Consider the following 60,948-nt stretch of genomic DNA (forward strand, 5'->3'; position numbering starts at 1 on the left):
GAGAAGTCCACATAAATGTTTCAGGTAGAGATGCAGGGATGATATCATGTGCTCGGGAAAGGTTAGTCAGAATTGCAACCCGTCGTGATGATAATATAAGTACTAACTAGTTTATAAGTCTAATTGTGTAGGTCATATTCGGGGGAAAGAGCGAGGCCAGAATTTGGTTTAGAGCTATTATTAAAGTTGCACATCGTAGTTGACCTAAACTTTAGTTGTTAAGTATCCGCTTTTCATCTATCACAACATCGCTTCATCTCAACAAATGACTTTCCTTTATTTTGTCCGCAAAGTAAAGCTTTTTCAAAAGTGCCTTCAATATCCTCGCTAATATGGGTTTAATGCTTATTCTGAAAAATATGTTTTGATTTATCTGACCATGATTTGTAATAAGTCGTTACCCATAATCTTAACATGCCTGCAGTACTAGAAAAAAATGCTATGTTAGATAACGCATCGTTAAGTCTTATCCTATATACTATGCTTTTTAAGTATATTTTTTTACAGAATTGATAAACATTATTTGAGGTTGTCATGTAACGTACTGCGTGGATAAAATGTGTCATCGCTAATATTTTACATTTGAGATAAATTAGATTAGATATTAAAGTTAAGAGACAATGTATGACCAAAGCAACGATATATTGATTTAAACAAACTGCTCAATATTTTATCTAAATACTAAACAATTATGTATTTTTTTTTCGGTATAAAATTGGAACTTGTGTTCTGAACAACTCATACGTAATACACCTGAATAGTGTATCTGGATCTTTTCCGTTTTAAAACTTCATTCGAGTTGTTCAACTTATGAAAAGAGATTTAAATACAGTTTTGTCATCACCATGTGGATTTTATTGATGGGGTTCATGTTGCTAGCTACAAGTAGGGGATTTTTATTGGATCCCGATCATACAGCAAATCCGGCTGGAAAGAATCAATGTCTTCCGATAGGTACATATCTGTCAGACAAGGAGGATCTACGACACCAGATTAATCTATTGGAAAGAGAAAATGAACAAAAAATAAATTTACTTACAAACCAGCTGCAATCTCGACTTTTAAACTTTGAAGGGAAAATTTCCGAAAACAATAGAAAAAATGAGTCATCCGAACTGTCGAGCTTAGAAACGAAATATGAGGAACTTGGAGTTAGTCATAAGTTATTGCAACAAGAAAATAAACTTCTTCGTGAAAAGTATGGCTACCTGGAAAGTGAGATGAAACGTTTACAAAATACCACATTTGAACTGTCTAGAAAGGTTTCCGTAGTTGAGCAACTGAAAAAAATAAACCAGACCCTTAGTTTGCGAGCTATTCAAACAAAAGTGCATCTTTTAGAGCAAAGCACAAGTATGTTGACTAACAACCAGAATGCTCGAAAAGAAGATTTTTTGGCTTTGTATAATGTCACACAAGTAACCGATAATCATTTAATTGAGATGCAACGACTGTTTAAAGACGAACTTCAAAGTTTTGAATCCGGTCAAAACGAAACTTTAGTTAAAATATATGATGTCTTACACAACGTAACCAGTTCATTGCAAAATATAAAATCAAGTCAAAATGTTAACAGTTTTCTAAGTGTAGTTTCAAAAATAAATATTCTAGAAAGGGAATTAGCAGACGACCGTAAGAAAGGTAATATTCTTTAGTTTCTACATAAATAACAGGAAACAGATAATCAATTTGAAATATTAATCGAAATGGGGAAAAACTATAAGGAAAACATATTTTCCCCCAAAGGATCGTTATAATATGTTAACCACTAACGCCATGTTAATTCAGATTCTTGACAAATGTCACAGTACGAAACTGGGCACAATCTTTAAATTTGAAAATAAGACGAAACTCTATTATCTTATAATAGTAGTTTATTTTATTTATAGTGGATTGGGAAACAAGTTTGGCAACTTATATTAATCCCTTTTCACTTTGCGGGTGCGAGTGCTGCCTTGTAACGGCATTAGCCTACTCTTTTTCGAAATCTACAAGGGTGTCTTTTACGTGCAAGAGATATCGCTCTCTCTTAACACGGGTCAGCAATTTATCGTCCCCTTCCGACGGACTATCATCGTGTCCTCAAGACCATACAATATAATAGTAGACCCCATAGTATATTTTGCCTCAAGTTGATACATGAACATATCATAGTGGTCAACGATTTTCGATGATGTGACTAAAGACATGTGACATGCAGAATGCCGTCCTTCTTTATAACCATTTGGGGTTTAGTTTACTTTATAAACACAATTTTAACGTTGAATATGACCTTAATATACATATATATCATTCAGTTTTTGAGTTGTCTATAATGAAGACAAGAGTGCACATGCTGAAATGTCTCGCCTTTTTTACTTATCATTAATATTATGTTGATAGCCCTAAATATAAAGGTTTATTACAACTATCACATAAACCTAACAAAAAAAACCTAAACATTGACCAATTTAAATATGAAAATGAGGTCAAGGTCAGATCAGCCATGCCAGACAGGCATGTACAGCTAACAATTTTTCAATACAGCAAATATAGTTGACCTATTGCTTAAAAGTTTAAGAAAAACAGACCAAAACGCACAAACTTAACACTTAGCAATGAGGTCAAGGTCAAATAAAACCTGGGCGACTGACATAAAGACCATAAAGTATTTCCAATCATCAAATATAAGTGACCTATTGCAATTAGTATTAGATAAACAAAAACAAAAAATCTCAAAAACTTAACTTTGACCACTGAACCATGAAAATTAGGTCAAAGTCAGATAACACCTGCAAGCCAGACATGTACACCTTACAATCATTCCATACATCAAATATAGTAAACATATTGCATACAGTATAAAAAACAAGAGTGCACACACTGAAATGTCTTGCCTTCTTTACTAATCCTTGATACTATCTTGATAGACCTAAATATAAAGATTTATTACAACTGTCACATAAACTCAACATTAACCAAGAAAAGGAAACATTGATCAATCAACCATGAAAATAAGGTCAAGGTCAGATCAACCATGCCAGGCAGACATGTACAGCTAACAATTCTTCAATAAAACAAATATAGTTGACTTATTGCTTATTAATAAAGAAAAACAGACCAAAACACACAAACACTTAAAACTTAGCAATGGACCATGAAAATAAGGTCAAAGTCAAATAAAACCAGCGTAACCGACATAAAGATCATAAAATATGTCCATACACCAAATATAGTTGACCTAATGCATAAAGTATTAGAAAAATAGACCAAAACTAAAAAACTTAACTTTGACCACTGAACCATCAAAAATGAGGTCAAGGTCAGATGACACCTGTCAGCTAGACATGTACACCTTACAATCATTCCATACACCAATTATAGTAGACCTATTGCATATAGTATAAGAAAAACAGACCAAAACACAAAAACTTAACTATAACCACTGAACCATGATAATGAGGTCAAGGTCAGATGACACCTGCCAGTTGGACATGTACACCTTACAGTCCTTCCATACACTGAATATACAAGACCTATTGCTTATAGTATCTGAGATATGGACTTGACCACGAAAACTTAACCTTGTTCACTGATCCATGAAATGAGGTCAAGTTCAAGTGAAAACTGTCTGACAGGCTTGAGGACCTTGCAAGGTATGCACATACCAAATATAGTTATCCAATTACTTATAATAAGAGAGAATTTAACATTACAAAAAAAGTAAACTTTTTTTTTCAAGTAGTCACTGAACCATGAAAATGAGGTCAAGGACATTGGTCATGTGACTGATGGAAAGTTCGTAACATGAGGCATCTATATACAAAGTATGAAGCATCCAGGTCTTCTACCTTCTAAAATATAAAGCTTTTAAGAAGTGAGCTAACACCGCCGCCGCCGCCGCCGCCGCCGGATCACTATTCCTATGTCGAGCTTTCTGCAACAAAAGTTGCAGGCTCGCCAAAACCCAGATCAAGTCAAATGACACCTGCCAGTTGGACATGTTCAACTTACAGTCCTTCCATACACGGAATATACAAGACCTATTGCTTATAATATCTGAGATATGGACTTGACCACCAAAACTTAACCTTGTTCACTCATTCAGGAAATGAGGTCGAGGTAACGTGAAAACTGTCTGACGGGCATGAAGACCTTGCAAGGTACGCACATACCAAATATAGTTATCCTATTACTTATAATAAGAGGGAATTTAACATTACCAAAAATCTTTACTTTTTTTCAAGTAGTCAATGAACCATGAAAATGAGGTCAAGGACATTTGACATGTGACTGACGGAAACATGAGGCATACATATACAAAGTATGAAGCATCTTGGTCTAACACCTTCTAAAATATAAAGCTTTTAAGAAGTTACCTAACGCCGCCGCACCCGCCAAAAGTCGCAGGCTCGACAAAAATGACAAAAATGGGTATTTTTCTCACAATTCCTATTTTGAAATGAAAGTTATTTAGCGACTTAATACTGATCGTATCAATATATCTAACATAAAATTTAAGAACAACTCTTCGTTATTGGCACTAAAGTTAACCAGCATTGACTGGATTATAAATTGTTCGTGTCAACACCAAAGTGCTTACTTGTGGAATGGAATGGTTGTTAAAACAATTTGAAGTATATGCAATATCGTTCTTACGATTGTTCGCAGCGTATGAAAGCAACATTAAATCATAAATATGACAGTTGTTATCCATTCGTTTGATGTTTTTGACCGTTTGATTTTGTCATTTGAAAACGAACTTTCCTTTATGAGTTTTCCCCGGAGTTTAGAATTATTGTCATTTTACTTTACGAAGTTCTCAAATTAAATTCTATATATATGCATTAGGAATGCAATTAATTAGACAGGGATTTGCGTAACACGTAAAGTAATCACATGTTTTTAAATCCATATTTTAAGTTTATTTCCCGATCGCATATTATTGAGTAAAGTTTGATAGTTTAGATAGTATTTGTTTTAAAATTTCACCAGTAAAGTGAGAACTTATAAAATAAGAATTTGTTTTTTACTTTCAGTTGCAGTCACAGCTTGTGTATCAGCATCTCAAACATTTTCCTCAGGAGCCGTCAAATTTCCTACCGTGTATTTAAATGTAGGAATTAAGGATATTGCAACGTTCAAATCGAGTGGGAAATTTATATGCGAATATCCTGGTTTGTATTACATAGCATCACATCTACGTACAACAACAGGAAATCATGAGTTCAAACTTAAAAAGAACAATGATATTATTGCGTATTCTGCAACTGATAACGAAAACTACTACTCGACTAATCCAATATCTGCTGCAGTGGAACTTCAATTGAACGATACATTGTATGTGCAGGCTTCTAGCATCAACATTGATAGTGTGTATTCCTGTATGTCAATAGTGAAAATTAAATAGCTAGTAAAAAAATTGCTAAAAGAAAGTAAATGTATGGCGTACGGAAAGATCAAAAGTAACTTGTTTCGCGTATGCTACATTTAATACAGCATATGCTATATAAATTGCAGCTTGAGCTATGATTCATGTACTCTATGTTGTAGTTACTGTCGATTAGGCTATAATATATAGCATATGCTGTAATTTATACAGCATATGATATAATTAATACAGCATATGCTATACTAAACGCAGCCTATGCTGTAATACATAGCATATGCAGCTTAAGCGTCCAGCCATATAAATGTTAATTAATATATGTCTATCTGAAGCAACAGACTTTCGTTAGATGAACCACAATTCCAAAAGAAGAAAAAAAATCGTTTTTTATGATTGATCAGGAGCTTTGAATATAACTTATATTATTAAACTAACAAATGTATTAAATATTAAAATTATTATTATATTATGATTATAATATATATATATATATAATAAACCGCTTTGCACCAATATTTTGTATTTTTTTTCTATAGAACACATATCCATCAGCGCCTGCATACGGAGTATATATCTCCAAATTGTTACGATATTCCCCGGCTTGTATTTCCTATCATTATTTTCTTGATATAGGATTGGTACTCACAAGGAAGCTATTGAACTAATGGTGCCAAACGGTGAAGTTAAAGCATCCCTAAGTAAATTTTACGAACGCCAATACGATTTGGTTGACCGTTATGGAATAGCCGTTTCACAAATGATATTGGATATGTTCCTTATGTCGTAACTACAATACCCTTTCCCTTTTCACTAATGTGACCTACCAAATTAATACTATTACCGAATTTGTAATAACATCAGCAACACGACGGCTGCCACATGCAGGATCTGCTTACCCTTCCGGAGCACCTGAGATCACCCCAAGATTTTGATTGGGGTTCGTGTTGCTTAGTCTTTGATTTTCTATGTTGTGTCTTCTGTACCATTATTTGTCTGTTTGTCTTTTTATTTTTAGCCATGGCGTTGTCAGTTTATTTTCTATCTATGAGTTTGACTCTCCCTCTGGTATCTTTCTTCCCTCTTTTTTTAGATATAAGAACTTGAGAGTATCACTTGAACAACAACTTAATACATTGAAAATTACTGGAATGTGCTTTAAGTTAATTTGACAACTTTCCCGACTTTAGAAATGAACATGGGGATTCTTTAGTTGGCCGACAACAAACTGAATTGTATAAAATCATTTTCAATCGCCTCGTCAACGTCAACAAGAATTTTACACATATCTTTGATTTGAGTGTTGTTTCTTTTTGTCTTCCGCTAATTGTATAAGTTGTGGAAAATGCTAGTCGGTCCTTGTAAGTTGTAAGAAGAAAAACACATAAGTCTAACATAAAAGTTCCTTCTCACCACTCGGACTTCGTTAATCAATGAAATACCTTAAAAGCGTTTGAATCATTGAAGAACTCTTGTTGAAAGCTTCAGTCTTTAAAAACAATATATGATATATTAGCTGTGTTGTTCAGATCAGTGTAACTGATTTGTTCATGTTGTTTTTTTCAAATTCTCGGAAATAGTGAGCTATATATTTAAACTAATTATGAATGCTTAAATATACAAACCTGTACGTAGAACGCAATGTTGCTATGCATTATAAGTGTATTCCTTGATCTGTAAACAACAGCTCTCTTATTTTAGCAACGCAGTTTATTTATAATATATACACATATATTAAACATATGTTTATATATATGTTTTAATTAAACAATACAAGTTGGAATATACACAAATGAAAGATGTCTAGTTTTGAACTTAAATCTGTAATATCAAGACCAACCAAATGAAACAACTTTAATAGTTACCAAAGATACCAGGCGTAAAATGTAATACGCCATACGCGCGTTTTGTCTATTTTTATCAGTGACGCTCAAAGCAAAATAGTTAAAATGCCAAACAAGCATAAAGTTGGAGAGCAGTGAGGACCCAAAATTCGAAAAAGTTGTGCCAAATACGACCTAGGTCTATTACTAAGGTCTATTAAAAAACCCTTAGCGTTTCTAAAAGTGTTAACATAGGTTTCTGTCGTGGTTTGTCTATTACATGTCAGAAAATGGCAGTTTTGGTTAATTTTGGCTAGCTTTTTTAAAATAATTCTGTAAAAAGTCTTTGTTGGAGTTTTACGCTACAAAGTCGAACGTGTTCTTAAAGATATTACACAAATATTGAAAAGACAGAAGATTAATACTATACATTAAATCTCCTATAAATCAATATGTCAAAAAAAAGCAATCATTGTTCCAGCTTGCTGGGCACATACGTGCCTTACTTTAACGTATTTGAAATTAAATAGAAACAATTATAAATCAATACATAATATACTTTTTGAGATAAAAAAAAAAATAGCATGTTGTCTCTTGTTTCCCCTTAGTGTATTACGATAAAAAGGTACGGTATGGTTTCGAATTGCAATACTATCCAGCAATAGTCTAAACAACGTAAATTCCAGCAACTAAAGGTCAGCATACGGCTGATGAGCAATACCTATACCGTATAGTGCTATACTGTTTTGTGTAATGTTTTATTTTTCATAATGAGACATGTGAAACTATATACCTCAGTATTAGACACACATTATAACAAGAGTGCAACTTAATGTATCGCCTTCTTTACTTACAATTGATGTTATGGTGATAGTCCTAAGTATACAGCTTAACTACAAGCATCACGTAACTTAACATGATCCAAGGAGAATGGGGTCAAGGAAAGATAAACAAAAAGTAAAAAACATGTACACTTTACAATCATTCAATACACCAAATAAAGTTGACCTTTGGCTTATAGTTTTCAAGAAACATACGTAATCAAGAAAATTAAACATTGACCAATGAATCATGAAAAAACTTAACTATAACCACTGAACCATGAAAAAGAGGTCAATGTCAGACGACACCTGCCAATTGAACATGTACAATTTATAGTCCTTCCCATACATTGAAAATACTAGACCTATTGCTTATAGTATCTGATATATGGACTTGACAACCAAAGCTAAACCTTCTTCACTGGTCGACGAAATTAAGTCGAGGTCAAGTGAAAACTTTATGATATCCATGAGGACCTTGAAAGGAACGCACATACCATATAAAATTATCCTTTCACTCATTATAAGAGAGAAATTAACATTACAAAACTGATAACTTCTCAAATAGTCACTGAACCATGAAAATGAGGCCAAGGACAATGGACATGTGAAAGACGGAAACTTCGAATTATAAGGCATACAGCTATGGCAAGCCGTTGTGGAATTTATTACCTATTTATTAATATTAAACTTTGTAACATTATCGAAATCTCGAAAACATTTTATATCCAACTTTTAATCATTCAAGATAAATTAAATCCTATTTTTTTGAAGGGTTGGACTCGACAAATTTACCTTAAAATCAGTTCAGTTAACTGTAGTCTTTTCTTAAATACTATTAAATTCTAATTCGTAAACTCAAACGAACATAAAATATTTATCAAATAACCACAAACTCTTACATTGGAGACGCCACTTGCAGAGAAAAGTGCTCTCGAAACACAAAGAACGGGAAAATAGCATTGAATATTTATCTAATTTTTGAATTTCGATGAACAGATAACTGACTGTGCTGGAAAGTCTTCTCTAACGTAACCATCGTTTCCTCTAGCCTGTTTTAACCCGTTATGTTTCAAGAAAAATCTTATCAGAAGTACAGGTTTTAGCACTGGCTCTTGTATACGAGAAACGAAACCTATGAACATTTGACTACTTGTTGAATGTTATTCTAACTAGATATCAATCAAGGTGTATGACAGCATCTTTAATATAATTATTCAAAGAAATTTATTTTGTTAAATAATATACAAATATACATGTCTGAAATTCAGCCTTAAAGCTTCAATAACAATCAGTATTGTCTAAACATTCGCCCTAGTGACTTAAATAATAATATGCTAAATTACTTAAATAATAAACAGCCTAGTTGCTTCATCAAAAGCCACATGCTGAGTGTCTTCAACAACAACCAGGCAAGTGCCTCTAATTAAAACTTGCCCAGTGTTTTCAACGATAAACAACGCTAGTATCTTTAACAACCAGCCGAGAATTTGAACAACCAGCTCAGTGTCTACAATAACTACACAACCTGTCCAATGTATTCAACAACAGTCAGCAGTATTTGCAATAACAACATACAGAGTCTTCATCAACAAACCTGCCAAGTGTCTTCAACAACAACCTACCCAGTGTTTTCAACATCAACATGCCGAGTGTCTTGAATAACTACCAGCCAAGTGTTTGTACATTTAATAACAAAATGCCCAGTGGCTTTAACAACAACAAGCCAAGTCACTGCAAGTGTCATCAACATAAACCAGTAATTCAGTAAATTACTGAACGATGCCCAATAACTTCAAAAACAACCGGCCCATTGGCTTTACAAACAACCTGCCCAGTGGCATTAATAACATGCCTGGTGGCTTAATATAACTATCAGCCTATATCGTATAACGACATGACCAGTGGCATAAACAACATCATGCCGATATGTATTAATAATATGTCCAGTTGCGTCAATAATAACATGTCCAGTTGCGTTTATAACAACCTACACAGTGGCGTCAATAATAATTGCCCAGTAGTCAAAATAACTATTAACCCATGGCTTTAATAACGAAATGCCGAGTGACTTCAACCGCCTCCTTTCGCTCGGCATTAATAACAATTTTCCCCGTTGTGTCAGTTTCAACATGGCCAGTGGCGTGATACTAACATGGCCAGTGGAGTCAATAATAACATGCCCAGTGGCTAAATTTACAACCAGCCTTGTGGTTTAATACAACTTGTACAGTGTCTTCAATAACAACACGACCAGCTGCGTCAACAATAACCTGTCCATCGGCACCAATAACAACCAGTCCAGTGGCTTCAACCATAACCATCAAGCGTCTTCGTTAACAGCTTGCCAAGTGGTTTTACAAACAACCTGTCCAATGTTTTCAATACCAACCTGCCAAGTGGAGCTATAACAACCTGCCCAGTAACGTAAAAAATAACCTGTCCAGTTGCTTCAATACCAAATTGCCCCGTGGCGTCTAAAACAACAAACCAAGTGCGTCAATGACAACATGCCTAATGGATAAGCTTTTAGCCCATGGTTTGAATAACAACATGCCCAGTGGATTCAACAGTATCTTGCCCAGTGGCTTCAATGTCAACACGCCCAGTGGTGTCAATAATACCTCGCCCAGTGGCGTCAATTCTTCGTCGGCAAGTGTCGTCAATAATACCTCGCCCAGTGGCGTCAATAACAACACACCCAGTGGCGTCAATAACAAAATGTCCTGTGGCTTCAACAGCATCTTACCCAGTGACTTTAATGTCAATCGGACCAGTGGCGTCAATAACAACACGCCCAGTGGCGTCAATAACAATACGCCCCTTGGCGTCAATAACAACCTGCCCAGTGGCTTCAACATCATATTTCCCAGTGGCTTCGGCAGCATCTTTCCAAGTGGCGTCAATGTCAACCTGCTCAGTGGCTTTAATAACAATACGACCAGTGGCGTCAATAACAACACGCCCAGTGGCGTCAATGTCAACCTGCCAAGTGGCTTCAATAACAACACGCCCAGGGGCGTCAATAACAACCTGTCCGGTGGCGTCAATAACATTACGCCCAGTGGCTTCAATAAAAACACGCCCAGTGGCGTGAATGTCAATTTACCCAGTTGCGTCAATAACAACACCCTCAGTAGCGTCAATAACAACCTGCCCAGTGGCTTCAACAGCATCTTACCCAATGGCTTTCATGTCAATCGGCCCAGTGGCGTCAATAACAACACGCCCAGTGGCGCCAATAACAACACACCCAGTTGCGTCAATAACAACCTGTCCAGTGGCTTCACATCATCTTGCCCAGTGGCTTCATCAGCATCTTGCCCAGTGGCTTCAATGTCAACCTGCCCAGTGGCTTCAATAACAACACGCCCAGTGACGTCAATGTCAACCTGCTCAGGGGCTTCAATAACAACACGCCCAGTGGCGTCAATGTCAACCTGCCTAGTGGCTTCAAAAACAACACGCCCAGTGGTGTCAGAAACAACCTGTCCGATGGCGTCAATAACATTACGCCCAGTGGCTTCAATAACAACACGCCCAGTTGCGTCAATGTTAACCTGCCCAGTTGCGTCAATGTTAACCTGCCCAGTGACTTCAATAACAACACGCCGAGTGGCGTCAATAACAACCTGTCCAGTGGCGCCAATGTTAACCTGCCCAGTGGCTTCAATAACAACACTCCCATTGGCGTCAATGTCGACCTGTCCGGTGGCGTCAAAACATCATGCCCAGTGGCGTCAATGTGAACCTGCCCAGTGACTTCAATAACAACACACCCAGTGGCGTCGATAACCTGTCCAGTGGCGCCTAAAACATCACGCCCGGTAGCTTCAATAGCAACACGCCCAGTTTCGTCAATAACATCACGCCCAGTGGCTTCAATAACAACACGCCTGGTGGCTTCAATGCCAACCTGCCCAGAAGCTTAAATAACAACACTCCCAGTGGCGTCAATAACAACCCGTCCAGTGGCGTCAATAACATCACGCCTAGTGGCATCAAAACAATACGCCCAGTGGAGTCAATAACAACACGCCCAGTGGCGTCAGTAATTACCCGCTCAGCGGCGTCAATAACAACATGCCCAGTGGCGTCATTAACAACATGCCCAGTTGCGTCAATAACAACACTCTCAGTGACGTCAATAACACAATCTGTACAATGTCTTCAATAACAACACTTATAAAGGCCTCAATAAAACCCGCCCAGTAGTTTCAATAACAACAGTTCAGCGGTGTGAATAACTATAGCCAAGTTGCTTATATTACGACATGCCTAGTGGCTTCACTTACAACTAATCCAGCGGCTCCAATAACAACCTGTCCAGTGGATTAATTTATTAATAGTCTAGTGCCTTAATATAAGTATCAGTAGATTTAACTCAAATCAGACCAGCAATTAAGAAGATAGTTACTCAAAAAGTAATAAACTTAAAAGAAATATACTAGTATCATTCCCAGTGGTGGATTATGTAACAATAATCAAATTGAAACTCTTAGGAACTGTATTATAATATGTTAGTTAAAGCTCATGTTAACTATATACTTTTTTAAATAGTTAGTACTCATTAAAAATCTGATGTACACTGAACTGGATACCATGAAAATAAGAACTAAATTATTTATTCCCAAATGTGTTGTTTAACTACATGTAGGTAAAAAATGATCCTCTTTTACAAATCCTTTCTTGAAAAAAAATCCGCATTTTTATATAGTTCTTGATAAATATAACAGTATAGCTGGTTGAATCATAATAAACGGGATACAATAACCATTATCAATCCTGCCCAAAAAAAAAAAAAATTGAGGAACAAATCATGGTAACAAATGATAAACAAATCGTATGATTTCTTTGTGATTTGAAAGTGATAAAATTTCACATGCAAATGAGCTAACAAATGACAATAACAAATCGCTAACAAATTGCTTACAAATCATAAGCAAATCAGGGTAACAAATGATAAACAAATCGTATGATTTCTTTGTGATTTGAAAGTGATAAAATTTCATATGCAAATGAGCTAACAAATCACAATAACAAATCACGAACAAATAGCTTACAAATCATAAGCAAATCATAAACAAATTGCCAAGAAATTGTTTTGAAATCATTTACAAATCAGAAGCAAATTGTTTTCAAATCGTTAAGAAATTGTTATCAAATCTTTAACAAATCAGAAGTAAATCATATTCCAACCTCAAGCAAATCAATAATCAATTCACAGATTATATCATTAACATCCAGATCAAAAATAAGATGCCCCTGAAACCTCCAAACTTTGAAGAGCAAGTGTCTTCATTTTACCTTTCAAAGCTACTCCACTAATTGTAAAAAAAGGAGTACTATCTTTGGTTGCAATGAGGGACAAATTGTTCTTTGTGAAGTTTCTCTTACTTAATTTTACCCGAATTTGACTAAAACTATATTTGAAAAAAAAACATAGGCAACCACGTGTACTTAGAAGAATAATGTCGAATAGGTGATGGGTCTTAGTCTTGGTCAAAATCGGCTGCATTGTAATATATATATATATATAAAGCTTTGTCCATTTTGCCCGGGACCTTGTCAGTAAACAACAATTAAAACATTAAACTTGCCAGTGAATTTTATCTGCTGGCTCAGGAAGCTAGTCTTAAAATGTTTTGATTTGCTTACACATCTTTTACACACTTTTATTTTTAAAATGAATCCAGACAGCACTAATTAAACTATCATGATTATAAGGAGATACTGAAATGCACAGTTTCTGAATTTTAAAGGTTAATATTTGAATAGTATTAGTTAAATATGTGAAATTATTAATATAAAGATTCCTTACCACCGTCATCTGTCATAGACTGAATAAAACTCCTCATCTTGCAACCTTATTTGTTCAGTTAATATAGAACAGTATTTGAAATTTGAATTTGACCTCAACCGGAAGTCAGAGAGATAGATAAACAAAGAAAACTGGAATGCATTAACATTTTATTCATTGTAGCAAATCATCAATGAATCCAAGATAGCTAAGAAAGTTAACAAATCATTTTCAAATCGTTTCATATGAAATTCAAAGTTAACAAATCATAACGAAATCACACCGTTCTATCTAACAAAGTTAACAAATCTCTTTCAAATCATTTCATACGATATTCTAAGTAAACAAATCATAACGAAATCACACAAAAACAGAAACAAATTGCTTACAAATCATACAATAGAAAGAAATCACATAGAAATCAGATTTAAGTAATTTTGAAAATTCTGATTTGTCTATGATTTGTTTAATGAATCGCAAGCAAATGGTACTAACAAATCGCAGAATCGCGATTTGAAAGAGATTTGAATACGATTTGAAAGCAATTTGTTCATTTATTTTTCTGTTTGGGTGTCTAAAACGAATGAATTTGTATAGTTTATCTTTCATATTATATATGTTCTTCTCATTTCCCAAAACAGATCATGAAGAGGGAATCTTTTTCATAATCAAATGGCATGTACTGAATTGTATCTAAATATTAATTTTATATAATAAAATTTATATTCAATATGATGAAAAAACATACATTATGTAAACAATACTTATCACCTTGATGTTTAACATGCTCGTGTTACTTGTTATACTTGGTGTGTCAAGGTCCGTGTTGCAGCGGACCTAATCTTCTTCTCATCATCGGAAACCTCAGCAAGCTCGTATGACATGTATTCTTTGGCTGTATCCCTTCCTGTTGGTGACTTATCAGCAATCGTAATAACTTGTTCCGCTTAGAAATTGTTCAAGGTTATGTCTGCAACTTTGGTTAGCAGGTCTCTATCTGTTATGTCAGTACCATAAAGTCATAGAGGATCTTCACGTTCAGAACTTGCCATATTAAGAAAAGTACAAGTTGGAGAGAAACTTAATTAAATGCTACTGTACACTTTGACTGCAATGGCTCGAATGACTTTAAACCACCTGAGTTCACTCGTGCATGAACTCATGTCCCAATCGGACCGACCTTACTATGACAAGAAGTAATTGTAACAGGATGCTGTTACGAAGTCTCCCAAACAAAGCTCCTATAACTCCCCATTCATATGGTCCCATGTTCATTAGATTTGATTTTATTTCCCATACAAGAATATATATTGCTTACGAGTAGGGATCTCCACCATTTACAAGTTTTCAAACAGGAGGGGGTGGTGGTGACCCCCAGGGACTTAACCTACATTTCATTTGGTTTGTTTGATTGTCCCCTACAAGAAAATATATGGTTTAGGGGTGGGGATCTGGACCGTTTACAAGATAATAGTACATTCTCAAATTGAACGGGTTGGGGTGACCCCAAGGAACTTCCATCTAATTGCATGTGATTTGTTTTATTGTCCCATACAAGAATATATATGGTTTAAGGGTGGGGATCTGGACCGTTTTCAAGTTTTCAAACAAGAGGGGTTGGGGTGACCCCCTATGGACTTCCCTTTTATTTCATTTGATTTGTTTTATTGTCCCCTACAAGAATATTTATGGTTTAGGGGTGGGGATCTGGACCGTTTACAAGATAATAGCACATTCTCAGATTGAAGGGAGTGGGAATGACCCCCCAGGGCATCCCCCTATATTTTATGTGATTTATTTTATTGTCCAGTAATCATTTCTGAAGACTGTATGTATCTATCACTTATAGTTTTCAAGTTATATTCATTTAAAAAAAATTGAAAATAAAATCCCATAGGGTTCTATAGTAAAACCCTCCCTGCTTTCTACCCCAAAATACCCCTTGATAGACCGCAATGCACAAACGAAAGACTAGTGGCTCACCTAGACATATTAGTCTACCATTTTATGAAATCCTAAGTCAATCTGACAAGCAGTTTTGGAGAAATGCTGCGGACAAGTTCATTTTTCAAAGCGGCGGAAGAAGAAGAGGAGGAAGAAGAACTAGATTTGTAATTGCCAGCAATAACGGATGAAACCCTTTCCCAATTGCCAGGACAATGGCAGCCATTTTCGAAATTCCAAAGTCAAAGAGCACATCAGCACATGCCATTTACCATTTTTGTAAAGATTGGAGCATTTTGAAAATTTTGAAAATTTTCACATTTTACCCCTTTCCATGGCAACGGACCAGCCATCTTGACCATTCCAAAGTCAGAGGGACAACTTCACATGGTGGTCAACATTATACCATAGTTCCATCAATTTTGGTCAATTCTATTCCAAGAACTGCTCCAGACAAAAATAGTGGAAGAAAAATAATAATAAAAAAAAGAAAAAAAAGAAACGTACAATAACAATATGTCACCCCAATTTCGTTGAGGGTGCCATAATAATAAAAATAACTGAGCAAAAACAATAAGTCTCCAAACTTTGTTTGGGAGACTTAATTAACCAAACACGTGTTAACTATAAACAAACAACTTTACATGTTCGATTTTGTACAACTTTGATAAATACATTGATCTTTGCCTCGAACACATCTTGGAATTAGTGTTACTATATATTTGATTTTTTTGTTTAATCCAACTTTCATCACTATTGGCACTCTATAGGTGGAGGTAGTCAAAGTTCTATTCTAGAGGAACCGGTTCCAATCCCGTGAAAGTTCTAGATATAATGCAAAAACGCATGTCTTGCACTCACTGTTTGGTGACTGATAACAAATTGTAATTCTTCTAAGGTTTGCAATTGCATAATGCAAACTTAATCAATTTATGCCACTATTTATCTTTTGTCTCTGCAGTTGCAACCATTCTACTAACATGCCAATTATTACTGTCTATTTGTAATGGGTGCTTTTAATGGAAATTTAAGCCCCTAATTTGAAACCTTGCATATGTTCTATAATGCTATTTCCAGGTTATACCTTTACATAGTATGATATTTTATCTGGGGATGCAATTAACATATCAGATTAGGTAGTTTAATTTTCAAGAGTTTTCTAATTGTTTTTTTTAACTTCAAAACTGGTGTATTTCTTTGCTCTCGACTGTCAAAGGGGCACTAGCTACGAGATGCATAACAAAATTAACGTATGATTTGTTTATGTTTAATCAATAATTATAATGAAATAGTGAAAAAAATAGTTGCTTTCAGCCAAAATGGTTCAATTTTGTCAAATTAATCTAAATAATATTGATAATAACTTTTTCACTTGCAAGTCAACCTCATTAAATCTGTATTCATGTGAACTTCAATTTTACCCCTTAACTAGAGATGGACATATATTCATTTAAAAAAAATTGAAAATAAAATCCCATAGGGTTCTATAGTAAAACCCTCCCTGCTTTCTACCCCAAAATACCCCTTAATAGACCGCAATGCACAAACGAAAGACTAGTGGCTCACCTAGACATATTAGTCTACCATTTTATGAAATCCTAAGTCAATCTGACAAGCAGTTTTGGAGAAATGCTGCGGACAAGTTCATTTTTCAAAGCGGCGGAAGAAGAAGAGGAGGAAGAAGAACTAGATTTGTAATTGCCAGCAATAACGGATGAAACCCTTTCCCAATTGCCAGGACAATGGCAGCCATTTTCGAAATTCCAAAGTCAAAGAGCACATCAGCACATGCCATTTACCATTTTTGTAAAGATTGGAGCATTTTGAAAATTTTGAAAATTTTCACATTTTACCCCTTTCCATGGCAACGGACCAGCCATCTTGACCATTCCAAAGTCAGAGGGACAACTTCACATGGTGGTCAACATTATACCATAGTTCCATCAATTTTGGTCAATTCTATTCCAAGAACTGCTCCAGACAAAAATAGTGGAAGAAAAATAATAATAAAAAAAAGAAAAAAAAGAAACGTACAATAACAATATGTCACCCCAATTTCGTTGAGGGTGCCATAATAATAAAAATAACTGAGCAAAAACAATAAGTCTCCAAACTTTGTTTGGGAGACTTAATTAACCAAACACGTGTTAACTATAAACAAACAACTTTACATGTTCGATTTTGTACAACTTTGATAAATACATTGATCTTTGCCTCGAACACATCTTGGAATTAGTGTTACTATATATTTGATTTTTTTTTTTAATCCAACTTTCATCACTATTGGCACTCTATAGGTGGAGGTAGTCAAAGTTCTATTCTAGAGGAACCGGTTCCAATCCCGTGAAAGTTCTAGATATAATGCAAAAACGCATGTCTTGCACTCACTGTTTGGTGACTGATAACAAATTGTAATTCTTCTAAGGTTTGCAATTGCATAATGCAAACTTAATCAATTTATGCCACTATTTATCTTTTGTCTCTGCAGTTGCAACCATTCTACTAACATGCCAATTATTACAGTCTATTTGTAATGGGTGCTTTTAATGGAAAATTAAGCCCCTAATTTGAAACCTTGCATATGTTCTATAATGCTATTTCCAGGTTATACCTTTACATAGTATGATATTTTATCTGGGGATGCAATTAACATATCAGATTAGGTAGTTTAATTTTCAAGAGTTTTCTAATTATGTTTTTTTTAACTTCAAAACTGGTGTATTTCTTTGCTCTCGACTGTCAAAGGGGCACTAGCTACGAGATGCATAACAAAATTAACGTATGATTTGTTTATGTTTAATCAATAATTATAATGAAATAGTGAAAAAAATAGTTGCTTTCAGCCAAAATGGTTCAATTTTGTCAAATTAATCTAAATAATATTGATAATAACTTTTTCACTTGCAAGTCAACCTCATTAAATCTGTATTCATGTGAACTTCAATTTTACCCCTTAACTAGAGATGGACATATATTCATTTAAAAAAAATTGAAAATAAAATCCCATAGGGTTCTATAGTAAAACCCTCCCTGCTTTCTACCCCAAAATACCCCTTAATAGACCGCAATGCACAAACGAAAGACTAGTGGCTCACCTAGACATATTAGTCTACCATTTTATGAAATCCTAAGTCAATCTGACAAGCAGTTTTGGAGAAATGCTGCGGACAAGTTCATTTTTCAAAGCGGCGGAAGAAGAAGAGGAGGAAGAAGAACTAGATTTGTAATTGCCAGCAATAACGGATGAAACCCTTTCCCAATTGCCAGGACAATGGCAGCCATTTTCGAAATTCCAAAGTCAAAGAGCACATCAGCACATGCCATTTACCATTTTTGTAAAGATTGGAGCATTTTGAAAATTTTGAAAATTTTCACATTTTACCCCTTTCCATGGCAACGGACCAGCCATCTTGACCATTCCAAAGTCAGAGGGACAACTTCACATGGTGGTCAACATTATACCATAGTTCCATCAATTTTGGTCAATTCTATTCCAAGAACTGCTCCAGACAAAAATAGTGGAAGAAAAATAATAATAAAAAAAAGAAAAAAAAGAAACGTACAATAACAATATGTCACCCCAATTTCGTTGAGGGTGCCATAATAATAAAAATAACTGAGCAAAAACAATAAGTCTCTAAACTTTGTTTGGGAGACTTAATTAACCAAACACGTGTTAACTATAAACAAACAACTTTACATGTTCGATTTTGTACAACTTTGATAAATACATTGATCTTTGCCTCGAACACATCTTGGAATTAGTGTTACTATATATTTGATTTTTTTGTTTAATCCAACTTTCATCACTATTGGCACTCTATAGGTGGAGGTAGTCAAAGTTCTATTTTAGAGGAACCGGTTCCGATCCCGTGAAAGTTCTAGATATAATGCAAAAACGCATGTCTTGCACTCACTGTTTGGTGACTGATAACAAATTGTAATTCTTCTAAGGTTTGCAATTGCATAATGCAAACTTAATCAATTTATGCCACTATTTATCTTTTGTCTCTGCAGTTGCAACCATTCTACTAACATGCCAATTATTACTGTCTATTTGTAATGGGTGCTTTTAATGGAAAATTAAGCCCCTAATTTGAAACCTTGCATATGTTCTATAATGCTATTTCCAGGTTATACCTTTACATAGTATGATATTTTATCTGGGGATGCAATTGACATGTCAGATTAGGTAGTTAAATTTTCAAGAGTTTTCTAATTATGTTTTTTTTTTAACTTCAAAACTGGTGTATTTCTTTGCTCTCGACTGTCAAAGGGGCACTAGCTACGAGATGCATAACAAAATTAACGTATGATTTGTTTATGTTTAATCAATAATTATAATGAAATAGTGAAAAAAATAGTTGCTTTCAGCCAAAATGGTTCAATTTTGTCAAATTAATCTAAATAATATTGATAATAACTTTTTCACTTGCAAGTCAACCTCATTAAATCTGTATTCATGTGAACTTCAATTTTCCCTTAACTAGAGATGGACAACGCATGCTTTGTATGTGTACTGTTTATTTAAAGGAAAGGAATGTTAACATTGAAAGTGAAACAAAGGTAAATCGTTTGATGACTGATTCGTTCCACTAAAAATCTTTCTTTCACATGTAAAATCGACGAGAAACATATATATTTTAATTTATAAAATAGAATTAAACAGACCTATAAAAATTCAAATGCACATGTGGCTTAATCTATTTATATCTAATCATTAGTATATTAAGGTTTACATGCTTATATGGTCATCTGAGGTCAACTCGATATTTAATTAGATGGAGTCTAGACAAAAATACACACGAAACGAAACTACATATTATTGACCCTATGCTCTGTAAACTGTTTATTTCACACTTTTGAAAGTTTGGATAAATGTTTTACATTGTTATAAATAAAATATAAAAATTTGAGTCAAATCAGTGACCATGAATTTGACAGCTAGTGCCCCTTTAATGATATCTTGACTGTTCCGATTCATATTTAAGTCCTAGTTGTATGCATGATATAGACAGAAAGATGATCATTTTATTAGATGTCATTGGCTTTTAACTTGCTTTCCTCAACTGTGAGTACTCTCAGATATATACTTTGTATCTTTTGTGTTTGTTCTGTACCAGATTAGGGGAAGGGTTTGAAGCCAGCAAATATGTTTAACCCTCTACATTTTGTATGCAATTTAGTGGTTGTTGTTTGCTGCTGTATATCATACTTGTTTTTATTTTTTGTTTTGTACATAAACCAGGCTGTTCGTTTTTTCATGATTTGAATTTTTTTACATTCAAATTGATCATTTGGAACCTTTTGCAGCTGTCTATGCAATACAGGTTAGTATTTCTTATTGTTGGAGTTCTTGCAGTGACATATAGTTGTTAACTTGTTTACTTCTACATAAGTTAGTCTGTAGTGGAAGTTGTCGTATTGCCAATCATACTATATCTTCTTTATTTAAAGACTTCACTTGTCATTGTTCCTTTACAATAGGAAACATCTTTATTTTAAACTGTTCATTTACTTTAAATCCATTTTTCACAAGTAGAAGAATTTTAGAGTGTTAATTTCATCAATCTTTCAATTCAAGTAAAATAATATAAAACAAAGTAATGAAAAACCATATTAAATATATATAAGGAAGATAATGCAGATTCTAGGGAGATCAACTTAACACATTATACATTCAGTTTTCAATCTTCAGCATTGAATCAGTGTTGTCTGTAATGACATAACAATGGTGCTTTGAGGAATAACATTCAAAATTCTAATACTATTGGATAAGTTGAAAAAATGCTTTGTCAGTTTGAATAAATTACAGGAGAAAATTGTATTCTGTTTACTGATCCTCTGTATAAGGAATTTTTCAGACTATATTGTTTTTGAATGCCAGGTTAAATGTGGTTTTAACTATTCTAATGCATATTGAAGTGTCTTATTTCATAAAACTAAAAACAATAAGAATAAATTTTTCAATGAACTGCATACGCTCACAAAGCATAAAATAAAATGGAAATAACAATAATATTTAAAGTACATCACAATCAAAATATTACTATATAAATAGCATAAACATTTCTGTAGAACATAAAGCACGTTGGTGTATCATTTAACATATCAAACTTAATTTAAGAATTGATAAGATACAAAAAAACAACAACATTGTTTTCAACATGTAAAAAGTAACCTATACTATTTCATCTTTTCTAGCAGTCAGTCACCTCAAAACCTCTAGATCTGACAAATCGACCAAGAATTTCCCTATTTCCTTGCAGCACAAATTACAAAATTTATCAATAACCTTAATATATGATATCATTATCATATTATTTGATCGTCTAGTATCTAAACAAATACAGCCCTTATTTAAACTTCATATTATTTAAGGAATGCCTAATATTTTTTCTGTCTATGAAGAAATAAAATTTAAAAAAATGGTACACACTGAAAATCATTGAGTAAATCATTTTAAAAATTGTGGTAAAAACTCTATTTTGGCATCAAAATTAGAATGATCTGATCATAGATATGTATAATTAGTTTCAAGTTGATTGGACTTCAACTTCATCAAAAGCTACGTCAACCAAAAACTTTAACCTGAAGCAGGACAATTGAACGAACAATCCAATGGACACACAGACAAGAAAAAATAATGCCGTCTACTTACGTAGGTGGGAAGTAATATGCATTTATACTTCTTTTTCTGTAATTCAACCTTGGTTTGTAAAGTATTAAGCTTTTTTAGTTTGTTTTTCAGTTTCAGATAATGATTTTCTCTATTAATGAGTATTTCTAATAGTTGAGTAACTTAAACAACCCATTTCACATTCACATAGAGATTCTATGAATATAGTATTTTTAATTTTTGTAGAAAATTATAACCAACAAAAAATAATTTCATCTCTTTACATTGCATATCTTCCATAGTGTAAAAAAATATCTAGCTATACAATTTTTTATAAAATGATTTTTCAAACATTTTGATAAATTTATTGTCATTTCCATTGCTATGTAGATATTATATAAGTTTACTTGCTGTTAAATATTGTGAATGAGAAACAAAAAGTTGAACTGTATTTCTTACTATTGATTTTCCTGCCATGAATTTTCAGTAAGCCAAAGTTTAACGCGATAATGATGTGAAAAAATCTCACATGGTATAGCATGCTCATATCAAGGTTGATATCAATTTCAGTGGTTCTGAATCGTAGTTCCTGAAAAATATCACTGAACTTTCTTAGGACAGACGGAGATCAAGTAAAACAATGAAGCCACTTCCTTCAGAACAGGGTATAATATATGAGCCTTCCTCTTTTCCTGAATGAACTTTGTCCAAATGAACAGTGTATACAACAAATTGATATGTAATAATGTTCCATACATAGTGGAATGTTTACCATAACATCTGAAAAGCCAAGATGACCTCCACCATTGAATTTGAACACAATTTAGTATAATAGAACCCTTTTTGAAAGATCAAAATCATCTGGAGGGGCACATTCAATCCATGAACTTTGTGATAACTTTGTCAAACATCTGAACACAAATTTAATAATTATTGCCCACACTGATCTGTGTCCACACTTGTATATTTAAAAAGAAAATGTCAAAGCATAATTTTTTTTATATTCAAAATCTTCCTTGGATAAAAAAAACTAGAGGCTCTAAAGAGCCTGTGTGGCTCACCTTGGTCTATGTGAATATTCAACAAAGGACACAGATGGATTCATGACAAAATTGTGTTTTGGTGATGGTGTTGTGTTTGTAGATCTTACTTTACTGAACATTCTTGCTGCGTACAAATATCTCTAACTATAATGATTGGCCCAGTAGTTTCAGTGGAAAATGTTAGTAAAAATTTACAAATTTAATGAAAATTGTTAAAAATTGACTATAAAGGGTAATAACTCCTTAGAGGGTCAAATTGACCATTTTGGTCATGTTGACTTATTTCTAGGTCTTACTTTGATGTAAATTATTGCTGTTTACAGTTTATCTTTATTTATAATAATATTCAAGATAATAACAAAAAACGGCAAATTTCCTTAAAATTACCAATTCCGGGGCAGCAACCCAACAACCAGTAGTCCAATTCATCTGAAAATTTCAGGGCAGATAGATCTTGACCTGATTAACAATTTTACCCCTTGTCAGATTTGCTCTAAATGCTTTGGTTTTTGAGTTATAAGCCAAAAACTGCATTTTACCCCTATGTTCTTTTTTTAGCCATGGCGGCCATCTTGGTTGGTTGGCTGGGTCATCGGACACAATTTTTAAACTAGATACCCATATGATGATTGTGGCCAAGTTTGATTTTATTTGGCCCAGTAGTTTCAGAGGAGAAGACTTTTGTAAAAGTTAACGACGACAGACAACGAAGGACGACGGACGCCAAGTGATGAGAAAAGCTCACTTGGCCCTTTGGGCCAGGTGAGCTAAAAAAGCACAGGAATAACACCTGTAAAATCATATTTATGGCAGATACACAAATCTTGCATTTTATCAAGCTTTCACCATATTAACTGCATACTTCTTTTAATATTAATAAGGACATGTGATATGATAACCAATAAAACAGCTACCCACAAGATTCCAAAGGCTGGTGATGTAAACAACTATAAGGCATAGTAAGGCCTTCAACAATAAGCAAAACCCAATACCATATAGTAAAAAGCTATAGTAGGTAAAATTGTGTTTCCTTTGAAAAGCCACATCAAAATAATTTTAACTCCATGTAAAGTATAAAATTGTGAATGGAAATGGGGAATGTGTCAAGGAGACAACAACCCAACCATAGAAAAAACAACAGCAGAATTACATGCAAAGGCATATTTTATGCACTGATCTTACATACTATTATACTTGTGTATTTAAAGACATTACATGTGATTCAATCATAAACATTTCATACAAAATACATCTTATGTGTATCCCTTTTCAAAGGCATCCCTTACAACGGGATATTATTGTAAATTAGCATAAAAAATAACAATGGAAAACTGTAAACAGACAACAAGCACAAAGTATTGTTCTTTTGTTGGTGAACAATCCATCACCACAGATCAAAAAAGTAAATTGCACATCTTGTAAATCAAATTATTAACAAAAGGAGTCAGTTTGGTATGGGCTTTATTGTCGCTGAATATTGATACCATACTTTTAAATTAAAACAAGTTTCAAGTTGATGAAAAGACATGCAAGATAGTGAAAATTGTAATAGAACTTTTATTTGATGGATTTTTTTTTTATCAAATAGCACAACAGCAAACTGGCAAAAAGTAGACATTTTTTTCGAAATTTGATAAAAATTGTCCAGATTTCAACCAACTAAATATTCATGTCATATTTTTAACATACTACATTTGTATAACAAATCAAATATTTTATTGTCGTATAAACTTTACAGTTTGGGACCATCATAACAAACATGATGTTAAAAGACCTCTTTTGTCAAAGTTTTTGCACTCTGTTTCCTTAGGAATTTGCCTGTTTTCATTGAACATTGTGGAAAATCAAAATGTGTTACATGATGTAATTGTCTATAATAAATAACAATTTCGGATGTAATCTTAAAATAAAGGTGGTATATTATCATATGGCCTTATTAAGCATACTCCTTTGATTTTGATTTTTTTTTTGGGGGGGGGGGGGGGGGGTTACAAATATAAGTTTTTAAAATGTACCCTGTCTGCAAAACTGATAGGACTGAGAAAAAGAATAATTTAATATCACTTCATAACTTACTACAATTAGTTGCATTTTAAAATGGTGAGATTCTATAGAAAAAATTGTTTATTAGCTCTAACTACATGGCTACAGAAAAATGTCTGTTGACAAAGCGTTTTTTATTTGAATAAGGAAAAATAACACTCTTTGAGAGTTTTAGTTATATTATATTGCACAAATTATAAATTAAATACATTAAACCTTCCTATTATTGGAATTTGAATACATGCTTAAGCTTGTTACAACCAATATTTAAGTTACTCAAGACTATATTTCATTGTATATATGTGGCTCAGTCTAGCAAAATTTTCAAATTTGACACAACTTTAATGTGATAATTTCATAGTCAGTGTATAATTTTTGTAACATTTGCTTGCGGCAGATTTAAAATAGTTTTGAGATGTACCCACATACAGACTGAAAAGGGTAACTATTCATGATTCATATATCATGTATATTGATGCCCTTTGAAAAAAGTATTTATCGTAGCGTATCAACTAAAGAAATTCATACGTAGCAATTCAATCCTTCATAAACAACACATCATTAATATTCATATCAAAATTGCACTCATCATAAATCAAACAGCAGATACATGCATACTGAGGTATTACTTTAACCTCCATACAATCATTTAAATGTGCAAGAAAAACTAGGCATAGTACAAATCTAAAACACAACCTCAAGTTTAAAATGCCTCATCGTGTGCTGCACTTTAAAATGCAGAAGTAATACTGCAGATTCATTATTATTCATGGGAAACCACAATTTGAATTTTTTAATGAAATACAAATGTTCAATAAGTGTGTATGCCAGCTTTTGAAAACTACAAAATCATATATTCAGGAAGGACAATTTTTCCTCAATCCATAAAAATCAGTACTCAAGAAAGAAATGAATCCACAATACAAAAAAAAAAGTCTCTTTATACATTAAAAGATGGGATACGAATAAAATGTTCCATGTACATGTCAGGAAATTCTTATTTTCATTAACAAGTTAAGAATATATAACACGGTCATTCTACTCGATACGCTCACTCCATTCATCTGCATAACAATCAAATCCAATATCATATATTCACCCTGAAACAATTTTTTTTTAAATTTCATACAACACAATGGTTTGTACAATCAAGACCATGTTATACATGTTCAGGCATATTAATAATATATCAGACTGATAAACATCAAATGACCTGTAATGTTGATGTAGTAAGTCTGGGATCGCAAACCACACACACTTGATAGTACAATGAATCTTTCGAGAGTATTTTTATCTTTCAGTCTGTTCCAAAATATTTCATTTCAAAATATTTTGGAGTGACAGAATGTACTATTTTTCTTTTTTCAGTCCATTCCAAAATATTTCATTTCGAAATATTTTGGAGTGACAGGATGTACTATTTTTCTTTTTTCAGTCTGTTCCAAAATATTTCATTCCAAAGTGATTTGGAGTGACAGGATGTACTTCTGATGTCAGTACTTTCATATTTGGAAATCTTTTCACTAAGGCTTTGGCAGCTGAAAAACAAAGAAGTATGTTTAAAGTGAGGTGATCTTGGTATTCAGAGTATTCCATTTTTTTTCATTGCAATTTAATAATAATATTTACATTTATTCAGTTTAATCTGTTTGAATTTTCTACCATGTCTACCTGATGTCCTACTTATGATAATATACTGTAAATCAGCTTATTTTCGCGGATACTTAATTTCACTTTTGGTCCTATCTAGGCCACTAAGCGGCTATTTAATTTCGCTATTTTCTAATTAACTTGAGGTGGTTAAATAAGAAAAGATCAAAGTGATTTATATTTGCGACGATTTAAATTCGCATTATTTTTCTACTTGTGAAAGTCACGAAAATAAATCCCTCATGAAAATAAGTTGGTTTACAGTAATTACTGCATAATAAGATATTTTAAAATGCTTTACACCATACCCAACTATCAGTTATTGGTGTGGTAGAGGCAGTAGGTTACACAAATCAAATTTCTTTGGTTCATCAGGCTGAAATGAATCATGTTTGGTCATGCTGATTTTTTTTAATAGCTTTCTAAAGGATTTTTTTCTCATTGTTGAAGGCTGTGCTAGCTAAAGGCCTTCTGCAGTTAACTCATATCTAGCATAAAAATCTTAAAGATGATAATAATGATCTTGGCTCCCAGTCATCAAACTTTACTCAGTACTCAAAGAGTAAAAAAATTGTACTCAAAACATTAATCCAGTATTTTGATTGGATGAATTATGACTTTTAGTGGGGTTATAGTGCTTGTAATTCTTATGACCACAAAGCAAGGTTACACCAATTCTAAAGGGTAATATTCATACCTTGTGGAGTAACAAAGAGATTCAGTAAGATGATATTGTCTTCTTTCACGTAATGATCTTTTAAAACCTGGACAGCTTTTATAACTGTGTTCCCTGAATCTGAAATGAAACAATTTATCTACATTAACTGCGTATTCATAATAAATCATTGGGTTCTAACTTTTGTTGATTTTGTGGGTATATGGAAACTATGAATTTGACCGTTCAGCTAAGTATAAATAGAATGTTATTGCCGATAGGCTTGTATACAAACTTATGCAAATCACACATGATAATACAAATTTTCTTACTCACAAAAATTTATATCCACTTAAAAATAAATGAATTCACAGTACATGATTACTTTAAACTGAGGTATTATTGTGAGGTTTAATTCATTAAGAATAATGTGACTGGTTAAGATGCTAATATTCATAATAAATATTTGAATGAAAAGTTTGTCAGAATAAGTCAAATTTAAATTCCACAATATACCACTTAATCCGTAATTCCTATATTTTCCCTTTGATCTCACTGCCTAATATTTTCGAGTATCAACGTACTGGCTGTATCACTGAAGATATTAGGCAATTCATTTTGTGACGTCATAATTACCGATAAACAGAATAATAGGTAGTTTTGTTTTTGATACTGACTTTATCATATGGAATATCTTAACTCACCCTAAAGATAGTCTAGATATTCCAATTACATAGTCGGTATCAAAATCGAAACTACCTATTATTCTATATTTATCCCATATATCTATCCATTACTTACTCATAATAGGATACATCAATAAGACTTTACGTTGGTCTATGTCTGGTGGTAGTTTGGCATATACAACTTTAGCTTCCCGAGTATCTTCATCTTTTTGTATCAGGATTTTCCCGATTCGTATCGACCTACAACAGTCTCGCAAACCTTGTTCCATGGCCTCTCCTGCAAATAAATTCACATTACATTGGACCTGAATAAAATAAGAGTCAAAATATTCCCAAAGACAAACAAGAAATAATATCAACAAATAAGAATTGTAATGTTCCCCAAGACAAACAAGCAACAAAATCAATGAAAAAACTTTACTTAATAAAATAAAGTATACTAAGGTTCAGGAAACAAACAACACTAGGGATAAAAAAAAATACTCAGTAAATTAATTCAACCGTTTGACAACTTAACCTTGAATTTCATACTTTCAATCATACTAGAGAATAGTGATAGAAGCCATGACATAAAGCCTCCTCAAGTCAAAAGGGGTAAACATGATCCTTGATTTGAGGGGAATACTCAATCCTTTCAATTTCTATTGAGCATTATGAAAAATATGACGCTATATTGTTCAGCAAATTTAATTCTTACAATTGTTAATCAGCACTGCTGTCATTACATTTCATTAGAACATTGTGTTTTAGTGCCTAAGGAACAACAATTTTTCTAGTTTATCCTGTATAATGACAATCAAGAAGGTGCTTGATGAACTTATATAGTGCAGGGATACAGGCAATCCCCTCTATCTGGTAAATGATGTCATAAAGGTGGACATAATTGAGGAAGTTTTCCACTGAAGGAGATAACTCGAAAGTGGTCTATAAGGGATATTCAATGTACTGTATGTAAACCAACTTATTTTAGTGGATACTTTATTTCGTGATTAGCCCTATCTAGACAACTTCAGGGCTATCTAATTTCACAATTTTTTATTTATTTCAGGTGTTTGATTAAAATAAAGAAAACATCCAAGTTCAACATATTTTGCAACAATTTATATTTGGGTTATTTTTCTTCTCGCAAAAATTAGTTTGTTTACATTATATGCAAAGGGATGTCTATGTTGTACCTTGTGCTTTCCTACTTACCACTTCTCATTATGCTTACTCCACAGTTACCCCTTTGGTAGCTTAAGCCTTCATACGTATGACCTATAAAATATAACAATGTGTTTACAAATAATTAGCTTCTATGTTACTGCACATAAAATATGTAAAAGATGAAAGAGACATATTGACACACTGGCACAGCAAACTTCAAAAACAAAATAATCAATAAAAATCATGTAAATATTTTCATAATCAAAGTTCAAGGATTTTCATAAGTTTGCATTTAACTGACAGTTCACTTATCCTTCTACTGACATGAAATTGGCCTAATGCATTCTGGGTAATATATATTCAAAAGTGTACACCAAAACTTTTTACAAGACTGTTCTTAACAAAATCTAGTAATTGAACCAATGCTGTAAAGTTATTTTCATGTTGGTGTACAAACAATGAGATTGCCTAGTTCTTTATCTTCTAAAAACATACACTAAGTCAATTGTAAAGACAACTTCTGAGGTGTTTATAATGACATTGGTAACACATGATGGTCTCCCACAGTTGGTGCAAAGACGGGAATAAAGGAGTAGGTTCGGTAAGGTCCTAAAATGGCCCCCTTTTTTTTAGCTTAAATTTCAAATTTTGATTTATTGACCAATATATCAATAATTCATAGCTCTTACAGTAACTAAATAGAAAATAAGCCCTATTGTTGAAAAATTACGTTTCTGCGTTTTATTTATGCTGTCACATATAGTACTTATTTTGATTTTCACAAAAAAAGTCAATAAAAATGGGTAAATTTCCATAGATTTTAAGACAGATAGCGTAGATCGCATACGTCAACAACAAAGATCTTTTGAAATAATGTTTGTAAATACAAATATGGCCCTTACAAAACTTACTCCTTTGGCAGTAATTAATTTGTTCAATGTAAAAGCTTTTTCTGAAGACTATATTATCTTCCACAAATTATACAGGATAAATGTTTTGTCAATTTGAGGTTTAAAAACAACATAAACTCAAATTCATGTTCATCTGAGTCCTACCTGTGGGTGTTGTCACATCACAATGTCTGTATGGTAGTTGATTTAATCCTTCCTCAACAACTAATCTAATCTAAATAAATAGATAGATAATAAATAGCAAGGTACATTCGTAAATTATTGCTTAAATTCATTTTTTGGGATTTCGTAATTTTAGCCTATAATGCCATTTTCATTTTTGCAATATTGTGAAAAATCCTGTTAAAATTCATATAAAACATTTCATATGCGAGTTTAAATTTTAGCAAATTAGCAATTTTTAAATATCCTTGTCTCATTTTTTGAAAGGATGTAGGCTCTTGGCCAATCCTCCAAAATCCCTTTCATTAATTTACAATTCAAGGAGTAAATTACCAACTCAAAACATCTTTAAGCTTACAAAAAACATAGATCAGTCGGAAAAATATCACCAATTAATGTAAATTTTATGCTTCCTCTGAAATTAAGACCAGATGAAGACCTCAACATTTGCTCACTATAGTATGGAATGTAGCAATCTTCAAATTTAAATTTCTATTTCTGTGCCAGTGTAGATTAATTTATTCTTGTGGGTAATAATTTTCGGGGATTGAGGAAAACTTGCATTTACATGTTTTTTTTTATTTTGTGGTTTTGTCGATTTCTGTGTTCAAAGCCTAGGCTATGGAAAATTGTAATTCAAGGAGCATTTGAATTTGTGGTTCATATGTACCCACAAAACCCAGAAAATTGGTACCCAATGATAATTATGAATCCACAGTATATTATACTCACTAATCTGTCTGCATAGAAGATAAAGTCTCCTCTTGATGTGGTTCTGAAATATAAAGTCAAAATATAGAAAGATGTGGTGTGAGTGCCAATGAGACAACTCTCCATCCAAGTCACAATTTATAAAAGTAAACCATTATAGGTTAAGGTACAGCCTTCAACACAGCGCCTTGACTCACACCGAACAGCAGGCTATAAACATGATAAAGGGCCCAAAAAATTTCTAGTGTAAAATCGTTCAAACTGGAAAACCAATAAATATACTTTTACTATATATGATTACAAAATTTAAATTGTATAATTGATATATTTGCTCCTGGTTTATAGAGAGTTCTACATTGGATAGGTCATAATTCAATGAAAATGTCATGACCAAATTGGCTTCATCCAATTTTCTGTCATCAGACTCATATAAATTTAAATTCTGAAATAGTAAGGTCCCAATTTGCATTTTTTTGCTAACCTTACCTACCCAAATGTTAAGTGCTTTAGGCCATGGAAAATTAATTGTTGGTTTCCCCTAACATGAGCATGCAGGTTTTTTTTTTTTGTAACCATGCATAATTTATATCTATAGATATGTTTTGTTTCTATAGCGGAACTTAAATCTTGCATAGTTCCAACACTTTTTGTCAGTGCAATAAAAAAAAAAAATTATTAAAAAAAAAATGACCCCGCGGTAAAACAATGACCCGGTTGGGTAAGGGGAAACCATGAATTATTTTTCCATGGCCTTACCAACATTTGAAAAACTTTTATGCCATTTTGAAACAAGCACTGTTTAAATGACAGTTGCAAAAGATGTTTAAACTACAAAACGTAATCTGCTATTTGTTCAACATCAATCTTTAACACACCTGACTGATCATCAGGGGTTTTATTACATTTTTTTGTATTTACTCTTCTTTCACCATTTAGGCCACATTTTTTTTTATTTGTTGGTTTACGGATCCGCCGACCTGATTTTGCCAATTTTCAGAATAAAAATAAAAGTGACTTTTCATGCTTTTTTATTCCCTCCGACCCTTATAAATGCATTATCCCTGAAAAATAATTAAAATTTTCTTTTAATATGAAATGAAATGCATTAATCATTAACAAAGTTGATAAAAATTTCTGTTGTAAAAAATAAAACTTCAAATTTACGTTTCTAAAAATAGACAAATCAATTATAACTGACCTTGAAATGTCTTTTGCGCAAATAATTTTGCAGAACGAAACCTGTGTTCAAAACCAATTACAAAATAAGTTCGTTTCCCTTATTTGTCATCAGTCCGTAAGATGCATCATCTCAGAGAAATAGACTTGTCCAAATGTGGACAGGTGGAATACATAAATTTAAGTACTGAATATTAACAAATCATTTGAAATTTTCTTGTTTCTTGTTTCATTGATAACAAAAAATATCGATTATTGGGATAAAAACCAGATTGCATGACAACTGATTAAGCCAATATTGTCGTTTTTCCAGTGGACGAGTCTATTACGTTTTTCGACACATGTGTTGAAACTTAATTTTGTACGACGTTTTTATATTTTTTTTCTTTATCAGTTTTTGTGCTTGAAGATCATTATTCACCAAGTTTTCTGGAATTGATTGAGAGCTACGCGAATCTGTTTTCTTGTTTGTGAAATGACGATTTAATTTCGTCTTTGTCAGTGCAACCCCCCTTTTATACAGGAAATTATTAAACGATGTCATGCGATGTTCTTGATCACTGATCAATAATATTTCATCGAACTTAATATTAAGAAATGATGACGAAATAGCATATAAGACAAACATTTTGTTAATAATGTGTAATATATATTTATTTTGCATATTTTTTCTGTTTTGAATTAAAGATATTTTTTTCTTTTTTTTTTCGACGGACCGACCCGACTTTTTTATGTGAAAAATCCGTAAACCAACAAATTAAAAAAACTGGGCCTTATGGAAGATAGTCAAATTACTATAAGCATGACAAGATTAGATTGACCAAATGATAGTTTACATTCATCAGAGGTGTACTTCAAAAATGATAAATAGCAAAACAATTCTGAAAGAAAAAGAAAATTTAAGCAGTTGTCTGACAGCTGTTGCTGTCAAAGTTTTCTCAATACTGCACACCTAATAAGGTTAATTTCCAACTAAGTTATTAACATAAAGTACATTGCTCCCCTTAAAAATATGTTGTTACTAAACTATAAATTTCATACAATTTAATCCTAATGACAAAAATTTACATTAATAAGGCTATAGCAATCCACTAGAATTTTGAATACATGTGTAAAATTAGTTATAAATTCTTTCTGAAATTATGAAGAGCTGCTTTACTGACATTATCTAATATGGTTGTTCACAATTTTGAATAGGCATCCAGAAAGGTATTCGATATAAATACATGATAAATGTGTTATGTATCAACAAGACAGCAACCTGACAGTGACAATGCAAAACAAATAATTAAACCACGTGCGCACTTGTCTCTCAAAACAGTCTGCAGTTCTCTGACGTTGTCTGTGATTCTCAACTTCTTGAAGTTAGAGCCAAGGTCTGAGTCGGTATAATTGTTATGTGGCAGGGAATCTTGTATCAAATCTGGCTCTACCATTTTTTTTGCTTTTGTCTACTTTCACAATCCCCGCAATATTTTTGTTTGACACGTCACAAATGAAAATTAAAATACACGAGAATATAGTCCATAAGAAAATCCAATATAGGAATTACGAGATTGGGTAATTCATGTAGTGAAATAGTTCAAAAACTATTTTATATTTTTTGGGAAAGCTTTACTCCCTGATAATATCCCGATTTAAACCACAACAGTCATCTTCCTGGAAAGATATAAGCGGACTAATTCCTAGAACAAATTGAAACCGGAAGTGCTCAAGGGAAAGAACTGACTTTGTTATTCTTGTGATAGGCATGTGTCATTATGGCATTGACCAGACTTTTATATATGAATTATCTTCACAGTGGTCCAAACGAATTAGCATGCATCATTAAGAGGTCTTCTCCACGGTGTATTTTTCAAAACAACCAAAAACTCCTTAGATGTGAGAAAATAACATGGTCAAATCTCCTTGTAAGTAGCTTACCAAGGGTCAAGGCCAAGGGACATGACAGAAAAGCTCTAATATAAAAACAAATTTTAATAAAAATAAAGATAAAGATATATTTAAAATGTATTTCATATAATGATAAATGTATATGATTTATTGTAATAATGTAAAGTAAACGGATCATTCTCAGTAGTTGCCATTAGTGGCGTAGCTAAGTGAGGGGGGTGAGACCATTTTCAGTTCGGGATTGGCCGATTTTAGCAACGGGAAATCAGGATTGCCTTGTTTAAAGATCAGGATTTCGGGATAGAAAAACATCGGGATACGAGAAAGCCACGTTTTTAGCAACGGGAAATCAGGATTTTTATGTAGAAATATAACAGGATTGACAAAAAAATGTACCTTGGCCATATAAAAATGCCATTTTCATTATACTTCAATAAGAATCAGACTTTTGTGACTTTTTTTATTTTTAAAACATGTTTTCTACATAAAATATTAAAACTCTCTACTTTTCTAAATTTTCCCGAGGTCGGACGATCAGCTTCTTGTTGGTGATCAGTGGTGTATTTACATTCAGCCCTAAGCATAATAATTTATGCTAACTAGTGTCTTAAAATCTGCTATTTTCAAATTTTATAATGTAATACCGCAGTACAACTTGGCCACGATCGCACTACGATTTGTGCAAAAAATACAAATTTTGATGATCGTATAGTACTATCGTGTAGATCACATTAAGGTCGTATCACAGTCATGGTGAGGTCTTCAAGATCGTGATGAGCATGGTAAACTTTAAACATGTTCAAAACAATCGTGGTGCGGTTGTGGCGAAATCAGATCGAAGAAGAAGCGTAATGAGAGCGCACTAAGATCGCTGTACCATCGAAGCGAAATTCTTTGAATATCAATCATACCCGAGACATAAGCTTTGAAACTTAAATTAAACTTTTAAATTGGGGAATTAATTTATCGGGATCGGGATTTTTAACAAAACATGCCCGGGATTTCGGCATTTTCTTATATAAAAAAAACGGGAAATTGGGATGAGACCCCCTCTCACCCTCCCCCCCTAAGTCATATTAACATGTACTCCCTTACCTCGGCGAGGTACAAAATGTATCAGGTCCCTTCGCGCCAAATACATTTTCGCTCCCTTCACGTTCGCACCTAAAGTCCGTTCGCACCAAATTTTAAAATTTTAATCAAATTACAGTTGAATAATTAGAAAATCGTGATTGTTGTTTTAAATTGCTTTGATGTAAATAGTTAATAAGTACTGCATGTATTTAGCTTGGTATAAGCAAAACATTGAAGATTTTAAATGAAAAATACACAAGATAATTGTTTTTTTATAGCTTTGCCCTATTGATCCAAAACAATGGAACAAAAAAATTATAGCAAAACACTTTCCAAAACATGATCAATTTATTCAACACAAAAAAAAAACGTTGTCAGAATCTCACTTTATTTTAAAGAAATGAAATAAAGAAATAGTAATACACTTAGAGAAATATGATTAAGATTTATTTTGCATAAACAAAAAGTGGTCTTACTTTATTGTGAGACAATGAAAATAAATATACTTGCCAAAACTTGATTACAAAGTTATTATAAACCCCAAACCAATAAAAATTGGGCAAAAACGGACCCAGATTCCCTCGGCGAGGGGTCTGAGGACCCTAAGTGGGTCCAGGTCAAAGCAACAGCTAGTAGTGGGTTCGAGGGGGCAAAGCCCCAAAAAGCTTACGTCTTATCCAGAATGTGATACCATTCCAGTCGTCCTAAGTCAGGAATCTGATGTACAGTAGTTGTCGTTTGTTTATTTAATATATACGTGTTTCTCGTTTTGTTTATATAGATTAGATCGTTGGTTTTCCCGTTTGAATGGTGTTACACTAGTAATTTTGGGGCCCTTTATAGCTTGTTGTTCGGTGTGAGCCAAGGCTCCCTGTTGAAGGGCGTACTTTAACCTATAATGGTTTACTTTTTAAATTGTTATTTGGATGGAGAGTTGTCTCATTGGCATTCACACCACATCTTCCTATATCTATTAAAAACTCAACAATAGTAACACACTTTAGAATGTAACTTTTATGCCCAACCTAGGGGCATTATGTTTTTTTCCGGTCTGTGGGGCCGTTCGTCCATCCGTCCGCCTGTCACACTTCAGGTTTAAGTTTTTGGTCAAGGTAGTTTTTGCTTAAGTAGTGGTAGTGGGTCATCCGTGTACTATTGGTATATTCTTTTTTATGCAAATTTCTTTAATGAACATGGAATAATTATGTTTTACAAATGTTCAGGTGCAATATTAAAATTCGTAAAGGGTTCTGTGGAACGTCAATCCATTTATCAGTCCATTACAGGGTTTAAATAAAATTCAATATTTTCTTTATATATATGTTCTTGAGCTGCAAAATTAACTTCTGCCCAAATTGCATGATAATCTATGAAAGTTTATAAATTAATCATGTAAAAAATATCCAAGACTAGTCTGTTTCGTAAAGATAAGTCCGCTTGTCTGCAGTAAAAATTTCCCTCATTTAACGAAATCTGGAAATTTGTTTACCTCTGAACTGGTATATCTGGCAAATACCACTTGTAAGCATAATATATTTGTATAAAATTCCATCAGTATTTTTGTGATATTACTTTTCACATACTCATTACTGAACGAAATATTGGCAACGCTGACAAAATTTAGGATCACTATGTCACAGGCTCGGCATAATGCAAAACCACATATCGAATCTCAGCAGATAATGAATTGCTTTAAAAAAAAAAAAAGGAAAGAGAGTAGAATTAACAGTAGATTCAGACTTTGACATAACAAATAGATAATATGATATACCATTTGGTTGAACAGTAAATTTTTGTCACTTTTATTTGCAATTAAAAATCGTTATGTAAATACAACCATATTAGTTTTTGTCGAGCCTGCAACTTTTGTTGCAGAAAGCTCGACATAGGGATAGTGATCCAGCGGCGGCGGTGTTAGCTCACTTCTTAAAAGCTTTATATTTTAGAAGGTAGAAGACCTGGATGCTTCATACTTTGTATAAAGGTGCCTCATGTTACGAACTTTCCGTCAGTCACATGTCCAATGTCCTTGACCTCATTTTCATGGTTCAGTGACTACTTCAAAAAAAAGTTAAGATTTTGGTAATGTTAAATTCTCTCTTATTATAAGTAATTGGATAACTATATTTGGTATGTGCGTACCTTGCAAGGTCCTCATGTCTGTTAGACAGTTTTCACTTGACCTCGACCTCATTTCATGGATCAGGCAACAAGGTTAAGTTTTGGTGGTCAAGTCCATATCTCAGATACTATAAGCAATAGGTCTAGTATATTCAGTGTATGGAAGGACCGTAAGGTGTACATGTCCAACTGGCAGGTGTCATCTAACCTTGACCTCATTTTCATGGTTCAGTGGTTATAGTTAAGTTTTTGTGTTTTGGTCTGTTTTTCTTATACTATATGCAATAGGTCTACTATAATTGGTGTATGGAATGATTGTAAGGTGTACATGTCTAGCTGACAGGTGTCATCTGACCTTGACCTTATTTTTTATGGTTCAGTGGTCAAAGTTAAGTGTTTTAGTTTTGGTCTATTTTTCTAATACTTTATGCATTAGGTCAACTATATTTGGTGTATGGACATATTCTGTGATCTTTATGTCTGTTACACTGGTTTTATTTGACTTTGACCTCATTTTCACGCTAAATTTTAAGTGTTTGTGTGTTTTGGTCTGTTTTTCTTTATTTATAAGCAATAAGTCAACTATATTTGTTGTATTGAAGAATTGTTAGCTGTACATGTCTGCCTGGCATGGTTTATCTGACCTTGACCTCATTTTCAAGGTTGATTGAACAATGTTTCCTTTTCTTGGTTAATGTTGAGTTTATGTGACAGTTGTAATAAAGCTATATATTTAGGTCTATCAAGATAGTATCAAGGATTAGTAAAGAAGGCGAGACATTTCAGTGTGTGCACTCTTGTTGTCATTAAAGATTGAACTTTAACAAATGAATAATAAATAGTACAGGATGACTGGACAGGATAAAACTTTACTCATACTGAGTATTTCTTTATTTGAAACAAAGGTAAATTCTGCACAATTTTTTAATACATGTATGTGCAAATTTACCTGGTGGTATTTACCTTATTACACCTTTAATAAGGGGAGATAATTCAAACCTTAAAAATAAATTAAAACTTGACAAAAGAACTTTTTTAAAGTCTTTACAAAAAATATATTTCTTGCATCTTCAGCATGTTCAAGTAGATAAAAAATTACTTGTATAAGCATTACCTCTCACAGTGAGTCTGATTGAATGTGTACTGGATTGCACTATCCTTTTTAGTAATGCTAAGTTTCATCCAAATCCATTCAGTAGTTTCAGAGGAGAAGATGTTTGAAAAATTGTTAACGACGACGAGGGACACCAAGTGATGAGAAAAGCTCACATTTCCTTTTAGGAAAGGTGAGCTTTTCTCATCACTTGGTGTCCGTCGTCGTCGTTAACAATTTTTCAAACATCTTCTCCTCTGAAACTACTGAATGGATTTGGATGAAACTTAGCATGATTGTTCCTTAGATTATCCTGCACAAAGTTTGTGCTTCGATTCTTGATCCATCAAAAAACATGGCCGCCATTACTTAAAATAGAACATAGGGGTCAAATGCAGTTTTTGGCTTGTATCTCAAAAAGCGAAAGCATTTAGAGCAAATCTGACACTGGGTAAAAATGTTCATTAGGTCAAGATCTATCAGCCCTGAAATTTTCAGATGAATCAAACAACCTATTGTTGGGTTGCTGCCACTTAATTGGTAATTTTAAGGAAATTTTGCAGTTTTTGGTCATTATCTTGAATATTATTATAGACACTGATAGATAAAGATAAACTGTTAACAGCAAAAATGATCAGCAAAGTAAGATCAAATAAGTTAATATGGCCAAAATTGTCAATTGACCCCTTAAGGGGTTTACCCGGTTATTGTCCTTTTAATAATGACAATTTTTCACAATTTGTTCATCATATAATATTTGCTAACTTTAAAAAATCCTCTCCTCTAAAACTACTCAACCAAATTCAACCAAACTTCAACTGAATGATCAGTAAGGTGTATAAAATAAAGTTTGTGTTTTATTTTCTATTTCGTCAAAAAACATGGCCGTCATGGCTAAAAATAGAACACAGGGTAAAATGCAGTTTTTGGCTTACAAAGGTATATCTCAAAAACTCCAGCATTTAGAGCAAATAAGACAAGAAGTTAAAGTATTTATTAGGTCAAGGTCTACTTGTCCTGAAATTTTCAGCCAAATTGGGTAACTGGTTTTTCAGGTATAATGCCCCTGAATTGATGATTTTTTAAGAAATTTTAGTTTTTGATTATTATCTTGAATATTATTATAGATACAGATAAACTGTTAATAGCAAAAATGTTAAGCAAAGTAAGATCTACAAATAAGTCAATTTGACCAAAATTGTCAATTGACCCCTTAAGGAGTTATTGCCCTTTAAAGACTTTTTTCACAATTTGTTCATCATGTTGACTTACTTTAAAAAAATCTTCTCCTTTGAAACTGCTGTATCAATTTCAGCCAAACTTAGGCTAAATGAGTTTCAGAGTATCTAGTATAAATTTTATATTTTATTTCCTTGTATGTCAAGAAACATAGCTCCTATGGCTAAATTAGAACATAGAAGAAAATTATTTTTTTTTGCTATTGAAGAAAATAGGTTGATTCAAAGAACATTTAAATAAATCGAAAAGCCAAAATAATCATTGATGAGAGATTTAACCAAAAAAAATAAGGTGGGCGATTCAGGCTCTTGAGAGCCTCTTGTTTTGTTTTCCTTTTCTTTTTGAGTTGATGTCATTTATGCCTCAGTTGACCTGCCCCTTATCTAAAGTTTATTTGACCTTTACAAGTTTACAAGTTCATCATTTCCAATTCAGATCCGCTGAAATGACAAAATGACAATATATATATGGAAGTGTTTAACGACCTTGACTGGCTTTTCAGCCCTCGCACGATCGGCAAAATGACAATAATAGCCACTTGTGCTTATATTTTAAGTAGGTGGCTGGCAACACAGACCTCCAATGGAAGACTCGCATATTTTGTTAATGTACATTTTACTAAATAAAATATTTTATTTTCAGTACAAAGGTCATCTTACCCAGGCTAGGAAAGACTTACCAAAATGGAATCTCTTATCAAGACTGTCAAACAGGTTAAATAAAAATGTAAGTGTTTGTAAAATTAAAAATTGTACTTGAAATTAATGATACTGTGTCATGATGGATTGGATAACCAAAACGTTAAATGAAATAACAATTAAAGTCAATTTACTATTGTTTGCATTAATGTTTATCTGAACACATATACAAACATGGGGCTAGCTGAAGGACATCTCCAGGTGTGGGATTTCCTCACTGCATTGAAGACCTGTTGGTGACCTTCTGATGTTGTCTGTTCTATGGTCAGGTTGTTGTCTCTTTGACACATTCCCCATTTCCATTCTCAATTTTATGACCTAAATTTTTTATATGATGACCAATTACATTTTGTAGGTCAACTGTAACAGAATAGCAAAATTCAGCTTATTTGTCGATTTTGTCTGACAACAAGGGAACCGTAGTTTCTTAATAATTTCTTTGTATATATCTATATACAATAGAATTGAGAATGTTAACAGGGAATGTGGGAAAGAAACAACAACCTGACCATAGAACAAACAACAGCCAATGGCCACCAATGAGTCTACAATGCAGGGAGAAACTCTCTCAATAAAAATATTTACTAGTTCAGTGAAAATGGATATTACACTAAACACTATAAAATATAAAATATCTAACACACAAGACTAACAAAGAACAAATTCTCCAGAATTTGGACTGTTGCAGAAAATGCATGAATTTAATGTTATTGTTTTCGGACATAAATTAATGAAATATTATTAAGATAAAAAAAAAACAGAATAATTGAAGTCTTTGAAGATGTCCTGCTAAAAAAAACTTAGAACACAAAACTCACATAATTGCATTTATATTTATTTCTGTTGTAGTTATATAGAGATAAAAGACAATTTAATACAACATCAAGACTGTCAAATGTGATTAAGGAAAGTGCCAGTAAAGACAATTCAGGATGGAGAAGGACAAAAGCTCTCTTAGGGGCAAAAAATGTGCGAATGTTGAAGAAAATGATGCATTATGTTTGGCCTAAAAATAATGTCAAAATTAAAGTTAGAGTGGTAATTGCCTTAAGTTTGCTAGTTGGATCAAAGGTAATTAGAAACTACACAATAAATCCAGTATATGTACTCTGATGGAAAGATCGTTCTGATCTATTTTTAAAACTTCACAATACTTAAAAGTTTTCACACCGATTAAAGTTTGCATCTCCTTGTACAGATTTGAGGAAATAATTTTATTTTCTTCCATAACTTAGAATGTTCATTATAGACCATTTTAAAATTAAGGAGATGTGGTACAAAATGTATGATTGTCAATGAGGCAACTATCTACAAAGAATCAAATCTAGTGGATGTAAGCAATTTTAGGCAGCCACAACTGTATAACCTTCAACAATGAGAAAAACCATACTGTTTAATTGTATTTTAAAACTACCCTGACATGACAAATATGAGACAATTCAATTGAGAAAAATAATGGGCTATTTTGTTACATTATCCATTGTTTAAGAAAGAATTTAAACAAGCTTGCCATTCTAGTAATTGAGTCATTTTTTCAAATGAATATTGTTGGTGCATAATATACATGTACTTGTCATTTGAAATTGACACCCAGAAAATTTCAACAACAATGCTGGTTTTTATTTACCATAATATTTTAAATATATATGTAACTGTTCAGTGTTTAAAAACATATTATGAAATCTATTTTAATTAAGTGGTGATTTTTTTTTCAGATTGTCAGTGTTATGGTACCCTTTATATTTAAATGGGCTGTTGATAATTTGAATGAGGCGTCTGGAGATACACTAAATTTAAATGACACACCAACTGCTATTTTAAGTTTGTCAACAGCTCTGTTAATTAGTTGTAAGTATTACTAGTACTATAGTTAGAGGTTTATTTTATCAATATTATTTTGATAAGCAAACCTTATAATATTTATATAGATTAGACCGTTGGTTTTCCCGTTTGAATGGTTTTACACTAGTAATTTTGGGGCCCTTTATAGCTTGTTGTTCGGTGTGAGCCAAGGCTCCGTGTTACAGGCCGTACTTTAACCTATAATGGTTTAATTTTTAAATTGTTATTTGGATGGAGAGTTGTCTCATTGGCACTCACACCACATCTTCCTATATCTACTTATAATGTTTTTTTCACATCTTCTGTTGTTACTTTTATACGACCTCGTATAATGCTATCATGTCGTTGTCAGCATCGTCTGAGTTGTTGTCGGAAGACACATTTAGTTTCTGGACAATAATACTTTAGTTTTAGTGAATGGATCTCTATAAATTTAAAGCAGAAGGTTCAACACCACTAAAGGATGTTTGGGATTGATTTTGGGGATTACAGTCATAAAGGTTGAGGAATTAGGGGCCAAAAAAGTGACACTAATAAGCTTTTTTGTAGTTTCCAGTAAATAACTCTCTTAAATTATACCACAGGTTTCCGTAGTTCAAAACTACAAGGGATGGTTATGGGAGGCGGGTACAATTTTTCAGATTTCAGAAATAAAAAGATAATTTCTTCAAATTTTTCTTTTTGAGGGGATTAATATTCAACAACGTAGATTATTGCTAAAAAGCCCCAAAAAATAAGTTCATTTGACCACATTAATTCTGTGTCAGAAACCTATGCTGAGACAACAATTTAATCACAATCTAAATTCAGAGCTGTATCAAGCTTGAATGTTGTGTTCATACTTGTCCCAACTGTTAAGGGTTCGACTGCTGCGGTAGTATAAAGCTGAGCTCTGCTGAGCATCTGGTTGAAACATTATTTTCATTGTGGAACAAGATATACAGATTAAGATAAAATGAACCAGTTTTCATCTAGATCTGTTACATGTATTAAGGATTTTCTCCAGAGATTTGGGCTTCTATTCTTTGTAAGTGTTTTATATCTCCTGAGTCGTCAAGCAAAAAGATAAACATGATAAAGAACACTAACCATGCTAACAGGGAACATGAGCCCTTGCCCTCTATGAGGCTAATGATAAACTCTTAGTACTTTAGTCAAATTTGCTGTTCAATGAGCTTTTTTTTTTTTAGGTTTGATGAAATTTATGAAATAGACTTTAAAGATAAATTAGGAAAAAATTATCCTGAACTTAAAATATTTAGTTCCTAACCATTTTTCTTTTTATTGTTCATCATCATGATCATATTGTTTATCAAGGAATCAGTTATTAAATTATGAATCTAAAACCACAACCATGATGATTTACATTACAGATGGCCTTGTGAGACTGACAGCATCATTTATGAAGGAAATGCAGGACTTTGCTTTTGCTGAAGTAGCAGAGAACACTATAAGACGTATAGCACAAAATATTTTTGTTCATCTTCACTCTTTAGACCTGTCGTATCACCTTTCAAAAAAGAAAGGAGAATTAACTAAAGCTATCGATCGTGGATCAAGGTAAAAATAATCAGATTTTAGAAATAAAGAAGAACCAACTAAAGCTGTTGATTGTGGTTCTAGGTAGGAATGATCAGATTAAAAAAATGAAAGGATAATTAAATTAAGCAATTGATCCTAGTTCTAGGTTAGAAATATCAAATTTTAGAAATGAAAGGAGAAATGTCTTAAGCTATTGATCATGGTTCTAAGTTTTATAAAATGAAAGGATAGTTAACTAAGTGGTTGATCATGGTTCTAGGTAGGAATGAATAGATTTCCAAAATGAAAGGTGAAATAACTGAAGCTCTTAATTGTGGTTCTAGGTAGGAGTGATCAGATTTCAAAAATAAAGTAGAATTAATCAAAGCTAATGATCCTTGAATAAGGTAGGAATGATCAGATTTATGAAAAGAAAGGAGAATTAACTTAAGCTGTAGATTGTGGTTCAAAGTAAGAATGATCAGATTTATAAAAAGAAAAGAGAATTAACTTATGCTATTGATTATGGTTCAAGGTAGGAATGATATTCGATTTAAAAAATGAAAGGAGAAGTATAAAGTAAATCTGTTGATCATGGTTTAAAGTAAAAATGATCAGATTTAAAAAAGTAAAGAAGAATTTACTTATGCTATTGATTGTGGTTCTAGGAAAAGATTATCATATTTCAGAAAAAAAAATATTATTTAGGCTGTAAGTGTGGATCTTCTCATTCCACTTCTTTCTTTCAGTTAGTTTTTAAGCATAATTAAGACAAGTTTTATGTTTGTAATTTGTATGCTCTTAATATAACAACGCGAACATAAACAACTATCAATCTTCTTGCAATATTTCTGGGTACTGTTTTGAATAACCATGCAGTGAACAAAAAATATCTTGCTGATTTTCATATTCTGAGTTTTGAATCTAGCTTCTAGGTCAAATTGGTAGGATAAATACTGTATACCAGTTGTTTGATTGTTTTTCAGGGCCATAGAACCTGTACTCAAAGGAGTTGTGTTTAGAATATTTCCAACGTTCTTGGAGGTTGGCTTAGTGACAGGTATCCTGGTATGTGTATTCCTAACATTTAAATATAATACTACAAATTTATAAGTATCACACTTATATTTACAATCCTGTTCTGAACAGGTCTGTGTTTATAGCTGTAGCCATGACTAGTGGTCCAGGGTTATCCTTATTTTATAAAACTAAGTCAAAATTTAAAGCACGCATTTACTGAAAATTATTTAACAGACTAAATCAGCTTGTTTCTTTTTTTATGCTCCACCTAGGGGCATGATGGTGGTTTTTTTCGGTCTGTGCATCTGTCAGTCAGTTTGTCTGTCTTTCCTGTTTCAGCTTAAAGGTTTTGGTCAATGTAGTTTTTGATAAAGTTGAAGGCCAATCAACTTAAAACTTAGTACACATTTTCCTATGATATGATCTTTCTAATTTTGATGCCAAATTAGAATTTTTACCCCAATTTTATGATCCACTCAACATAGAAAATGATAGTGGTAGTGGAGCATCAATGTACTATTGACACTTCTTATATAGTCTATAGTACAGATTCATAGGATGGTAAAATTTGAAGGCTACCTACTTCATTCGAAGTAGAGATTCTTTTTTTCTTCAAAATTATTTATACTCATTTTAATCAGTTTAAGAGACATTGAGTTGTTGTCTCTTTGACATATTCCTAATTTTCATTCCAATTATATATAATGATGTACTTGAAATTTATTACCAAGATTAACATATAAATGCATGTAGCAGATATATGGATCTGAATGCATCATTTTATAGTACAAAGATTTACCAAAAGATATCTGCATTTTTCACAATCATTTTCATTTAAAAGCAAGTGGGCTTATTATATTACTATTTCCAAAAAGTGTGATCACATAACAATGATATCGTAGCATAATTGTTTCTTTGCTGCATCAAGCTTCTTATTTTGCCATTTGATAGAATAACTATACTTGAAAACATTTAAAAACGATTTTTTTTTAAATTGCAATACTTTGAATTTTTACAAATTTTCACATTAGCAAATGACTTTTTAACAGAAGTATTTTTCTCTTTATTAGGGCTATAAGTTTGGAGGTGGATTTGTTGCAGTAACACTTGGTTGTGTGGGTTGTTACATAGTGTTTACCTTTAGAATGACAGAATATAGGTAAAATCAACTACAAAATTAATCTGTTCAACACATTTATTGTATGAAAATTTAAAAAAAAAAAAACAATTCACACATTATGACATAGTTGAGGGATTTCTCATTAACAATCATACCACTTCTTCTTATTTCTATAACCTATTTTGATTTCAGCATTTGCATTTTACTATAAAATTAATATATACATCTGGATATTATATATTTTAGAACAAAATTTAGAAAACAGAAAAACAAAGCTGACCAAGATGCGGGTAATATAGCTAACGATTCCTTGGTGAATTATACCACAGTTAAGGTAGGTTAACATCATAATACATGTACTGTATACCAATTTATCTTTGCAGATACTTTTGTTCGTTTGACCCTTTCTAGTCCACTTCACTGCTATTTAATTTCATGATTTTCTCATTCAATTGGTGTAAAGATCATATCTTACATATTTGTGACACTTTATTTTCACGTTATTTTTCTAATCCTGAAAATAAATTGCTCACGAAAATAAGTTGGTTTACAGTAACTGGTAAAAATAATTTCATTAGAAACCAAATAGTACAAAAAAGAAGATGTGGTATGAGTGTCAATGCGACAACTCTTCACAAGAGCCCAAATAACACAGAAATTAACAACTATAGGTCACCATATGGCCATCAGCAATGAGCAAAGCCAATCATACCGCAAACAATTTCAGCTGTTAAAGGCCAGAAAAGGATAAACATAAAAATGAGAAAGCTAATGTCCAAATTTATGTACAATATAATGATAGAAATACAAATGTGTAACATAGCAACTAACAACAACCACTGAATTACAGGCTCCTGACTTGAGACCGGCTCATACATACATAATCCTTGGACACAGTGCAACAGAACATAGATCAACTATATTTTGTGTAGGGAATAATTATAAGGTGTACATGATTTATCTGACCATGACCTCATTGTCATGGATTTTTACAAATGTTAAGTTCAATAGATACTTATAGTAAAGTCTTTATATATATAAGACTTTCGACTTAAAATCAAAGGTCAGAAAACAGTCAAGTCATTTCAGAGTGTGCACTCTTGTATTTGTTATGCCCCACCTACTATAGTAGAGGGGCATTATGTTTTCCCGCCTATACATCTTTCTGGTTATCTGTTCATCCGTCCCTCTGTCTGTCCCACTACAGGTTTTTGTCATGGTAGTTTTTGATGAAGTTGAAGTCCAATCAACTTAAAACTTAGTACACATGTTCTCTATGAAATGATCTTTCAAATTTTGATGACAGTTAAGAGTTTCGGCCCCAATTTCTTAGTCCACTGAACATAGAAAATGATAGTGCGAGTGGGACATCCATGTACTATGGATGCATTCTTGATGTACAATTATTTTTTACCTTGACAATATTGTTTGATTTAAAACTGTTCTTTGATTTTGATTTTATTAATATTGTCAACCAGTATGTTTTATATCAATTTATTTATTTCAGTATTTTACCAATGAAAAATTTGAAGCAAAGAAGCATGAAGAGACTCTTGAAAGATTTGAAAAAGCATCACTGCAGATAACTAAAACATTATCGTTGTTAAATTTTGGACAGAATGCTATATTCAGTGTAGGATCATCGATTGTAATGGTTATGGCGGCTCAACAAATTCTTGGAGGTTAGTCGTCACTCTAATACACCTTATCGCTATTTGTCCGCCATTACTGGATATCACACAGGTTCCCGTAAAATTTTGACGTCATAAAACAAAATATCTGATGCCACAATGGAAAAGTGATTGTTGTATGCGTCAAAAGTTCAAGCAGCCAGGTCAGCCGAGATTAGCGAATAGGTGTATACAAAATTCAGAAACTAGATAAATGATAAATAGGATAGAAATTTTTGAGGATTTTTGGGGTATTAGTAAACCATGAATTTTGATTTGCAATGAATTCCCAATTATCTATAGTCATGAACATCATGTACATGCAGTTTTGAAAAACCACAATATGAAATATCCATGAATATACAGTAGTTTCTCAGTCTAAGAAAATTAACATATCCACTCAAATAAATGAATCTGCAGTAGTTGTTTCTATGTTGATTTAGTGTCAGAGGAAAAAACAGTAGAATAACAAAAGATGTTAATGTTTTGTTGAACACTTCTTTAGATTATGACTTCAAAATTACATTTATTACAGTCATATTTTGCATGCAACAACGTTAACATTTCTGACATTTTCCAAAAAATATTTTATTTCAAAGATTTATATCTTTCACTTATTTTATTTTAATTAACAGGTACTATGACTATAGGTGATTTAGTGATGGTAAACGGACTACTTATACAGTTAACTGTACCACTGAACTTCCTAGGGTCAACATATAGAGATCTTAATCAAGGATTTGTAGATATGGAAAATATGTTTGCATTGATGGAGATACAGCCAAAAATTAAAGTAAGTAGACTATTTATTGATAATATTTGATAGTGTATCAATACAAATTAACGTAGATTCATTTATTTTCATGAGTACCTATATTTGAAGATGGATTTGCCTCCTTTTTTCAGAACCTATTTGGTCATTTAGTTCTTGAACTGTTTCTGTTCTTATTCATCCTTTGCTTTCAAATGTTTAGCTTTGAGCTTTCATAATGGAGGTAAATCAAGAAAAGTGCTTCCGATGCCTGATATTAATTACATGTTTAAATTTTTTACAGAATAAATTAAATGCTCCTGTTTTAATAGCAACACCATCAGAATCTGCAATTAGTTTTAAGGATGTACATTTTGAGTATCTACCAGGACAAAACATTTTGAATGGTTTATCATTTGATGTACCCTCAGGGAAGAAGGTCGCCATAGTTGGAGGAAGTGGATCTGGGTAAGGTAGAGTTCAATAACAACTGATTTATATTAACATATTACTGAGGATTCATTATTATTCATTGGATACCAATTTTCCTTGATTTTTTTGGTACAGGTTAACCACGAAACTAAATGTTGAATGAATAATAAATTCTTTAAAAGCTTGTATGCATAATTTGTCAAAACCACAAAATCAAAGATCCACATTCATGTACGTTTTCCATAATCCATGAAAATAAATAAATCAAAAGTATACTGGGATTTCTTATTTTGCTTGTGATACCAATTTATGTTGATTTGTTCACTAGGGGAATATGATTGATTAGGGTTTAACGCCACTTTCAACACTATTGTGCTATTTCATTGCTGTCAGTTTTTATTGTTGGAGCATATCAGATTAACCAGAGAGAACCATCAATGGTCTGTAGGAAAACTCTCAATCTTAGACAATTTAGATTTTAGTGATGTGCAACTGCCCTGTGCAGCATTCAAATTCACAACCTCAGTGTTGACATGCTAGTGATATAGTAGTTCAACTACTTAGACCACATGTCCACCAATGCCCCAAACTCTGGGAATAAAGTAAACAGCAGTTTATCGATCTGAAGATTCACAAAACAGCATTTATACTAATTTGACAACAAAATCTTACATATTTTTTTTAAAATGTAATGTTAACAGAGGGAGAGGAGACTCATGTACATACAAATAAAATTATTTTATCTGATTGTACTCCAACAATACAAGTGCAGAGTCATCTATAGACATTGTTATTTCAGTTTTATAGTTTTATGTTTATGAAATCCTATTTCTTTACAGAAAATCCACAATTGTTCGTTTGTTGTTTCGTTTCTTTGATCCACAGCAAGGATCTATACATATCAATAACCAATCCATTGACGCTGTGGATTTACATAGTTTACGTAAAGCTATTGGTGTAGTGCCACAGGTAATAATGCTTATTACAATTATTGATATTTTTGTTGTATTAGATGTAGTATTTAAAAAAAAAAAATCCCCAAATTTTATTATTTAAAGAGAATTTTGATCAGTCAATTAAAAATAAAAATCTTATTTTCTTTATAGTAATTGATTTGTCTTTTAGTCATTCAATTAAGCGAGGTATCTTTGAATATATCATCAATTGATCTACTTATTATAAAGCATTAAGATATACAATGAAAGACATAAGATTCTACCACTGCATCATGTATGATTTTTTTTCTCCAATCAACAGTTCAATTTTCAAATTTTAAGCTTGAGGCTTGCCGAGCATTTGAAATATTTGAAAAGGGAATGTTGAGAGTGGAGAAATATCGTAGTGCATGAAATTTGGAGTGGAATCTGTTTTTTTACTGAATTTTAGACACAGTTAGTGTGTCTTTTCCAATGATATGCAAAAATATGTGTTCTTTTTATGTAACGTCATAAGGTATCATGAACTTTTTTCATGACTTACAAGGAGACTATGAGAGAAAAACAAGAAAATTTGACATTATAATTTAATTTTGACCAATGAATGAATTCCGTGTATTACTTTTTTATGCTTTGGAGAGTTATAATTATTGTCAATGCTGTAACACTATCACAAAAAATTTAAAGCCTTAGATGGTTTGATTTATTAAATGTGATCATGTATTTTAGGACTGCATTTTATTCCATGATACTGTATTCAGTAATATACAGTATGGGGACTTAGAGAAAACTGCTGAAGAAGTGTATGAAGCTGCTAGAGTGGCCAAACTCCATGATTCAGTCATAAACCGATTCCCAAATCAATATGATACTTTAGTCGGAGAAAGGGGATTGATTTTATCAGGTAAAAATAATATTAGAAGAAAGTTTCATTGAACTTGCATGACATGATTGACATTAAAACAAATATGTGTTTTAAATAATTCTCGATATCTGGCATTTTTAAATGTCAGACTGAAATTTTATTCAAAGTTTCACTATCACAATTCACAACAAAAATATTTATCACTTATATCTTCTTCAAAACAAGAATATGCAGAAAATAAAGAAATAAAATTATATCAAAGCTGAATAGTAAAAATAGGAAAACTAGAAAACTAAAATATGATTTATCAGGTAATGACAACCATGATAAAGATTATCAGATTATAACATGGAATTTTTATATCACATGTATTATCAGCCCTAGGTTCAACATCAGCCCAAGAGCCACATGGCGATATGTTATGATCTTTTTATTAGATGCTTCAACAATGGAGAAAAATAACAGCTAGAATCATATATTGAACATTTTACGTGGTTCCTAAATAGAAGTTCAAAGAGTGAAAAGTTCAGGGAAGTCGCACTCCAAATTTAATTCATTCTATATGAAATCTTTCTATCATATTCCTCAACAGAGAAGAAAAATATTTATTATGCGAATTTACAAAAAAAAAATTCAACAATATTTATTATAAACACTGTTTGGGAAAAGTCATCTTTTTTTAAAGTAACTTTCTAAATTTTGTTTGAAACTGTAAAAAAAAAAGCATTTATTAAATAGTTTGTTTGTTGATCATTGTTGGGTTTTTTACTAACTATTTTACACAATATACTTTCAAGTATACAAGTATTGTTTTGTACACAACTTTGAAAATTATTGTTTTTCACTGAAAACGTAGCATTGAGGTGAATTTTCCAGAATTTGTCTAGTATCACCGGAATGCCATGCTATAATGTTACGTAAAGGCATGTGATAAACTTTTCATATTAGCATGCTAAGCACCAATTAGAAAAATATGGAATCTACGTCAATTTAATGTTTATAATTATCATACAGTAAAAATCATATGATATTTAGTCTAAGTATATGATGAAAAAAGATATTGTATGATTGTCAATGAGACAACTGTCTAACAGTGACCAATGGACATGGATGTAAGTTCAGGTACATGTACTGTACACTTCTTTCAACAATGAATAAAACCCATAACTTGTAGTCAGTATTTATAACTTAACAATACACAAAAAACAAATATGACAGACATTATTAAGCAACGGAAACCACTGTATTACAGACTCCTGGTTTTTGACAGACACATAAGTAAAGTCTAAATTATTATTTTTATGAAAGTATTCAATGTAAGAAATGCAACAAAAAAGTAAAATCAGAAAAATACTGAACCTGGAGGAAATTTCAAATAGAAAGTCCAAAATCAAATGGCAAAATCAACAACAACAACTGTCATATTTCTGACTTGGTACAGGCATTCTCTTATGTAAAAAAAGGTGGATTATACCTGGTTTAATATACAACTAGCTATACCTCTCACTTGCATGATAGTCTCATAACATCCCAGGTAAAAATGTTAAAAAAAGGTGTACAACCGTCAACATTGTGTCTTAATCTTAATCACTATAAAAACAAACTATTTATGTTTTAGGTGGTGAGAAGCAGAGAGTAGCTATTGCAAGAGCTATATTAAAGAATCCCCCTATCATTGTATATGACGAGGCAACATCATCCTTGGACACCATTACTGAGCAGGTAAAACTATGGTTTATTTAATTTAAATGAAAGAAACAATTTTAATCATAAATGCAACTATTTTGAATTTGACTATCATAAGGTGTAAAACCATTTCTTTTCTCCTATTAGTCTTTGTTAAATTTGCACTTTTCACAAAAAGCTTATCCTGCTCTGAATGTGGCACCTGCTATGTTGCTCATGTAACTACAAACCCTGTATAAATCTAAAATGGTTGATTACATTCAAGGAAAAGAGGACTTGATTATGGTTATAACAATTGGAACATATTATTTTTCATCTGTAAAACAGATATTCCATAACGATCAACCAATGCATCCAAATTGGTGCTACATAGAAACGTAAACTTAACAATTGGGAAGCTAAATTCATCTCTTTGTCAAAAGGTACTGTTCACAACTGACCCTCATTGTCAATTTCTAGATGTAAGATGTGAGGCAGACTTTAGTGTTTCTGGTGTATCCTTTATTTAAAGTTAAATGTGTTCAACGTTAATAAACTTTGCCATCAGTACATTTGATTATTATGTTTATCTGCATTTGATGTGTCACTTGGTATTCTGCGTCAGTCAGTCTCAAAATAATTTTTAACTATCCGCTTCCGTTAACTCCAACAATCCGTCCACCTGTAAAAACAGAATAGAACACCAAGTCTTGAGGGTATTCAGTTTAGACATGTTTCATTGAATAACAATGCAATTTCTTTATGTACAAAAATATGTATCTGTGTGCACATTCTTTATTCTTAAATTAGGTCAAATAAAAAAAAAAAAATGTTTGATGTTGCAGCCTACCAGGAAAATATTAATAACACACATTGTAGATTTTTTTCCTGCTCCAATATTGTATTCTTGTCTAAATTATGATGCATGTATTGTTGCCCTAAAAAAATTAGATCCCTACCTACCCAACCCTACAAATCGTAGGGAGGCAGCACCAAACAAAAACCTTTGTGGCCCTATATATATTTCTACACTACATATATATATTACAGGATATTCTAATGGCTTTGAGGAGGATTACCAGAAAACATACCACAATTGTGATTGCACATAGACTTTCAACAGTAGTTGATGCAGATCAGATCTTAGTGTTAGAAAATGGTAGTGTAGCAGAAAAAGGAACCCATTATGAACTTTTATCTAACCCAAATAGTCTGTACTGTGATCTGTGGGCAAAACAAAATCAATTATTGACAGAAAAAGATGCTGATAAAACTGAGAAAATTCTACTTGAAAATAGGCCTGTTGATAAAAAAGATAAGGGTGTCACTGAAGAATGATGCAAGTGTAAATTAGGATTCTATTTATAATTGTTAAAATATTTGTTATAGTATTCTGTGTTTAAAAGAAGGTATTATTTTTTTATTATACATAATTCATTTGAGGTGTTGCATTTTTCTGTAGAATTCAGGTAAAAGTAGATAATTTGTTAACCAAAAGAAGTAGGCAGCAACTTAAACTTTTATATAACTAGTATTTAGAAAGAGCAAATGTGTCAGTTGTATTCATTTATTTAGGAAAATAAAGATTTTTTATTTAGTGCTATTTTTTTTTATATTGTCATGCTTCCAAATGTTTATATTAAATTACCTATTACTGTGGATTCATTTATTTTCGTGGGTACCAATTTTCGTGGTTTGAGGAAAACTTACATATTCGTGGATATTTAATTTCGTGGTTTGGCAAAGTCTACACTCATTCCTTTACAAAATTTTTATTTCGTTGAACATTTGAATTCGTGGTTCTCCTGTACCCACGAAATCCACGAAATTTGGTATCCAACGAATATTAATGAATCCACAGTAAATAATTTTAAAAAGAGTTTAATTTAAGAAATAAATCTTTCATGCCATGCTCTATGCTCATTTTTACATGGGTAGGCATTATATTTGTTAACATCTTAAAACAGAGTGTTACCAGGTATTAAATGTAAAAAAATATAATGCCTAACCATGTTAAGATAAGCATTGAGCATGGCATGAAAGAATTATTTGGATTCTAATAGGAATAAATTATACTTTTGTACTTCAAAGCGGACCTATAATTCACGCTCAAAATGTCGCCATTTTGATTTGAAGAACCAAAAACGTTTTTGAAAAACAACAAAAAAGAACAGACACAATTAATATTACTTTTATAATGTTTATTTTTAATTTCCTAGCTAAAAACATCATAAAAAATGTCCATTTTGATATTAGAATTGTCTACATTTTATAAAAAAAAAATACCAATATGATTATGTATTTTAATGTTTCAGTATGTACAACTTTATTTTGAAAAGTTAGAAATATTATAGGAAATTCATGTTAGTTAACATATTATAATAATAATTGTTATATAATAATTGTGAATTTTAATGTTTCAGTATGTACAATTAAATTTTTGCAAAGTTTGTACCTGAAATTTGCTTTAATTATGTGTTTTTTCCAGCCAATACTGGCCCTGAGAGTAAATAAGAATTTTACTTAATTCTAGAATTATTTATTAGAGAAATATTTGTTATTGGTTTACAGTTACTTGCATTTGTTTGTGCCATAAAATGCTTTCACTATAGGGTTTCATACCAAACTGGTATATAAGTTATAAGAATTATAAGTGTTTGCCATTGAAGAAAAAATAACAGCTATATTTGAAATTTTCAATCAGATGTTTTTTTCCAGTGAAAATTTTGAAGGCCTGCAACCATTTTGCATATGTACATGTACTTTTATATTGTGAAGTAAATTTTGTTTTATAGAAATTTAAGTGTGCACAAACAAGTATTCATTGTTAAATGTTAAACATAACATAAAGTGTGTAAAACCAATCTAGTTTTAAAAACTGTGTCAAACAAAATTAGTATGCAAGTTTGAAGTTGAAGATCATATACACATATATTTCAATGAAGTAATTGTTATACCATACAGCTTAAATAATCAGAGGTGTTTCAAATGTGATGGTGATAGGGAGGATGTTAGGGAAGGGGACAGAAAGAAAACATTCAAATTAATTAATTGTGGGTGCTTACACTTGCCTTGCCTTAAAAAAGTAAACCTCTTCCCCCATGCATAAATTCTGGACCAGCACTAAAGGTAAAATGCAGGGATAACATATTTACATCATATATACATCATACACAGTTACATTATTCATTTTGCCAATTTTCTAATTTTTGCTGTGGTTTTGTTTTTTAAATTGGTCATGCCAGTTTGAAAAATTTAACAAATTATTTAAAAAGGCCATAGTTAATCTTGGCAAGTATTTACGTTTAATAATACACAAATTTATTGTTTTTATTTCACTATCTCTTTCTGTATTATGTCGGTCATATATAATGTATTATGAAACTACAACAACATTTTTGGAAAATGACGCAGTCATTGTTCCATAACTGCCGACCTGAACTTCATTACATTTCTCTGCCTACCGCGCTTGGTTTCGTATTTCCTATTTTCCATACAAACTGGAATCTGCTTGTGTTATCATTATGCATCATTGTGTAGTATTAAATCAGCCAGGACCCAGTTTACACTGGTTTTTGCTTGTATTCCACTACACTCGAACAAAGTGTTGTAGTTTGACGGGAACCAGTTTTAGAATTTGTAAACTACAAAACGTAATCGGTTATTGTTCATTCCGTTTTGGTGTTTCATACCGACTTATATGGTTTGAATAAGCTTAAGACCCTTCAAACATTAATGTGATAGGTATATTAAAGATTGTTTTACAAAAGGATTGAACTGTTTTACTTTCAAAGTTGTACTATAGGGATATCTGTCATATACGGATTTCCACTCTCACCGGTTAATTTCTTCTTTTACACGTGCTTTGGAAACTTCCTGTTTAATCGCAAGTTTTAAAATTGTTTTTGAGTGAATTAAACTTATTTTAACAATCATGAAGCGTTCCAGAATCATTTTAAAGCAGTTTCTTCTTCTCTTTGATGATGGAAAATAGGTTTTCTCAAGAAAATACCACAAACGATCGCAGAGGAATTGAAACGAACAAGTCAAGTCGGCACCTGGTTAAATTGGCATCTAGTCAAATCGGCACCTATTCGACGTCAATTCGGCATCCAATAATATTTGTTATAATATTTTCTATTCAATTAATTAATTACTGTTACCAAGTACATAGTGAATATGTTGTTGTGTATTTTGGTAAACCTCGAAACGAAAGTGAATATGTAGTGTATAAAGGTAAACAACGAAGCCCTTACCAAACTGTTGTTTTAACAATTAGACAATTTGTGTACTTGTAAAAACAAGTCAATTATTAAAATAAAATGGAAAACTATGAGTCCCTTTCAATAAATCAAACTTTCATGCCAAATAATTAGCAAATTTAAGGTGTTTGTTTTTCAGTAAAGTTTAAACAGCATTAAACCAACAATCCTGTAAAATGCTCAACTGGTTAAAATAATGCAGAAAAATACACAATATCTCATGTATTAGTCCAAATAATTATGACGTCTGGCAAGGCTATTTTATTATTTTTCTGGGACGCCTTCCTACGACGTTCGTAGGAAGGCGTCCCAGAAAAAAAATTAACATAGCCTTGCGGTCATAGGAAGGTGTTCCAGAATAAAATTAAAAAAGCCTTGCCAGACGTAATAATTATTTGGACTACTCATATATATATATATCATTAAAAATACACCAAAAAAGTCATTAGTTGAGAAAAATAAATATATACAAAATGTACATGAAGGCCGTACTTTAACCTATAATGGTTTAATTTTTAAATTGTTATTTGGATGGAGAGTTGTCTCATTGGCACTCACACCACATCTTCCTATATCTATGAACACCCAAAAATGTGAAAGTTAGTATTTAACTCTTTTTGCTTAAATACTGAAAAAAATTCTGGCAACCCCTTTCTTATTTTTACCCTATTGCTTAAAATACTGTTAAAAATATATATTTAACATGGGTGACGAATTGACTATATCAGGTGTCGATTTTAACCAGGTGCTGATTTGTCCAGGTGCCAATTTAACTAGGTGCCAGTTTGACTAGAATTCTTTGACAAATGTTTGAAACTATCTGAGTTTCATTAGACCTTTGATAGCAGTAACAAAAAGATTATTTACTTAATATTTTGTGGGAGAAGGGGGTTCAGACTGTGTGGTATCAGGTCTGTTTGTGCCCAATACATTTTCGCACCCTACACGTTCGCACATTCACACTCTACTCATTCGCGCCCAATTTTAATTCAAATTCAAGTTGAATAAATGGAAAATCATGGTTGTTGTTTTAAATTGCTTTGGTGTAAATACTGAATGTATTTATAGCTTGGTATGAGTAAAACATTGAAGATTTTAAAGGAAAAAACACAAACTTAAAGATAATTGTTTTTAACAGCTTGGTCCCATTGATCTGAAACAACGAAACAATAAAACATAGAAAACAAAATATAGCAATCCACTAATATAACCAAAACATGATAAAATTTAATCAACACGCAGAAACAAACATAGTCAGAATCTCACTTCATTTTGAAACAAGTCAATGAAACAAGTTATAGCAATACACTAACCAAAACATGATTAAGAGTTATTCAACACAAAATAAAACGTTGACAAAATACCACTTTATTTAGAAAGAATATTATTATTTTTAGCAATACCTTATCCAAAACATGATTAAGATTTATTCAACACAAAAAAAAATTGCTGTCTCACTTTATTTCGAGACAATGACAACAATTATACTTATAAGAAAACACTTGCTTACAGAGTTATTAAACACAAAACCAATTAAGATTGGGTGCGAACATGTAGGGTGTGAAAGGGGTGAAAATGAGTGGGCGCAAATGTGAATGGAAGCGAATGGACCCAGATTCAGACTATGTACCAGTGAGAAATATACAAGCCTTTCTACGGTATTTATTTGTACAATTCAGCTAGTCTTGACCTATTCATTTGTCTTAAAAAAACAGCCAGTTGTCACCTTCACTTCACACACACACACATATACGAATATCAATTATATGCTCACGATACATGTTGCATTGTTAAACTAATTACGGTATGTGAAAATCAAGACTTGCATAAAAACTATCCCAATATTAGAGACAGTGGCGTCATTTTTCTTCAGAGCTTTCAGCTCTTTGATTAAGATGCAGTGATTTAAACCCTGTATATTTTTTAATTAATGATTAACCATCCACCTAAACCTTGTCACATCCGTGTTTGTAAATATATGCTAAATCTAACCAACATTGTCAAAGTGACGAAAATGGCATTTATTATGTTTTAATTTGAGTACAATTCTATCTTGATTGTTCATGATTTGGTCTAACATAATTCTTGTTGTGAGATGATATATTTTGGCTGTGATATTAATATTAGATGTTTTTGGTTTGTTTTTTGTACAAAACAGTAATTTTATTTCAGAGGTTCCATTTGACACGAGAAACACAAAATCTCCATCAAACAAAATATGTTCGATTTTACGATCTTGAGGTTAATTAGGGATGAAAGATATTTATTTTTTTAAAGTTGAAATAAATCAATTTTTAAACTTCTTGTGTTGACTGTGTTTTGATCAAGACATCATTGTTAGATTTATTTACATAAAACATATAAAATGACAGTTGTTATCCATTCGTTTGATGTGTTTGAGCTTTTGATTTTGCCATTTGCTCAGAGACTTTCCTATTAGAATTTTAATCAGAGTTCTGTATTTTTATTATTTTACTTTTTACAGCAAGTAATGAAATTCAGTTTTAACATGTATATGATTTTTTTAGGGTTTCTTGTATATACACTGCAAAAGTTGTGGCGAAAAAATGAAACTTTCTAGATTTTGTCAGCATCAATCTGACAAAAATAAGACTATTGAAAAACTTAGTATTGTTCAACTGCAAGCCATCACTAGTTAAAGAAACTGAAGAATGTTGATCAAATGTAAATAACACTCAATTAAAACATTGAAGAAAAACAAGAAAATCATAGTCTTGTTGTACTGGTAGTAGATCATCATTTGTAAAAGAAGGAATATTAATTGGATGTAAATAAATAACAATTGAAACACGAAAGAATATCAACACATATAGCAAAGTAGTATGGCTTATTGCTTGTTTTTATTAGCTCACCTCACCAGAACGGTCAATTGAGTGATCTGTTGTCCCTCAACATTTACACTGAAACTACAGGGTTAATTCGACCCAATCTTGGCCCCACTCATCAGTAGTGTTTTTAATTAAAAAGAAAAGTAAGATTTTCATGTCTGCCAACAAACACAGCAAATATGGCTAAATAGAGGACACATACTAGATGGAGTGAAAACTATTATATATAAAAAAAAAAAAAAAAAAAAAACCAAACAAACAAAAAAACTTCAGCACAAGATGTAGTCCATCATTAGACCAGCTTGCAAAACCATTTCACCAGGAGGAATGTTTAGCGATTCTGCCTCTTATGAGTTTGTTTAGTTTTTTGTTTTTTTACTTTGTCACCCTGATACTTCTCATCAATATAATTCATTACCAGTTAAGGAACAACAGCTCTACATACAAGGTATATCTAGATATTAGGAATATTCCTAATAGTCATTCATTAGACCAGCTGTTTTGCAAAACCATGTTACCAAAAGGAAAGTATATGTAAGGGCTCCTATTTGACAGCTAAACAAAGGATCCTTTGTTCATTAATTCCTCCAGATATCTTACTTAATCTTGTAGAACATAAAAGATAAACAGTTTACATGTTTGTCATGTCCATTCACTCTACATGGTCACCAAACGTCACATAATTTGAGGGCCGGCGATGTATGATTAGTTTATTGTAAATAACTGTTTACCCTCTTTAAATAAAGAATTTATTATTAAAAAGGAAAACCTCTTTTTTCTACAATACGAGGTAAAGAAGAAAAAGGTTTTGTCATCCTTTAACACTGTAATATAAGGTCACGACTAGTACAATTGTGAATCAAAAAATAAATCCCAAGAACCCACAGTAAAAATGGTATCAAAATACTAGTATTTGTTTGGTTTTTACACTTTCTATTATTTTAAGGTATTAATGATTATACAGCACTCTAAACTGTTTAATGACATTGCACAAGTCATATCTTATTTATCATGAACAAAATTGTTTGCATGATTTACTTCTGAATAACATAAACCACATGTAAGTTCATATTCCAGATACCAGTGATAAAAAGTGAAATAAAGTGAAATACTCTATTCCGAGAAAAATTCTATCCACACATCAGGAAATGCAAAAAAAAAGCTCAAACACATCAAATGAATGGATAACAACTGTCATATTCCTGACTTGGCAAACGCATTTGTGTGTAAAATTGGTGGATTCACTTGGTTTTAAAGTAAGCTAAACCTCCCACTTGTACGACAATCGCATAAAATTCTATTATATTGTCAACAATGTGTGAACGAAACAAACAGACGTTATA

General features: G+C 32.3%; 2 protein-coding genes across 2 annotated transcripts; one reads left to right on the plus strand and one right to left on the minus strand.

Moving 5' to 3' along the window:
• Nucleotides 1–25,932: 25,932 nt before the first annotated feature.
• Nucleotides 25,933–34,225, minus strand: LOC134687198 (uracil phosphoribosyltransferase homolog). The gene is made up of 7 exons (XM_063547298.1): nt 33,861–34,225; nt 31,401–31,443; nt 30,651–30,720; nt 29,644–29,706; nt 28,565–28,726; nt 27,806–27,904; nt 25,933–26,996 (listed from the first exon to the last, which is right to left on the minus strand). Exons 1-7 carry the CDS (start codon nt 33,989–33,991, stop codon nt 26,890–26,892), a joined length of 675 nt encoding a protein of 224 aa, XP_063403368.1. The 5' UTR covers nt 33,992–34,225; the 3' UTR covers nt 25,933–26,889.
• An 11-nt stretch (nt 34,226–34,236) lies between these two features.
• Nucleotides 34,237–54,092, plus strand: LOC134687197 (iron-sulfur clusters transporter ABCB7, mitochondrial-like). The gene is made up of 15 exons (XM_063547296.1): nt 34,237–34,465; nt 40,618–40,701; nt 41,523–41,744; nt 42,389–42,521; nt 43,889–44,075; nt 45,023–45,104; nt 46,127–46,215; nt 46,423–46,510; nt 47,684–47,858; nt 48,482–48,639; nt 48,902–49,065; nt 49,869–49,998; nt 50,694–50,868; nt 52,448–52,551; nt 53,545–54,092. Exons 1-15 carry the CDS (start codon nt 34,316–34,318, stop codon nt 53,830–53,832), a joined length of 2,229 nt encoding a protein of 742 aa, XP_063403366.1. The 5' UTR covers nt 34,237–34,315; the 3' UTR covers nt 53,833–54,092.
• Nucleotides 54,093–60,948: the final 6,856 nt, after the last annotated feature.

This window comes from Mytilus trossulus, chromosome 10, assembly GCF_036588685.1.
Source record: "Mytilus trossulus isolate FHL-02 chromosome 10, PNRI_Mtr1.1.1.hap1, whole genome shotgun sequence".
NCBI lineage: Eukaryota > Metazoa > Mollusca > Bivalvia > Mytilida > Mytilidae > Mytilus > Mytilus trossulus.

Excerpts from the sequence above, each read along its gene's own strand:
- LOC134687197 (XM_063547296.1), top strand. The coding sequence starts at position 34,316 with ATGGCATTGACCAGACTTTTATATATGAATTATCTTCACAGTGGTCCA. Across the intron at positions 45,105-46,126 it reads GCTTAGTGACAGGTATCCTG|GGCTATAAGTTTGGAGGTGG; the intron begins GTATGTGTATTC and ends TCTCTTTATTAG. Across the intron at positions 46,511-47,683 it reads TGAATTATACCACAGTTAAG|TATTTTACCAATGAAAAATT; the intron begins GTAGGTTAACAT and ends TATTTATTTCAG.
- LOC134687198 (XM_063547298.1), bottom strand. The coding sequence starts at position 33,991 with ATGGTAGAGCCAGATTTGATACAAGATTCCCTGCCACATAACAATTAT. Across the intron at positions 31,444-33,860 it reads CAGACTGTTTTGAGAGACAA|AACCACATCAAGAGGAGACT; the intron begins GTGCGCACGTGG and ends TTTATATTTCAG. Across the intron at positions 27,905-28,564 it reads ATTGATGTATCCTATTATGA|ATTCAGGGAACACAGTTATA; the intron begins GTAAGTAATGGA and ends GTTTCATTTCAG.